Genomic DNA, 72,089 nt, shown 5'->3' on the forward strand with positions numbered 1-72,089 from the left:
GTTCGAAAGACTTCACGTGAAGAATGATCTGAAATAAAGTATCTCTGTGTTATTATTATTGAAGCTATAATTCACTCAGAACAGTAATCGCATAATAAAAGACATGGAATACTTAATTTAGTAGCATCGAAACTTTGTTTTTTCCAGTTTATTTCATTAATACAAGAAAATTAATACAGAAAGAGTTGTACAGAAGGAGGTCCCGTAGTACAAGACTGTCGGGGGGACCTCCCAGAACAAAGCAAGTGAGGTAGAAACTTCATTACTCTCGCAACAAAAATAGAACTGCAGCTTATCAGACACAGGTGACGCCCACTTAAACACGCTAGAATGCTATGATACCTAAGCCAACTTTAACGAGCAGATGATTTTGAATGTAAACAACTCAGCTAGCCAAGCTCATGTCCAAAACAAATGCTAGCATCAGTGGCATCCAAATCGCTACCGATTCACAATCATAAGTAGAAAGGCGAAAAACAAGAAGATTTAGCTTGATGACTTGCATATAACAACTTTGAAGCAACTGAAAATGTATACATTCATTTACCCCCCCCCCCCCCCCCCCCCGCCGTTTTTTCTACCTGCATTGTCTGCCCCTAGAAGGGACCAAGACAAATAGGATTTGTGAATTGATAACCGAATTATACATAAGTGAAGCTTGAAAAATTATCGACCATCACTTCCTTGCGCGACTGCGACACTAGCTACATTGGCGAAACATGTAAAGACCTAAAAGGAGGAATTTGCCAACATAAGAATGACGTACGAAACTTCTCAAGAGAACCCAACCCCATAGCTGAACATTCATAAGATTCAGACCATAGAATAAATTTCGAAGAAACATTCATCGTGGAGACCGAGACCAATTATCGAACACCTTTTCGAATCATGGATCACACTGACGACCGCAAACAATGTCACCGGGCAATCGGCAACCTTCCTGCTGTGTACTTATTAGGTCTTCGCCCCTTCCTGGCCACTTCCCAGAAGGAAAGAAAAAAGACGCGAGAGGGCACCAATGCACCTGCAGCACCGTGACTCATTTGAGTGACTTCCTTTCTCATTTTTTTCACACTCATCTCACCCGCTCCTCTCCCCTCTTCTCTCCCTCCCTCCTCACCTCTTCTTTCCTTTAGCTTTAGCGTTCCTGAAGAAGGAGCCGAGTCGCTGCGAAACGTGGAGTTTCGATAGAATAAAAAATGATGATTTTAATTCGAAAGCATTACTTCGCTATGTTTACAGATTTATGTCCGCGTAGCGTGTCCGCAGACCGCGTCCGCAACGTGTCCGCAAAATCGTATCCGCAGCAGTTGTAATTGAGAAGTGGTAGAGGTTCATGAGTGATGTGAATCGATAGAGGGTGATGTAATGTTGTGTCCTAAATATATATAAACCTATAATTTAATAAATAAATAATTAGAGGCAAAAAATGCAAAAGTAAATACGAAAGTGGTCTCACTAGCCAATGGCTTGGCGCCACATTTGAGTGTATCAAATACTAAAATATTAATAAATCAGTCAATTAGGGTGACATGAAGCTGTGTCAAATACTAACCAGTTAATTAAATGAGTCAATCAAGGTGACGCCAAGGATGTGACGTCACGCAACGTGAAGTCGAGCCAAAAAAGGCATAGGAAGGGATGGCGCGCAATTTGAAAGTACCAAAGACTAAAATGGGTAAACAAGAAGTGAATTAAGCAACTAGAAGCATTCAACAGCAACATCCGTGCTTTCTTATCACTCCAATACAGATTCTGCAGTGCTCTTTAAAACGTTTAGCCTTCGAATCATTCATGAACTTTTTTAAGGCAGTCATTAAATAGAGCGCACTCCAAGCATGTGTGACAGGTCCGAGCAGTCCCATATTTGCTTCTTTACTGAGAAGAACGTATTAGTGCGATTTTTTTATTTTATAAGACCTACTCGGACCTTTGCTGTTTTTTCTCCTGCCTGGGCTTTGTTTAGGATAACCTGTTGTTTTCTATTGCATACTAAATCCCTCTCCTCTCATAGCTTTGTCGCGTATGTGAAAATATACACAATTATTTTACCATGACTGGAGCAACCTAAGAATTACATAGCGCCTAAATGTGATTTTGCGATAACAATGCGTTAGTAGTACGTAATATGAATGCATTTGTTTGTTTCTCACCAATTTATATCTCAATATGCAGGGTCTGCCCTGAAACGCATATAACTAGACGTGGCGTTGCGCGCGTGAAGCGTGATTGGAAAACCGGTTTCAGGGGATGATTGAAGTCTTTTGAGCTTTTAGAATGTGACGTGTTTAGTTGTCTTTGTAGAAGCGAAGTGAACGGGCTTGAGCGTGCGCCCCTGTTTCTCAGCTACTTGTACGAAACCAGACAAAATTCGCGATATCCAGTGAAGTTTGGCAATAAATTGGAGCGGTCGCCTACCTAGGCACTCGTCATGATCAAGGTAATGATGGTATGTGCTGACTGCGACTGTTCAAATGGAATAAATCATACGGCCGTGAAGACGACCAGCTCAGCAGTGGTCTATAGGCGCCCGTCAAAAACGCCTACAGAAGCTGATAATGACTGTGCGTGCGTTTACTGAAAACAAATTGGCGTGTTATTATGCGTATATGATTGCAGTAGCGTTAGAGATTCTACAATTATGAGGACACTAAAGCTCAGATTTCTCAAGAGCAAAAAGAGATTCTACTGCTGTTCTCATAGTTGGTAACGTACTAACCTGCTAATCATTAATAATGTCGACGTGGCAGCTTCATTTAAAAAGAATGGTATCGTGATCCCTATTTCCAAGCATGATGAGCATAGGCAGTGGTGCCACTGGTATTTTGCAAGCAGGTGTAATACCCTCCTACTATGGATGGTTGGAAAATTATATGTTATAAAGCAAAAAAGGTATATTTTTAACATCGCATGGCATGCTCAAAATTTTTAATTATGAAAATTAAAATCCGCACCAATGACTACACAATTAACACGCACCCGGCACAGCGGAGGAAGGGTGGACGTTGTTTACCTGTGGTCGCTCCTTTAAACGTGTTCTGCACAACCAGACATAGAAGACAGGCTCAGAACACCAAGTAATAAATGTACGAAAGCTTTGCAAACAGCGCGTTAAATTGAGAACACTTCACATCGATCATGATGACAACTTCGCGATAAACAAAAACATGAATTAAACTTGTGAGGAAAGAAAACGATAAGAGGAAACTATTTTGCTGGACCACAAAATGATTAAGTATCCACAACACCTTTTACACACGGAAACATCTCGCTATCCTGATTACACTAAGGAACTACGGCTGAGTTTAAGAAGGTTGTATAATAACAGTAAAGTTACGTGCTTTCGTATTAACGTTATTCGAGTAGTGTTAAATAAGTACTAACTTAACTTTCGATATTCATACACCCGCAAGTAACAGACACTGCATGCCCACCAATATTTTGACGCTTAGAACATTTCATCCTCTCCTGGCAGGCGTCTTCTGGTATTACTTTCTCGTTGATTTAGAAAAGGAAGTTTGCGCGAGAAAAAGAGACGAGATGGAGACAGGACGAGTTTTAACCTAAAACTGAAACAAATGGAAACCAGAACGCATCCTCTAGAAACGCAACGCGCATCTTCAGCTGTCCACCGACAAGAGAAGGCGGCAAGCAACCGCAAAAATACAGGCCGAAATCACTGACCGCATGACGACGTCTTCAACGGTGGCGGTATATTTAAGCTCTGAAAGGCCAGCTGGTAGGAAGTCCAGTAAGCTGTTTGAAAGGGTCATGGGACAAAGCAGTTCTAGGAGTGAGTTGCACTGAAATCAGAAATTTTATCATAATATAAATAAACTCCAGTTTGCAAAATATTGTATGAGAACTCTTAACACCGCCCCACCTTCATTTGCTTAATTCCATATCATATTAAGGTCCAGCGTCAAAAACCTCAGCCAGGCTTCATGCACGTGCAACCTTTATAAATGCAAGTTATCGCAGACGCACAGACTTTTTATGTAGGGCTTAACCTTATTTACCGTCATCATCACTGGAACCATTTTCAGACCAGTTGTGCATTATCCTTTCTCTCTAGCAGTCGTTTCGCAATCCAGGTAGTGCCGGTAACTCCGCTATCAGTGAAGTAAATTCGCGTCATTTATTTATGCTTTTATTTACTTTCTCATCATTTTTGTCTCGTTGTACAACTGCAGATAAGACCTTCCCTGTTTGTTTCTTCTTAAAGTTCTGCACCTAGTTTTAACCCGCGTTTTCGAGACGCCTACGCTAGGCCTTACCGCAAGAAATGTCTGCGAATTCAAAAGTTCACTCCCTTTGACCGACTTGTAGCGTACAAAGCAAGAGATCAGTTGGGCCTAGAAGTTCATTGCTAAGGGTTAGAACAATGACATGGAGTTTGTACTGATTCATCTTTCATTAACGTATCCGTTGTACCCTAATGGAACTGCCAGCTGAGAAAGATGGATGCACACGGAGCTCGCTAAATGAGCGGCAAACTCTAATTATAGTCTCAATTTAGTCTCATTATAGTTCAAACGCGACGGCGTTCTGTCCACAGGAATCCGAGTGTATTAAGACAACCCCGGAACATCTCGTCGTCTCTGCGCAATTGCAATAATAATCAATACAATCTGCGGCCACCCAGTGTTCGCCACCGCGGTGGCACATTCATCAGGGGAGCTAAATTGCGCTGTCCATGCTGCAAAGGGCACATAGGTACTTTAGAATAACATGTGCGAATAGCAGTTGCAAAATGTGCGCTTGGAGAGATTTCGCAAGTGCAGTCTTCCTCATTTGCTTGCACCTATATCCTTCGGCTGACGCAACCCGTCTAGGGCTTCTCATAGTGACTGCGTCGGGTCAAAACTGAGTTCAGAGAAATGCAGAGGACATAACAGGAATGCCGCCGAACTAACGACGTTTACAACTTCGCGATAAACAAAAACATGAATGAAACATGTGAGGAAAGAAAAAGATAGATAAGAGGAAACTATTTTTCTGGACCACAAAATGATTGTTAAGTATCCACAACACCTTTTACACGTATATCAACCATATTCTGCTCGGAACCTACACAGTTGGGCCAAAGCCAATTGCTTTCAAGGTAGGAAAATTTTGAAAAACGTTTGGTAACTCTTATATAAGCTTTATTACCCAGTAAAAGTGAGCAGAGGAAGTGAAAACAACGAATAAAAACGAGACAGAGACAAGAGGATGGTAGAGGCAGGATAAAAAAAAAATCATTCATCTTCCTCGACAAGTCCACCAGAAGGCACATCTCAGACTAAAGACCCACTGTGACGGCTAACAGGACGGTAAGGTTAGTTTCAGGCTCTGACCATGATGCTGGTTTTTGGGAGTGGTGCCTCTGATTAGTCGAAGAGAGGTGTGGGAAATGAATGACAATAATCAGGTGACGGTGCTCATTCTTCGCAGGTACTATGTGCGTGAAACCTTTCGGAAGTTTTATTGCTATCTTGCAGCAACACAGCCATTTTTACGATCAAAAGAAAGACATTGGTGGTGTTCCCAATATTAATTTGCATTGCTTATAGTTTCTTATTTTCCTTCCGTTTTTATATATTTGCCACAAAAGAAGTTCCGAGTGATAATTTAAAGAAGACAAGTAAACAACGAATAAAAATGCAAGGGCTTTTTCAGACCTTGATTAGAAGAAAAAATGATGTTTGCATTTTTTGTAAAGAAAGTTTCATTTAGAGCATATTCAATATCACTGCTCCAAACGACTTCGTTGACACTGTCTTCGGCAATTGAATTGCATAAGCGAAAAAAGCACTTCGTGGAAAACGTCCGTAAAACGATTGGTAACGTGGAATGGAAAACTCCCCTCCAGGGTGGACGCTCGAATCACATCATGAGGTTAGGGATGAAGGGGGAAATGAAAGGTCGATGAAAGAATAGCAGTAGTTAAACGCAAATATTAGGCTCGGAAAACGCATGCCCAGAAACTGCACCGACACTGTGAAACACCTCTGTGTCCTTCGTTTTCACACCACAGAAACCTGGACGCCCCTGTCGGCAATCCATCTCACGATTTCTAGTTCAGAAATGCAATACCATGGATGTTAAATGGCAGTGAAGTTGCGAAGCTTCCTAGTGGTTATTCTGATCTGCCAGAACGTGAACAGAGTGTCCTAGATCTTTTGGGATCCTATGCTCCGACCTCCCGCTGGCAGCGTGTGATTGTTGTTTTTTCTGCTTTCTAATCAAGAATCTAATTGATTACATTGTGAGTTCACACTAATTAACACACAAAAAAATATCATCTATGCATTCGTTGATAGCAATGTCTGTTGGCTTCCTTTGTATGCATCTGATAAGGATTTGTTTCGTAGCAGCATGGTAGAACCACAATATTAACGTCTTTTTTAATGACTTAACCTCTAGTGAAATTGTGGCCTGGCTACGTAAGCGTGATCATGTGTGTACTGGATGATTCATTGACCACTTTCGAAAGCTACACACCATGGCTATATAAATAGAAGGAAATATTTTCAGCAACTTGCTTTCCACTGTGGCAAACGTAATTTACTGCCTAAACATTTCAATTGTATATTCAATTAAGTAAACCTCGCGAGAACCACTGAAGCTTAACCATATTCGTGGTTAGTGTTAATGGGAGTTGGAAGGCATGGATAAAACGACGCCATATGGAATTTTGAAACAAGAAACTTATGTTCTCATGTGCAGTCACTCAAAAAAAAAAAAAAAGTCGGGCGCATTGTTTTTCCGAAAGCCGAAACAGACGATTGAAAATGTTTCCGGTAATCCCTGAATTAACAGATATACACTGCAGAGCGAGCATGGCGACCTATATTGACTATGATCACAAATACAGCATAGCGCCAAACCAAACAAAAGCTTATTCGCAATCGTTCACTCCCAGCACATCAACAGATTGGAATTGTCATCCCGGATCCACAGCCAGTATTCCAGCAACCTGCAATTTCTTAACAGTTTAGCTAATATTGTATACTCAGGCTCTCAACAAACGTATCTATTGTTCTCAATTACCAATGTTTTTGCCTTGGGTCCGAAGGTGCCTGCTTGTTACTTTAGATAGACGAGTGTAACTGGGAACACCACGTTTGTGTTTTCCATTGTAGTTCTTTTAACGTCTGTTTTTTTGTAAACCACTCCTGTATAAATGTAGCTTACCTTGATGGTATCAAAAAATAAAAAAGGGCACCGTCGTTATAAACACGAGCTCGTGCAGAGGGAGAGGGGAGGGGGGGTAAAGGAACGAAGTTTCAGTGTGTGTGTGTGCGTGTGTGTGTGCGTGTGTGTGTGTGTGTGTGTGTGTGTGTGTGTGTGTGTGTGTGTGTGTGTGTGTGTGTGTGTGTGTGTGTGTGTGTGTGTGTGTGTGTGTGTGTGTGTGTGTGTGTGTGTCTGTGTGTGTGTGTGTTTATGGTGTAGTGCTGTGTACAGGGGCGTTGTCGGAATATCTGTACAGCCTGAACGAGTGGTTTCGACTAATGCGACTTTTGAAATACTGCGAAGGGCCATACATCTTGGTTATGTGATCAGGCAACTATGAAGGGAAGATGACGTAAACTTCAGTACCTAAGTCTAAGGCTACAGGCATATGCTAAGTGTGAGCAAGAAAGATGAGTTGTGACGAGCAGCCTGGGCTTGGCGGCGTTCGTCGCGAACTCCAGGCTGCAAGTTGCTAGTCATGGACGCGATGTGCAGGTTGTACAGTATCTAGGTAGAACAAGATATGTGAAACCACATATCAATAGATGGTATGCTGGCTTACGGCAGTATCCAACTTCCCTGGCGATTGCAGTACAAGCGGGTGACCTTTCGTTGCCAATGATGAGTGATGAACTCAAGAAAAGGGGAGAGACTGGTGTCATAAACTATAGTTCGTCGTGTAAGTGGGGCGTTCGAGGCAATGGTGACATAGAGTGCTGAGGACACATAAACGTTTTGATGATATTTTGGCGCATAGTAGGAGCGCAATTTACAAACAGACGATCTAATTTACCAAATTGCGATTTATTTCTATAACTAAGTGTTCACAATCTGCAGGGTCAGTCCACCGACGAGTGACGAGGCGAGGCGTTTACTTACTAGAGTGACATGATGCGTTACTGCCGAAAGCTTCGGAAAAATCACCCAGGTTTTTTGGTGCCGCAACTCTCCCCCTTTTCACTTAAAATGATGTCGTCAGTAAAAGGCAAACAAATGCCTTCACCACCCTTTTGACTGTAACGTCTAGACCCGTGTTCTCAACAGTGTCCCTGCGTTTATGCTAACCTGGAACAAGTACTTCATATTCTTTTGCCACGTCTCTATTGTGTCTCCGCTTAACCTGGCCCTCCCTGTGTCTCCTATCGCGTCTGAACCGAGTTCTTATTATTAGGGCATTAACTGGGCCTCACCTGAGATGCCCTAGAACTATTTGGCGTTTAATTTTGGCGCAGATAAAGTTTACAAATACTGCTGAAGCTGAGCAATTAGACGCGATGGGAGATTCTTGGAAACCCATTGTCGGCTAATGACAAGTTTTTGTAAATACCAAATCAAAACTGCCACGTAATTTTTTTCGCTCATTTACTTTAATAAATAATGACTACACAATTACCATTGAGTATTAGTGCAGAACCGCTACTAGTCGCGCAGGACGTACTTGGCCGAAATCATTCTGAAGCCTCTGCCGAGCTCAAATACTGAAACCTTTGCGTACCTCAGGCAAAGCTAACTCTATCCAATGCATATAAAAAGCCATGCTGTCATGAATTACCATCACTTGGTCATTATAGACCCTCATCTTAACCATCACCTGATCTTGCATCTTTAACGCTGAACATGTGATTCTTTTTTTCTTTTCTTTGGCCTTGATATCGACAAAACCCAAATTCGAGACCAAATTTTTGCATAAAAGTTTATTATTAGCAGGGCCAGATCATTGCAAAATTGATTTTTTTTTTGCAGCAAGCGCCAAAGCAAGCAAATTGTGCACGGCGTGGCACAATAGAGCGCACGGTTCGACGTCGTATTAAGCGCGAATTGCTTTTCTGCCGAGTATCCTGCGCGTTCAGCTGCGTGGTAGACAGCGGAAGCTGGTTGACAGGAACTGTGGACCACCATGCGTGTACGCCCAGATAGCTTGCAGTATGCTTCCTTTCGCCGTAACTTACACGTGCATGGCCGAGTGCATGCGCGTACTGTGACTTTCCTGCCATCGTCATTACAGGCCATTACCGGTGCACCCGATAGAAATCAATGAGCACAGTGTCAACGCCCCTCCGACAACCCTGTGTTTACGGACGCGGGAAAGTTCTCCGTTTAAGCCGGGCACAGCTGACGAGAGGTGTATTACGCGAAAGACGGCGAATAAAAAAGCAAAACGAGTGAAGCACAAGCCGAAGCTTCGCAGGTAGGCTCCTAAATCTGCTCACCTTACACAGACTAAGTGACGTGATTAACGACCGTTAGATGGAAATATCTTTGAGGCAGTGTTATTTCGTGGCGTTTGTCGACCTTGTAGAAGACGCCTTAGGGCCCGCCATTGGAGCAGAAAAAACAAATGTGATGCGAGTTGAACGAAGGTCCCTCAGAGATGCCACAGCCTTGTGTGGCAGTCCCAGATTAGGCCGTTTTTAAATTTTAGCTCAGAGGGACGACGCCAGATCTGCGAATTCAACAACGGATTGTCTATGCGTGTCGAGAGAGAGTGCGTGAAGATTGCCTTAAACGCAGCTGAGGGGCCCACCAATCACCAAGGACCACCCGCCGGGCGCCTGGTGATTAATGGACCTGGTTTCCGTACGGGGGAACGGACCTAGGAAGCAAGGAAAGTACGGAGGCGAAGTGCTGTGACAGAAAAGGGGGCCAGCCCTCGTTTGCCCATATAGGCTTTGCACCGCGTTCTTGTTGAATGCAGGGCCTCATGAATGGAAAACTGCCATAGTGGAAGGTTCCTGCTGCTTGCTTAGCTGCCTAGGCCGCAGCGAGCATTATTGTTTTTCGGCATTGACAGTGACGTAATGCTTCCAGCACTCGCAATGACGGCTTGCTTCAAGGAACCAATGTTGGCTACGGCATCTGAGCATGTCCTGAAATGTGAAATAGGATGTAATGGAAAGAAAAAAGAACAGGTTCTATGCCGGGGAGTCAAATCTAAGCTTTCGCTAAAGTTCGTAAGGTGTGGTCGATGCAGCAGGATCGGCAACGAGGTGCATGCCGCACAAATTGCTGCTAAACTAGCAAGGCAGGGCTACTGTGTGCCCTCTTGTCCATGAACTACTCTACCTTTCTCTTTCATGTTGCCGAGCAAAGAAAGCGCATGCCATACACAGTAGCGAGAAAGTGAGCTGTATCGTCCGTGCATGAATCAAACTCCGCTTTTTTCGATGATGTTACGGTAAGTGCAGGCTGCCACTCCCACGTGCTTCTGTGGATCGCGTTCTTCCGCTGAAAGCTGCTGGTGATTGTAACTACAGAGTGGGGTCAATTCCCTCGAAGCCTGTTCTAGGCGTTCAGCAGTGTGTTAGGATCGAGTGCCACTTTGTATTGCCGCTCTTACACGCTGCGTGTACACGACGGTTGATAACCTCCAGCACCAAGCATCAAGGGGGATTACACAAAAAGGCGTGGTTTGAAGAGTTGTATTATGAACGAGTAACGTCGACGGTAACAGACTGCAAGTCCACTGACGTCATCATTGCTCTGCAAGCAAAAAGTCATTGCCGACCTGCAGGCGATCTAGGACTGCTCAACAGAAATGCCGAGCACTGTATCTGCCCACATTTAATTTAAAAGCGACCTCTATCTAACCATCGTATTCATACTGTATTGCAGGAGTAGGGAACAGCGGAAAAATTAGCGATCATGGATAAATATTCTCTATTGCATTTATTTTGCAGCAAACGTAGATATTACTTGTGCGTATACTAAATCATTGTGAGTTCTGGATTTTTTTCCGATTTTGACAATAAAATGCAGAATCACCATAATCAGGAGGAATAAGGGAAGGGATAAATGATATGACTAGACGTCTTTCCCCATACAGCAATCAAAGCCCAAGCAGCAACAGCAACGTTAAAGACGATTTTGCGTAATTGCTAAAACATGTGGCACAAAACTTTTATTTGAGGCGGAGACCAAACATACATTAATCATGAGAAACAATAAGTACACAAACACCGACACAGCAATATTTCAATAAACATATATCGTACACGAGACGATCTAAATGGATTCCACTGGGTTTGAAAGGGAACAGAAGTGCATAAATTGGCTGGACAGAAGATAGAACTTTAATTGGTTTCAAAAAAACGGACAAGGGGTCAGAGAATTTCATTATTGAGAGTTTGAAGTATGGTGATTTTAATTTCAACGGCTTGTCATGATAGAAATTGTGTCCCATACATTGTCTTGATTTTGTCCTCTTAATGATTACGTGTCTCAATAAGTAAGTAGGTTAAGTATCAGTGTATACATACACAGAAAGCGTTCGAGCTCTGGTCGAAGTTCAGAGAACAATATTGACAGCTGTTGGTCGCAGACAGTGCCTTTAATGAATATTTTGTGTGGTCTGAAGTGTAATAAAGTAGATAAACGTGTTGAGATAAGTTCAGTGAATCTAACACCGCTTTTCTTCACTCGAAAAATGGCCATAGTTTTGGTTGTCACACCGCGAACGTAGAAGCAGTACCGCAATGTATTGTGAAGTCCGCTGAAATAAACTCTCCGTTTGAGGTATAGCACAGATTCAATTTAGCTTACCTACAGCTCTTTTTGCTACGTAACGTGTACCACAGTTTACATAGAGTGTCCAACGAAGATCCTGTTGAAAAAACAACGCACTAAGAACAAGCTCCTGGGCAATCCGATCCAATATTTGTAAGTTATTTTTTGATCATACATTACAGACAGTATTGTACTGAATACACAATACATTTAGTTTTCCAGGAACTCCTTCAACACCGCTTTATTTTGGATAGATTTTGGGCACTTGGATAGATTTTAGCGCCAGTTGTCATCAAGATGTTGAGATGAGAGTTCACAAAATTAAAATAGGCTGTTCGTTTTAACCACTCCAAGAACGATATCTCACAAAATTAAAAAGAAAGCAAATTGGCTTAATATAGACCTATCAGGGCACTTAGCCTGATGTGCCCTGCGTCTGATGTTTATTATGAATTGGTGGCGATCGGTCAAATAACAAAAAGTAAGTGAAATGTCTTGAATACCTTAATCCGCCCATTTTGTGGACAGTAAATCCTGATTGAGAGAGTGGAATGCTTTAATAGAGTGCAAGAGGATAACGCATGAATGCAAGTGGGTTTCTATGTTCGTGATTAGCAATTCCACACGTGCGGCAGTGCCGACAGTACTTTCAAATATGTGACAACATAGGGCAAGAGACCAATAACTATTTTTGGATTATCTTTCTATTTAGAAAATTTTGGACGGCGCTTAAGTTTCGCAGTAAGAGTAATTGCGGTAGCGCCTTTTAGATGGCCTTTTGCTTCTGCAATTTGTTGGTATTTACCACTTGGCGCAGAGTTTGGCAAACTAGTAAACGTATTCAGATTATTTGGTTGGTTTTGGTTGAGAGCAAATCGCAGTATATGTACCCTGCTTCTTGGTGCACACCTACACTTACAATAAATGACATCTAATTCGAACTCTATATTCCGTCGTTTTGAATCCTTATAACGGACTAGCGCCAACTGGACTGGCAAATGGATCCTCAATGCAATGCGAAACGGTAGGACATCACCACCGTGAACGCACTACAAAGAACGGTTGCCTGACAGTTATGATATCAAATCAGGTCTGTATTTTTTCCGACACATTTGTCTCAAATGTGGGTTAAGGCGACAACAGCGGCAAAGGTGACGGCCACGTCTTTTTTACCGAACGAATGTTATGTCTCACTTAAACAATGGGGGCGCAAATACCAGTGAGCATCTAATAATGTCATTAATGGTGCTACTCTTATGCAATACGGATACATGGCAACTTTCATACTCGCAGGAAAACTGTTATTACTTATAACGATTTTGATAAGTGACAAAGTTTATCCCGCAGTAAATCAGAAAGGGCCTTAAATACAGAGAGAAAAACGTTTATTGTTGCATCCTGGCAGGATCGGTCTCTCAAGTCAATGAGTCGGAGCCTGTATGCTTGTCACATTGGAATTGGATGGATGGATGGATGGATGGATGGATGGATGGATGGATGGATGGATGGATGGATGGATGGATGGATGGATGGATGGATGGATGGATGGATGGATGGATGGATGGATGGATGGATGGATGGATGGATGGATGGATGGATGGATGGATGGATGGATGGATGGATGGATGGGTGGATGGATGGATGGATGGATGGATGGATGGATGGATGGATGGATGGATGGATGGATGGATGGATGGATGGATGGATGGATGGATGGATGGATGGATGGATGGATGGATGGATGGATGGATGGATGGATGGATGGATGGATGGAATATAGGAGCGTCCCCTTTGAAACGGGGTGGTAGCAGTGGCTATCATGCTCATTTTTCTCCCGATATCTTAATTATTGATTTAGATTGGTTAAGTAAACCATCATTCTATTTCATAAATTCTTGTTTCAACACTACTAACATTGTCACTTCTATGCTTTGAAGCCACCAATCTTCCAGTCGTTTTCTAGTTTCCGCCGCCGGTTTATTCACCAGGCAACTGGTATCTCTAAACCCCAAAGCTTCAGGAACAGTGACTGCGCCTGCATCAATTTCCGGACGGATACTATTACATTCGAGTATAATATGGTCATTTGTTTCACTAGAGTTACCACATACAGCACATGCGTCATCTTCATTGGTAAATTTCTTTTTTAGCTGCGTGTTCTAAGGCACTCTGATCTAGCCTCAAAATGTAGGGCACTGCCTCTTGAGTTATCAAAAAAAGCTTCCTTCCTGATCTGCATTTTCCACTTTCGATATAATTTCACACTGTTTCTTTTCCATCGAATATATCCAATTTTTACCTTCTGTGTTTTTCACCTGTTGCTTAATGCTCTTTATTTCTCCGTCATTGTGACTAGCATACTTACTAGTTAGTTTCCTAGGTATTTTCCTCCATTGTGAGTCAACGCTTTTTAATAAAAAGTACAGGTATTTAAATACTTTAGCTGCCCATCTGTTACTGTCCAATTTCCTCAGGCGTTCCTCATATAATATTTTACTCTGAGTTTCCCGTACTTCGAAAGATGCCCAGCCCATATCTTCCTGTACCTCATTTGTGGTTTTGCCGTGGGCACCTAGTGCTAATCGTCCAACGGCTCTCTGATTTATTTCAAATGTCGACTGTACCTATGATTTTAGGCACAAAACCGCATTTCCGAAAGTAAGTCCGGGCACCATAATTCCTTTCCAAATACCCCTCAAAACCTCATACCTATTGTATCCCCACAATGCCTTATGCTTCATTATCCCGGCATTCTTTCGCCCTTTGGCCTTAAGGGATTGCTCATGCTTTCCAATGTATGCCAATCCTTCGTTTACCCATACCCCCAGATATTTATATTCTTCTACTCTGGGTATTTCATGGCCTTGTGTTTTAAGACCCTGATCAGTTGAGCCGTTCAAAATCATCAGACCCGACTTAACTGCGCTGCAATTCTGCAACGTTCTGCAATTTCGAAGGCACAGTAGCGCCGCCTCTCGGCGGCAAGAAATGTAGGCAGGTTAGTACCAGGCCGGTTCCGCCCTAGGTGTAGCCGATACCAAGCAGACTCTCTGCATCGATTTGAACTTTGTTCTGGCCCTTCGTGGCTGCGAGCATCATTTTTTCACGGACGTTGCTGTGAGCTAGCTGTAGCCTAACATACAAGAAAAGTGCTGCACTCCCGGTGAAGTATTATTATATAACTCAACATCGATTTTGCCGTGCACCACACATCGTAAAGAATACCGTACAGCCTTCATACAAGACCGGTATACACATATGTGCTGCCCAAATGCGTTACAAAAATCGTTATTTCCAATTTCATCCCAATTTTCGTTAAGATATTCAAGGTAAGCAAGTTCAATTTTAAGGTCTCATTACTCATAACAACATCGAAAGACAGATGCATGGACCCGCTTACGCTTCGTTATCATCCGCTGGCTGTCAGGGGCATCTGAGAGAGAGAGGGCCGCTTAAGGGGGAGAGGAGCACTACGCGGAACAATGGGTTACGCACTGTCCCCAAGGATGGCGCTAAAATCCCACATTCACGTACGTACAACGCCGCCCGGCGCAGGCGGTCGAGCCGGCAACAGTTCCAAGTGCATTCAGGCATTTCGAATCAAGTCTCATTTTTCTGTGATGCGGTGCCAGCTCATGCCGTTTCACCCATTCGCAGGGAGTTTCTACACGTTCGAGGAGCACTCGAAAGCTGTGCTTTTATATTCTTGTTAAGCCAGCGCCGCATCGTGGCGGCGTACTTCTGCATTTCAATGCCGTCAAAATCGGAGATGTTTAAGCCGAGGAATGGAGCATCATGAAAGGAAAAGTAAAAAGCGTCTTGCGGAAAGCGATTTGCGAGTTACAATCAAGCGCAGAAAACTCCTCGCCCCTGCCGAAAACGCCATGATTATGCGGTTGCTTACGAAGGCGCTGGTGAGATGTTGTGTACGCGCTGTGCCCGTTTCAAGGTGGCGGCTATACCACATACAACCAATGTTCTGTACCTGCAACCATTTCAGGATTACATCTACTCTCGGTTACAGAAGAGGTAGTAATTTATCTTCAAAGGTTTTACGGTGCAGGAGATGACCGCTCAGCAAAGCTGGCAGATTCACTAAAGGCTCATCGGCGGCCGCTTGGCCGCTGAGACTCACAGTTTACGGTGGATTCGATCGATATGCTCTAGCGGCAAGCCAAAGATAAAGCATTTATATATATATAGAAAGTAAAAATCCCAATGTGACCCAGTCTGCTGCAATAAAAGAGAAAAATCTTTAGAGAGCAGTGCAGAATCTAGACAGGAGAAATGTGAAAGCCTAAGCGTTGCTGCTGCACACGATACATCACGTGGCCCTTGTACAGATTTTGCTAGCAAGGCCAGGGCTCGTTCTACACAGTAGAAATTTCCTTTCCTTGAGAAAATTTCGTTGCAGTTCTGCAGGTGTAGAATCAGCGGTACGATTTCCTTGTCTTTGCGCCACCTACGTTGCCGTTGAAACGGCAGGGACGTTGGACAAGGAGAAAACATCTCGCGGAATCTCGCTTACAGATGTCGCGAACACATCTCGCGCATGCGAGATTTTCACTATGAGCTAAAAACGAATTTCGTCTTCACAATTATATAGAAATCCATTTATCTCACAATCGTATGTTGAGACGATGGCATTTTTTACTTGCTGAGGGCCCTATCAAGGTGATGTGCATAAAACGTTTGTTGATCCCTAAATTTACCTATTAATTAGATGATTTGTGATGCGTGAATAATTCTAGGACATATACAGTATTTATAGGAAGTAAAAATTATCTTAATACAAAGATAATAGAAGAAATAAATCGCTCATAAGCGAAACTTCAGGCTCTCACAAAATATTTAATGTATACAGGGATCGAAAACGGCAGAATTAAAAAACCTTGACATGCTTAGTGCCTTGCTGCGTCAAAAAGAGCATTCAAAGCTACAGAGCTGTTAGTGCGAACTTTTAGATCTGAAAAATAAAAAAAAAAAAACAAATCAGATGGTTCCAGGCACTGCATGCATAATATGTAGACCCCGGTTTGTCTGGCAGAAAGTTGGCACGCAAATGTTCCTGACATATGTTCTACTTTCAAGAGGGCTCTTAAAGAAAGAAATCTTGGGAACAGCAGAAATGAAAATTAGAGAATGGCTGTCGATATATTCGTTTCTATGTGGAACAATCTCTCCGAAGCACGAGAAGACGAATGGGCTTTATGTTTTCACTCAGAGCTGTAGCTTGCACACCGAAAATGAAGTGTAGATGCTCCAAATTACTAGAACACCGTCTTTGATGAGCAGGACCAATGCTGCACTAGGAAACCACGCTGGTTGTCATGCGCTTGCCGCGACCTTTTTAGTGTAATAGTTTTGCTCTATGATAAAAAACAAAACACCCTCACATGGCTAAAAAAAGCTAACAAAAAAAAACACACACACGCAATTTTGAAACTGAAATGCGGTCCTTTTGCTACATGCTGAGCGGCGTTAGTTCCTCTGAAGCGGCACAGATTTCTAAGAATGGTGAATTTCTTGAATCGTTATTACTGAACAATTTGCGCTAGCACTGCAGTATGAAAAGTTGCCCCAAAGTAAGGTAATTAATACGTGTACCGCTAAAAAAAATTGAAAACGCTAACCTGAAATCTCATATCCCAGCTATGTTCATTATAGACTCAGAACTGACCGCCGTCGCATTGCAGCGGCCTGAACTAATTGCACAACAAATTATCCACTTGACGTTGCTATATGCTGGGCAGGCTAATTGCATGATAGCGCTATTTTGCTTCTTGTGTCTTTCAAGCGAAAATGACTTCTACTGGCGTGTCCTGTGGCTTCTGGGACAACTAAGATTGCTGTACGCTGAATCTGAGCCTGCATTAAAGGAGATGTTCGAGGCTAATCAGCCATTCTCGGCGCCTTCGTTAATGGCGTTCATGTTAAGTGCTTGGAAAGGAGAGGCGGCGCCGATAGTCTCATCTTGTCAAGCCTAAATCCAGTCGCCGTTAATGCACTGCACTACAAGTGCGATAATTTCAGAGAACAGTGTCAAAAGTGTCTCCAGCATGAAAGCGTCGGCGCCTTTGCTTCAATTTATGGCTTCGCGCCTTCTTGACAGAGAAAGTGGGCTGATTGCGCTGCAATTTCCTCTACCCGATGTAATTGCAGGGGCGGCGCATAGGGCAAGGAAATCTAGTATTCAGTAGGATTTGGCTGCTAATGGTCTTATCAGAAGTGTGTCATCGCAATTTGTGCTGCAGCGGTTATACTTGATTGACGGCTCATGCCACCGCGACCAACCACGCCGAGACAACGACAAGCCCATCGTTACCACTCATCAATCAAACATTGGTGCTAGGTTCAAATTTATTGACCAGCGTTGAGTTACAAATTGTCCTTACTTTGCTGTGCCGGTGAAAGAATGCTGTGATAGAAACAGACGAGCCGATCACACCATAACATGGGACACTGGTTTCTGTGGAGCATGGAAGCCAGTACATTATATCATCTTTCTTTCTTTCTTTCTTTCTTTCTTTCTTTCTTTCTTTCTTTCTTTCTTTCTTTCTTTCTTTCTTTCTTTCTTTCTTTCTTTCTTTCTTTCTTTCTTTCTTTCTTTCTTTCTTTCTCGCTTGCTTGCTTTATTCCCTTCTTTCTTTGTCTCTTTCTTTCGTCCGCCGAGGCGGCGCAGTGGTTACGGCTCTCGACTACTGTTACCAAGAAGGCGGGGTCGAATCCCGGCCTCGGTGGCCGCTTTTCGATGGAGGCGAAAAGCAAGGCGCCCGTCTGCTGTGCGGTGTCAATGCACGTTAAAGAACCCCAGGGGGTCGAAATTTCCGGAGTTCTCCACTACGGCGTCTCTCATAGCCTGAGCCGCTTTGGGACGTTAAACAAAACAAATAAAATTAAGTTAAATCAAATCAAATATTTTTCTTCCTTATTTTCTTGCTCCTTATGTTAGTTTTCCCTTTGCTAAATACAGGGTGCATGATTACAAGGAAGTGGTACATTGGTGAATGGATGGGAAGAATGCCTTTTTACTAGATGGTGAGAGAAGAAAACATTCCGACGCTGAACGGAACACTACACTGAAAAATTCTAAGCCGGTACGTGCCTAGAAATTTTCAGGTTGCTGCTGATAAACAGTGACGACAGCGCCCATGCAGCTTGAGCTAGCACACCGCATAACAGCGAACACCGCAGGAACCCCTTGTAGCTTGTACCAAAGCTTCACAAGCCTGTGTTCTCGCGGTCGTGGTGATCACTCGCATTTGACTGAATTCCCGTCGGTGCAATGTATTTTCAAGAAACAGCAAAACATATTTTAATTATGCTGCATAACTTTCGACATGATTCCAGCAATGCGGAATAATTAAGGCCAGGTATAGCAGTAAAGCTTCTTGGACAGCTTTTAAACAAGAGTAACAGTTAACAATACTCAATCTGCCGCGTTAGTCATATCTAGGCAAGAAATAAAAGGAGGAAGCCTCCCTGTCCTCCTAACCTTCTGTTTAACTTCCCAAAGAGCAGTATAGACTTTTTAAGTACTACAGTATGAATAGCAAGTTTGTTTTCTACAAGCTTTCTTGCAGCAATGTGATACTGATGGATCAAACTTAGAGCAAACGAGGAAATGAGCACACTGGCAAAACTCGTTCGCCTAACAACTTCTGTAATGCAGACCTATACAGCATGCATCAGAATTTTCCAACGGGCTAGTGTTACTTATATTACGATCGCTGCAAGCCGTTCTATCTCCTTAATGTCCCGCTTTGTTTCGTTGCGTCTAACCCTGACAGATGCGATCTCAACAGAGGCAGTTGTATCATTAGTTCTTGAACCCAAAATTGAAAATGTTCAACGCCGTTGCATAGGCATTTACTATAGTAGACACTTAGACGGGCGTTTTTATGCGTAAGCATTTTTTGCCTACTGTCAAACTGTCACGAAATCGGCGCACGTTTTTATTAAGTTAGCGCGGCACGATGACGTCATCACACGGTGACGTAATGACAATTCGTGCCATCATGATTGGATGTGACGTCATTATGACGCCACGTCCGGTGAGGCCGAATAACTGGAACTGGTGTCATGATGACGTCACATCCGCTCATGAAAGTCACGACTGGTTATTACGTCACGAAATAATTCGCGCATATAGAAAGCTCACCTCGCAGGTAGTCCAGTGAAAGGCGCCGCACGGACGCCCAGATCGTTGTTGCTGCTGTGGCTGTAGGAAGAAGGAAAAGAAAATGCACGGGCCTTCTACTGGCTCTGTAGCTGAGCCACCACCTCCACTGCCTCGTGCGGACAGAAGAAAGAGAGAAGGAAGGAATAGAATAGAGAGAGAAGGCGCGCGCTGCAACAGCCGTCGTCCACCACCTAAGCGGTGGCGTGTGCAATGACGGCCTACAACAGATAAAACTTCGCTGGCAAGCTAGCCTACCAGTCCCAGCCCTGTAGGGCTAGGAACAGCCACCCTTCACCCTTCTTCAGATCGAACTCCTCGTGGGGTCAACTTCGCATATGCGCAAACATGGAGGTAAAAAAAACTAATGAGAGAGAATGACGTCACGCGGCAAACCGCCGCAAGCCAAGTGCCGAGGAAGCCTTTCCGTCACCCGTTTTTTCGGTCTCCGAGTCAGTCCCTAATGTTTTGATGTCGATATGTTTCAGTTGCTAGCATGGGACCGCGCCGATTCCCCGGTGCTGTGCGCCCGCGGCGAACCCCGCACAGCGCCGATTCACGCAGTGATAGTAGATATCACCGCACGCTATCATGTGGTCTAATGACGTGAGGACGTACTCGCTCCTTTCCACTTTTTAGGACTAGGCGTCAAAGGAACTGCCGCGCGTCCCCTTCTTAATGTTTTCCTTCATGTGCGTGAATCGCCTGGTGACGCCATCACCAGTCGTGACGTCATGATCGAATGTGACATCACTATGACATCACTTCTGGTTATAGACATGACAAAATGTGACGCCATGATGACGTGCACAACCGGTCATGACGTTACAGACGATGACGTCACCATATGACGTCATAGCTAGGCATTGTCATTATGCGCGACTTTTAGTCACGGTAAACGACTAATTATTACTAGTTACTGGCTAGTTAGCCATTAGTTAGCACTGGTTAGTGACTAGTTAGCCATTATTAATTAGTACTACACCACTGATGACGTGTGCCGGCGCACGTGCACAGCTGCTTCGCTCGATGTGACACCGCGCATGCGCGCAGCTGGCGGAGCGTAGGTGCCACGGCTCAGCTCATAGCCACACTGACATCCCAAAGCGGCTGGCGGAGTGTAGCTCTCGCTGCAAAAATTAGGAAATGATGCCGATGCATCGAGTGCCGCAACATGACCAGCAACGCTTATGAAAGCTTTCGAATTTATCCAGTGAAGTTTCTGCAGTGCTTTTAAAGTTTTATGAGCACGCAGTATTAAAGAAAACCTTAGTCAGCGTGCGCAGTAAAAAATTACCATCCTTTCAGTTTCTCTATCATTTTAGGTGCCTTTTCGGCACCTTTCAATTTGATATTAGACGAGACCAGGTGGCGTCCTTGCCAGACCTAGTTTTGACTCCCTCGCTGTAGGAGAGAAGACTTTTTTTTTTAACCTCGCTGCGTTCAAACTTATTTTGTGTATCTTCGTGTGCATTTTATGTGACGCAGTCCAGGAAATAATTATGAACGTTTCTTTTACTCGAATTTGTAACTAAAATAAATCAATGGCCTTCACCGACATATATATAAAGGGGTACCTTTAGACTCCAGAGGTATGCTAATGGTTATATTCGCACGAAAGCTAGAGCTAACGGTAGGGAAGCGTAAGATTGATCTTTGTGGTAATGCTCCCTCTACACATAATAATGCAGCACCTAAGAATTTCGCAATTGATTTCATTCACAGACGAGCTTGATAGCGCATGCGTACTCAGACAGGGTTTTGTGGTTTTTAGAAGATCAAAAATTTGCTTAATTAACTCAATTCAGTTATGCTGCATTCGCTGCGTCCTTAATGGTTCTCGTTGCTGTATTGATTCCTGCCTGAAAAGCTGGTAACTTTAAATGGCAGCGCGATAGAGGGCTAAGAACTGCCTCTAGTTAGGAGTCTCCATGGTCCCACTGCTGTCCATAAAATTTAGTCGCAGTGCCTCTGTGCGACGTCTCTCTTGTCGACTTCTCTTCAGCACAGGAGGGACCGTAGCCACATTTCCACAGCACATTAAGTACAACACAAGGGGAGTGTAACGTTTCAATCGACTCCCTCGATCCTTTTGCGCAACAGACGTTTACTCCGTCGGGCCGGAGCACGAACGGGCACCACTGCCGCAGCCACTTCACTCCTCTGCCCATTCCCAAAGAAGTTCAGGAAGTGCCTGATTGCTTCCGGGTTTAAAGCTTCCCTAAAGGCTGGCGATCAGGCAGAGAATCGAAGGGACGGTGATGCAGTCCTATCGATATGTGCAGTCAAGCGCCCTCTGCGCTCGAAGCTCAAAATGCAGAGAGAAGTAGCGGGAAAACTAAACTTTCCTCTACTGGAGGGCGCAATTCTGTGCCCAGCAGTAAACCGTTTCGGTCGTCGCACTATAAAAGACCCGCGTGCGTGTCCGCGAGGGGCATAGTGTATAACCGAGTGGACATGTTCTCACAATGGACGGCTGGGTTCTGGCATCTGAAAGCTCCTCCGCGAGCATCCCCATGAATGAAGATAGCGCGCCGCTTGCTGACACACACAAAGGCACCGAGGGGGCACGCGTCTTTGGAGCGCGGCGGCGTGCACTGGCGGCGTCCGGCTGCACATTGGACTCAACACGGGGCCGCCACTTCCTACGCCCGTAAACATGGTTGCCCTTTTACTCCGTCGCTCTGACAAGCGCCTCACAGGGAGGAAAAAAGAATGTGACCCGCTTCCCTTCGAGCAAACTGGCCGGAAGGGGTCTGGGAACCCCAGTTCCTTCACCCCACAGAAATGTGTTTAAGTCAACACTGAGTCTGGTCACACAAAACCAATAATCCCGCTCACAGGGGACGTTTGCTGTTGTATTGTCGTTGGCATTTTGATGGTCACCCTAAAAAAAATCCATATAAAGTGTGAATAGAGGGAGCTGAAAGAGGTTGAGAGCACAAAAGTCTTGCCTTTTACTCGTTCGTTTCTAGAGTGTATATTTTTATAAATATTTGTTCAAACGTGCAAACGGCTCTGGACGCGCTGTAGTCCTCAGTGAAGACATTTGTTGTAGCAGAGAGGAAACCGGGTTGTGCTGAGGCGGTTACGGATTATGTCGCATAGATGCCTTCAGATTATGCAACAATACATGCCGTATGTGCCGGGCTCCATCTAGTTTTTCGCGGTCCCTCTGTTCAAAAACGTGAACAATAAATAGATCCCGATGTAATCCAAGGTGCACGCTTGAGGGATTATCAGACTTTTTATTCTTTTATCGGGTTTCAACCTCTGAAACCAACTCAATCTATAAGGGACTCAGGATGGCGTCTGCACGTATAGCTGCAATCTTGCATATTACTGCAAACCTTATTCCGGAGCTTTCAGTTATCTGCGACTTCATTAAAACAATGTCTAAGGCGAGAAAAAAGTAAATCGTACCGCAATATTTTCGATTTCCGCATTCGAGTGCACTAGCTTTACAGGGCCAGTTCTGAGGATTCGGTGCGAGCGTTAATTTGAGTGGAAAATCACAAGCATGCCTCGCTGGTTGCGTGGTTGACCACTGATTTGTTGTCGGGTTTTGTGACGTCACAAGATCATATTTAGTGGTAGAGTTGGAACGAGCTTCAACTCGGGCGTAGCGTTTTCAGTAGTGATGCTGAAATGGGAACCGAACCCGCAAGGACATTTGATCTCTAGTGAGACTCAATAAAATTACGAAACGCATGTGCAGGGCCGTCAACTCTTAGTGCGAACAAGCATGCTTTCTTCAAAGCGCCGTTACGTCCGAGGAGGCCGCACATCGAATCAAAGCAGCGCATGCGCATAGAGACCAGCACACAGGGCTTCGCACAGTCAGAGATTTGGCTTCAAGGCGAGGTCTAATCGGAGAGAACGGAGCTGTGAAGAGAGCATGCTTGTTCGCACTAAGAGAGGACGACCTTGTACGTTCTTAACTTCCTGCACCTGATTAAAGAGGAGCTGGACGTATGTTAGTCTTTAACATATTGTGGTGTCATACGACTGTATGCTGATGAGAGTGCGTGGGATAACAGAGACACAAGCATAAGATTCGTGATTAAGCGACCAGGAAAGTACACGTAGGCGAACGAGTATTGTCGTGGGCAGCCGCAGAAGGTATGTATCAATCATTAACCCATCAATATCATTGAAGGTGGTGGACAAGTGTCCCAAACTAATTAGTTAATAGTAGCCTTTATGAAAAAAAATTTTTACTTATTAGTATTGCGCAATCACTATCTATGCATTTGCATCTCTTCTAAGGCTTGTAGTTTTCTGCTGTTCGGTGTGAAAAACATGCATTGGTTGTTTTTAATGGCCGTCTATATTTGATGCGAGCTCAGCAAAAAATTCAAGAGGAGGATTATTTCAATGCTGGAAAGCAAGTCTGCTCTCACTAATATTGTAGTAATCGCTCAATATCTCACCATAATTCTCAGCTGTGTCCCAATTATCCCTAATCCTAAAGAAAGAAAGCTTAGAACTAATGTCGAAAAAATACTTTCGAATTCCTAAACAACAATCGCCAGCGGAAGCTTTTCGTTTCAGGCAGAATTTGTTCAAGTATAATTTTCGGCTATTGATGACATCGAATTTACCAATTCCAACAACTGAAAACTGTCCTTGGTTGAAGATATAGAAACGTCTGTATAAAATTGATATTTATTTACGTCGTGTCACGAATAATTATGGATGGGAAGCGCAATCCCCGCGCCCAACTGCAGTCCCTGAAGTCGACTTTAGGACGAAAAGTAAGATCACTAAAATCATGGAATCTTGTGTTAAGCGCACTTCTGGCCAAGATAATATAGAATTTAACTTTTGCACATCGGAATGGCATAGTCGCATACTTTGGTTATTTTTTTTTTTATTGTTGATTTCTTTCACAATACCTTCAGTGTCAACGTAGCATTACCGCCAGGCCGAACTTGTGTTCAAACAGCCAAGGAGGGCCGCTTTTACGAGTTTATTTATGCACGAAATGGCAATTCTACCGGCCTCGCGACGCACATCGCTTGACGGAAACGATGATTTAATACGTATTTAAAAGCGAAGAGTATAGGAAAGGAGGAAAAAGCCACTGGGCAAAGGAAAGCAAAGGAGAATGTTTTATTTTTAGTGTTGATGAGTGCAAAGTAATGATTAACCTTGGCAAGAAATTAGAAAAAAAACGTGCACATGCCACCTGTGAGGTTCGAGCCTGCGACCTCCGAATTTCGCGTCCTGTGTCCTATCGCTGAGCGACAGTGATGATAGTTTAACAATCTACTTTCTCATGCATTAATGCTGCTTTTAAACTATTGTTGAAAGTGTTCGTTAGCGCCACCCTTCACCATGTATCCGTAGACGTGGAAACTCCTGACACTGCGAGCTCCACTTACAACTACCTATGGCTTCAAGGCCGCCACATTCGAAGGCCTCGTAAAGCAAAAAAAAAAAAAAAAAAAGACGCAAACACATGCAGGGAAGATGCTGGACAACCACTGACGCAAAGGAAACCATAGACGAGTGTTTTGTTTTTGGTGTTGACGAATGTGAACTAATAAATAATTACGGAATTAATTGGCTACAAAATAAGAGAAAAACAACCATATGACTCTGGTGGCATCCAAACGTACGACCTCCATTTTGCTTTGGTTGTATTTTCTAGCCAGTTACTCCATTATTTATTACTTCAAACTCATCAACACCAAAAACTTGCAGATTGTGCAGCAAAAAAAAAAAAAAAATCCATTCTCATCCGCTTCATGTCAAAAGTATTAAGCTAGCTCGCAGTATATGCTCACAGACATAGATAAATATATTCACACTAAATACACGTTTTTCCTGGAAGAAAAATACTTCAGCCGAAAGGACCTTTTACGCAATACCGTAATGAGGCCATGTCGCAGAAAAGCCAGCATCCTCGAATTGTCACGCGAAAATGCTTACATGATTTCGTATGTAAATTTTTACGCAACCGTTCTAGCGTTCGGGGTGTTTTCATGCCATTTCTATACCCATTTATCATCCGTCTGCTAGAGTAAGGGCTGAGGCCATTTTGAGACAGGGATAGGAAGCCACGACATATGTACATCCGAATGTTATCTTTTTTGGACACATTTTACGGTCCTTCTCTCAGCCTTTGCCTTCTCCGGTAGGAGCGGCTCTTCCGTGCGGCACCACACCCTCACTTTCCCGAAGCCCGCGCTTTCATGGACTGCTGATGTGTGCACGATTTATGCACATATAGAGGCCACGTTCTATTCGAAGGCCCCCGCCCCCGCGAACGCGTTCCTTTCGGTGAGAATCGCACAAAACATGTTAGAAATGCCCTCCTCAGATGCACAGAAAGCTTAACCTCGCAGGACATTTTCCGGTCGCATTCGATGCCTGTTTCTTTATGGCTTTGACTTTCGACTGGGATATCGCCATTGCTGCGTGGTCCTCGCTCTTATAAATCATCACCCCGAACCACAAATTATTGCTGCGGTCTCGTACAGTCGCGCCTTTCATCGCGTCATTACTATGTCCATACTCAGGCGTGCAGGCTGGGGTGCTGCAGGGGCATCCGAGACTTTCCTAGCGTTACGAAGGTTAACTCTACAGGCACGCTATATATATTACTTCCGGATATAGAGACCGGAAAGTTGAATACCTTTGGCATGGAAACATGTCCTGAGATATTTTTGCTTAGAAATATTTCAGCGCATGTTTGTCGAACTAAATTTGTCGAACGTATACGCGTGTGGGAATATATCGCGCCCACAGAGTTCGTTGACACGGTTTCACGGGTTGCACTAAAACGCTGTAAACATATACGGGCGGACTTCCCTGTGACATCGAGACAAGTTTGAACGACTCGACATTATTTAGAAGCGGTGCAAAAACAATTTACGCTACGCGGCATGTGAACTTTCTAGGCCAATTAGTAGGCCGAGAAACATTTGTTGCAGTTGTTTCGTTTTCACCACTGCGTTTTAATTAAAGGAGATGTTATTTATATCTGTAACGCTTCCTGATGAGATATTAAGGGCGGCTTGCTGAAGCGGTGCTCAGGTGAACTTCACATCTCGTCTGAGTTTTTTAGAGCTTTATAGTTACTCATGAGCCTTTCTTTTCATGCACTAACATTACCCGGGCTCTCAATACACGACGTTTGTACAGCACGTAATTTTGATAACGTAGCTATTTACTCAAGACGTACAGCAGAAAAAAATGTCTTGACACGAGGCAGCAAGAATCGGACAATTGGCGGCGCGCATTGAAACTGAAAATTGGAAAGCAGCCATAAATAAGCAGCATGCAAACAATATTTAAGTATCGCGGGTATTCATGTGAATACTTTCGAAACATGCGGAAAATATTTTCAGAATCAAGTTATTTATTTATTTATGTATTCAATTAACTCACAGGCTCCTTTTACATATGGATATTATGTGATTGTGGCATATAGATAAAGCATCAGAATGAAAGAGGAACTACAGCGAATAAAGGGAATCTTTAAATGGTTAGCAGGAATTATTGAGCATAAATGGTAAATAGCAAAGCAACAGTTACAGAAAGTTTATAAGAAGGCTACATGGGAACAGAACACAAATATAAATTGAAGCTAACAAGCCTGCGTATATGTGTGCTTTATAGAATGTCAAAAGTAATTTTTCCTAAGACCAAATAGAGCCAATAAATTAAGTGATGGACGCAATTTACGTCAGAAACTCTCATGATTACATGCAATTAGCGTTTGCAAAGTAGCTTTTTATTTACACAGTTGGATGTTTATTGCCAGTGTGATGTTAAAAGCAATTGAACTGATAATTTAATATCAAGTTTTGAAGAGCGAAAAGGAAATTATTTCTCTAAAGTCTGCCATTGAGAAAAAAATCCGTTTTGTTTTTTTCTCCGCACAATACCGAAACTGAGCGCATCAGATATACAGAAATCTCGGTGAAAACAACAACATCGTTGACCACGGGTTGCACTAAGTACGGCATATGATGCTAAGTGTTTTATCAGTTGCCTGAAACACATATTAGATGGTAATTTGAGAGCCTCTTCTCCTAGTTTGCTGTATCGCTTTCGTTGTCTAAAATTTCATAGCGTGTAGAGATAAATTCACCTTCATCGTCATCATCAACGTCATCACCAGCCTTACTATACCCATAGAAAGACCTCTCGCCTATGCCTCCAGCTAACCCAGTTCTGTGTCCTTCCCTTCAGGAACAAAGCGGCCATTAAGATTTCGAATATATTGAAAAAAACAAACTTACTGGAATATTTCCTCAAAGTTACAGCGTAGTTAAAGATGATCTTTATTCTCGGACTATAATAGATAACTCGCACGCTAAAACTCTTTCATGTCAGGTATCGGTGCTGTTTCAGGAAACCAAGAAGTGCTTCAAAGCAAACATCCGCTTTGTACAGAGCACGGTCAGTAATCGGGCATGTGCACTAATTTATTTTATTTTATTTCTTTATACATACTATAAGTATGCATTGGCGCCTGTTCACAGGACAGTATTTCGTGGGCACGTAAAAAATCTGCGGTTTTATGCATCCTATAGGCCTACATTATTCCACTACAGGAATGCATGGTGCTGATCCATGTCCTGTTGCCTATATAAACATAGGCGATAGAGTTCTCGGCATCCAGCAGCAGTACTCGGGGAAGGTTAAGCCGTGACGTCGTCATTATATGAGGTAATAGCGTTTTAGCAACACAATTGGCAGTTGATGGGTCAGATATCCAATACAAAAATAGTCGTTCAAGCACGAGCGCCGCGGGTTAGCAGAGTGCAGAATTTTGACTAGTCAGTGCGCACGCGCTCATCGGTTCCGAGATATCGGATTTTCGATTTTCGGACACGATGATGATAGTCTTGGCTAGTACGTTTGTAGCGGGTGGACACTGGTTGATGTACAAGCCGGTAAAGAACGAGATAGAAAATTGCACAAAATATAGGAAGTACCACAAGAAAGTGATCCACCGGTGGAAGTCCACATGCGCGCCAGACACATCCACACACGCGGCCAAGACTCAGTCACAGCTGGCGAACTGCGCTCCGTCACTGGGCGAGCCTTGCCTTCGTGGCCGCAGCAGCACTGCTCACAGCTTTGTTGTCGGCCACGGCGCCGTCGTCTGTTGCGCACGTGGTTGAGGAGAAACGAAGCGCCGGTTAGTTTATCTCATTCCAATGACTGCGCTTATCGGAGCATGGTCAGAGTGGCGCCCTCTACGGCCGGCGGAAAGTCAAGGGTAGCAAAAGGCTAGATGGACGGATGGATGGTAAGAGCTTCCCCTGTGAAACGGCTTGGTTCCGTCCCCATGCTCAACATTTTTTTGTGATTTTTAACTTAGATAAACTTACAACAATAATCGTTTAGTTTTAACAACGGGTTATATTTAAATATCCTGGTTTCATTTCGATTTATCCTCGATGCATCCACTTCCTGCTATTTATACACAAATCTTCCGAGCATCTCTTGCTAACCTCTACTGACGATTCGTTCACGCTTCCTTTGTCACCTCTAGCCCCAGGTCCTGTAAACACCAGAAATAATATAATTAAGAGCTGGATTTTGTTATCACTGCACTACAAAATAAACAAAATGCAGGACAGTGTAAAGGTTACACAGTCACTTGGGTTTTCGCATGAAAAGGCACAACATTGCTAATTTATTCTATTTTAATCTGTCATGAACTCTGCCTACAAGCACAAAACCAATTTACAAGCCCTGAGAAGGCTTCAGATATCGAATGAGATAAAATGTAACTAAATTTAGCAAATACTGAATCAAATTTCTGTCGCCTACTACGTAAAGGGAAGACGTAAGCAACTGCATAGAATAAATTCATGCACACAGTTTTATAGATAATTTTATATTTGTATTCCACAGTAATAAATAGGCTACCCTGTAATCTTGTATCTCCGAATGACTTACACTTCTGCTCAAATCGAAAACAAATGGCTTGGGCGCGGTCAGGTATCTGTGTTACACTGCAACATCCGGAGTGCTAGGAAAAACCTCGATCATTTGGTTGCTTATCTGTCACATTACTCGTATCGCTTTGATGTTATTGCGCTGACAGAAACATGGCTCAAGCAAGGCGAAACTGTTGAAATTCCTGGGTACAATTTCCTCTCGCGACCGCGAGATAGTGTATCACGTGGTGGTGGCCTCGCACTTTTTGTTCGAAAAGGGATCGACTACTGCTGTAAATGCAATGCTAGTTATGAAGCAGGTGTAGTTGAAACACTGTTCATTGAAATGAAGTGTGGCATCATTATAGGTGTTGTTTACCGCCCACCTAGCGCTTGTCTAAACAAATTCTATTCCGTAATGGAAACTACGCTATTATCACTTGCGACGGGTAAATCGTCTTTGATTGTCTGTGGTGATTTCAACATTGATTTGTTGAAAGATGATTGCCGTGATTACCTCTTGCTGATACAGTCCTTTAACTTGACAAATGTTATAGATGAGCCAACTCGAGTCACTAACCAATCCGCCTCTCTGATTGACCATGTGCTTTGCAACAAGGACATAAATGTGTTTGCTGGTGTGTGCGACATTGCCATCTCAGACCACAATCCCATCTTTATTCTTTATCCCTGTGACCCTTTGCTTTATCCTCCCAAGCAGTTTAAAAAACGTACCACCCGAATCGATTACGCTCAAGTGCAATCGCTGCTTCAGTGCACAGATTTCGAAGGCGTGCATGATGATGACATAGATATTGAGTATCAATACCTGATAAGGAAAATCACAGACGTCATTGACCGATCCACTTACACATACACTAGGCGTAACTACGACCATGGTATATGCCCTTGGATGACAAAAGCTATACTTGAAGTCTTGAAAAAGAAAGATTCATACTATCATAAGTGGAAAAACAATCGAACTAATAGGTATTACCGGGAACAGTTTCGATGCTACAGAAACAAATCGGTCGCCATGATGAGGAACTCAAAGAAACAATACTACACTAATCTAATTATGAGACAGGAAGGAAATTCCAAAAAGATATGGGGAATTGTGAGCGATGTTGTTGGATTAAAGAAAAAAGAACATATCCTTCCAGACTTAATCTCAGAGGAGATGGCTGATACCTTCAATAATAATTTCGTCGATCGAGGAAAAAAACTGGTTAATGGCTTTCCTTCAACAACGCCTCACCTAGGAAGACCTATTGCAACAAATAATACCTTCGCTTTCCGGGAGATAACTGAAGAAGAAATGAGGTCAGTAGTTAAAAATCTGCGAGAAAACAAAGCTTGTGGTTATGACGGAATACCATCGAAGGTGCTAAAAGACAATATCGACATTCTTTGCACCCCCTTATGCAACATAATTAACCATGCGATGGTTAGCTCTCAGTATCCAATAAGCTTGAAGATTGCGAAAGTTGTGCCAGTCTACAAGACAGGAGATCCCAATGACCCCAGTAGTTACAGACCCATATCTGTGCTTAGTATAATCAATACTGTTTTTGAAAAATTAATATCCTTACAATTGAACAAGTTTCTGCTTGATAATAATGTAATCTGTGCTGAGCAGCATGGCTTTATCTCAGCCAAATCAACAACCACTGCTGTCACATCACTTTCTCACCATATTAACACTGCTCTTCACAAAAATCAAATTGCAATAGTAATATTCCTCGACATAAAAAAGGCATTTGAGTGCGTCTGTCACTCAGAGTTATTGGAAAAATTAAAATCGTGTGGTATTACTAATGCCTCTCTCCAGTTTTTTGATAGCTACCTTTCCGCTAGAAAACAAAAAGTAGTGCTGAGTGACAGACACTCCACACTACTACCTGTGACTTGCGGGATCCCGCAAGGATCTGTATTGGGTCCTGTTTTGTTTTCCATTTTCGTGAACGACCTACCGCAGGCCGTTCAATTTTCAAAAGTCTTTATGTATGCAGATGACACTGCTCTTTTGTTCACATCTAAGTCACTCTTGGGCCTAGAAAATACGATAACGTCCGAACTGTTTAATGTTTCAGAATGGTTTCGTGCTAATAAACTAACAATAAATGTAGATAAAACTAAATATGTAGTATTCCACTCCAAGAGAAGAAACATTGACCCTAGTACGATTCACATATCTCTAAACAACGATTGTATTCAGCAAGTTTGTTCTTTCAAATACCTTGGTATCATCTTTGACCAACACTTGCACTGGCAAGAGCAGATAGATAAGCTATCTAAAAAGCTAGCTTTCAGTTGCTACGCGCTTACCAAGGCGAAAAGGTATTTCCCGTACACCATACTACGTTCCCTGTATTTTTCGTTATTTCACTGCCACATCAGCTACTGCTGTGAATCTTGGGGACAAACGTACAAAACTTATCTACTTCCCTTACAGAGACTGCAGAAGAGAGCATTGCGTATAATATACCGCGTATCTTTCAACTGCAGCAACAATAATTTATTTCTAGAAAATCGAGTACTTTCTTTAGAATCAATGCTTAAATACAAAATCTGTGTATTGGTAAATAACATCATTAATACTAGTATTCCTCTGCCACTTGATATTTTCTTGTTGCCATCTCGCAATACAAGACACGCATTAAATGGCAATTTCAACCTCCCTGCCTGCCACAATGTGTACGGAGAACGTTTAGTACAATTTTCTGGAGCAAAACATTGGAACACGTTGCCTATTAATGTGAAACTTGCAGGTAACTTTAAAATGAGTTGTAAAATGTTCTTTATTAACAGCCAAGGAGAGTTATGATCCCCTCCCCGCCCTCCCCCCCCCCCCATTTTTTTTTTGTGTGTGTGCGCTTGCGTTTTGTATTAATTGCCTATGAATTGCTTGCTGAAAAGTATTTTTCTCCGTGCCTGTTGATTCTTTTTGCCTGTCTGTTTTAGTCGTTTTTTTTTTTGTATGTGTGTGTGTGTGAGTGTTTGTATGCGCTCATTACGGCTGCCTGACCAAGTTTATTCTGTACTGGACCGTCTACTAGCCCCTCGGCTATCGGTCCAAATATTCTTTATGTATTTCGTTTCCTACAAATAAAGATCACTTTGATTGATTGATTGATTGATTGATTGATTGATAATGGAACACTTTTTAGTGCCTGATATTTATGAATAACTGATTATTGTTTTCGATGGTTAAAATGAATATCGAAGAGGACGATATTTTTTAAATTCGAATCCGATTTGACCACTTTTTTATATTCTCAAATTTTTGCCAATTTCGAAATATTATGCATAACGAATAATAATTCCAGAGATACAAAGTTTTGCACGAATAAAGAACAAGGCCTGCGTAATTTCCTTTGCAGCAACTTATTGGATGGTGCCAGAATTTAGGGCTACATCAACATTTTAGTCCGTAAAGATTCCGAGGTACTGAGAGTTCTTCAGGGAGATTTTATTACGAAGATGCTTTTTTTTTTAGTTGGAATCAAAGTTGACCCTTTTTTGCTGTTTTCTTAATTTGGCCAAATTTGATGTGTTGTGCCGAAAACACCTGATGGTATAACGGTCTAGAGCCTCACATTTTGCGAGAAATTGAGAACATAGCCTTCATAACCAAGACAAAAAGATTTAGTGACAACAACTTATTTCTTCGAGCCAGAATGTCAGATTCAAAATCGACTATTTTGCTGCGCGTTGCTCCTGAAGCAAAGTTTGCGATCGTTAACAAAAACAAGTGCAGTAAATATATATATATATTCTCTACATGCCTTGACAAAGGCCGGACCCCGGCCGAAACGTCGGATTAAAGTGTTGTTTTTTCACCGTGTGTCACCTACTTCAAGTTTATGACCTTCCGGACCCATTCGAGCTTCAACCCCCTCCCTATATATATATATATATATATATATATATATATATATATATATATATATATATATATATATATATATATATATATATATATATATATATATATATATATATATATATATATATATATATATATATATATATATATATATATATATATTATATATATATATATATTTCAGCCGAGTGAGGAGAAGGACTGAGTCGAGTAGATTAGCCGGATGAGACGAGTGTGCTAGCCGAGTACGGAGCCGTGCAATTAAACGTCTTGCTGTTAATAGTGCTTTCACTTAGTTATATTACGCACGTAATATTCGCTTTTTTGTACGACTATCGAGCACTGGCCGCATAAACCACTGGTTATAAATGCCTTCAATGTTTTCAATAAGATTTCTGTTGCAAGTACTAGCCGGTGTCGTCGCCTCGCTCTGTCCTGTGTTTGCTGCGGTTTTGATTTCCAAATGTATCCCTAACTAACCTGCATATCCACCCTCCTAAGTCAACAAGTGTCTTCCCAGTTTCGCATTAGGGGAAAACACTTCATGCCGCAAATGAGTCGGTGCTCTTAAATGCTGCCCGAGAGGTTCATTCGCCACCTTGGTGGTGTGTGACGAACACGGTGACCGAAACTTTACGGCGCACATCTCGTGGCGCCAGTCATCGGCCTGGCGAGCAACTAGCTTGAACCTGGCACGGGCGGTCGTGAGGGGGAATGAATCCTGGGCTCACAAACCCGTGACACAAAAATGACGTGTCTATGTCCCTTCTGCGTGTCTTCTCAGCGTTTTATTTATTTATTTATTTATTTATTTATTTATTTATTTATTTATTTATTTATTTATTTATTTATTTATTTATTTATTTATTTATTTATTTATTTATTTATTTATTTATTTATTCATTCTACTGGGAGGGAGTGAGAGGAGGGCTCTTAAGCCCAGTACGCGGGAAGGGTGAAAGGCGGAGCTTAAACTGGCCGTCAAAGGGTCGAACCATGTTGAAATGAATGACGGCTTCAAACTTTCATCGGCGCTCGCTTAATTGTGTGTTTATATATGTCTGCGTGTGAGATGGGGGGGGGGGGTCTAGCCATGCTGCGGGAAACGCACAAAGAAGCACGCATGCTTTTTGTTCCTCCTAGAAGTGCGGAAAGGATGAAAGCAGGGGTGCGCAGGCTAGCAAACGCAGACGGTGCTGTTTCAAACGACAGTTTGGAGTTGCCCTCGGCAAAGCACAGCTCGAGCAATATGCACAATTGCTTCTTTTTTTTTTCTCGTAGCAGAGACGTATGGGCTGCGATGGCCTTAACAGCAACGAAGGGAGCGCTAAGGATTTGACTGCTTTTGTGCGCGCTCTGCTCATTCGGTCGCTCTTGCAAGTCTAGCCCCTTATGTGAAATATATTGTGTCATTTCACGGTTTAATTCCAAAGGTCAACGTTTACGCGCCTTTTGGAAGATTATCTGAGTCTTGACTGTTTTCTTTTCTGCCACTACAAAACTGCATGTATGTGGGCAAATAACTCGTGCGCAGATGCTCAATATATTTGCAGCCCCGCATATGGTAAGTACTCATATTGCACGTATTCGTTACAATGAGGAAAGCAAACGCACAATCCCTGCAGCCCACTGCGAAGAAGCAGACTCACGACTCTCGAATCCCTGCCTAGCTTCGCATACCAGCCACCCAAACCACCGAAAGAAAAAGAACGAATGTAAAAACTCGGAGCTCACTTTAAATTCCCGCGTATCGAATTTTTTCACTGAGCGATTCCCCTCTCTCAAGAAAAAAGAAAAAAAAACTCCACGACAACAAGTTTTGTTGTCGAGCTAGTTGGTTCGAATCATGTAATGCTATCAAGACTATTTTTCAGTTTTTACGTTGTTCTTTTTTGCGCATAGCCTTGATGGCATTACATGAAAACTCCACGAGATACGTGTACGGGACGTTTAGGCGACGTCACACATCTGTAACGTGTTTGCGCACCGAGGATCTGCAAAAATATACTGCTGGAGCGCACATGCACCTCGCGCCATGAGCCTGGTCCACGCTGTACGGCGTCTCTCAGAAGAAATGCGGCGAGAAACGCTGACCGGCGCTTCCCCAGCGTGTTACACCGATAATAAATCTATTTCAATCTTACCTCTACTGTCGACTGCGAAAGTGGTTACAAGTTTGTTTTTTTTTTTTTTGTTGCGGCACTGTGGCTTATATAAAATACAAACAATAACACCACATCTCGGTGTAAGGCGAAACAGGAAGCTCAACTTTGTCGTTGGAGAACTTGCTATCCACTAGCGTAGAGCCTAAACATTATGTTCCATTAACAGGGCACCACTCTAGCCATGTAATAAAATAGCGTCTAACTAAAATAATAGACAGGCTGGATCCAAACTGCAAACAAACGTTGGCAATAGCGTGCCTTAGGCCAGCCAGATCAGACGTTTGTGCCTGCTGTGCAGTGTCGAAATTGAAGAAAAAGCTTCATTTCTGTCAAAGCATCGCTAGTGCACTTGGCAAAGCCTCATGATCTTTGTGGGCCCCAGCGGGCTCCACGGTTTGGCGCTCTGTTGCTGAGCCCGATGATCTGGCTTCTACCCTGGCTCATTGGTCGTATTTCGTTGAAGCACAACATAAAGACCCCCGTGTGCCGCGCTGTCTGAGCATGGGAAATAATCATAGAGGGTTGAAATATTATTTCGAGACTCTTCATTATGGCTGCACATGTTTCACTCACTACTCTCTAACGAAAGGTGAGACAATGCGTATTTGTGGTCCTCAAAACCGATGTTTGTATTCGTTCCCCTCGGATTTGTCTTCATTACTGTGTATGACAACGACATTGCATTGTCATACTCTGACGAAGGCACTGTACCGCTCTTCAGCTGCCATGAATGTGATAATTTTGAGGGGCAAGCTTTCTATCATTTGGGTTGACCGCATGAACTGCCATCAGTTTTAGCCGGTTGAAGAAAATGTGGATTGTTGGCAGGAAGAGTTCCTGCGCGAATCAAGCGACAGAGCTGTGAGCTTCAAACGTACGCGTAGCGGCTTCAGAGTTGCAAAATAGATATTTTATGAACGTAAAAACTAACACAAAATATAAAAAAATATGTCATGACGACGGTTGCACCGTCCTACTCTTTTCTATTTGTAAAAGAAAGCTATCGCATCTTGATCTGACAGCCACTATATTTCTGACAGCAACTATGTTGGGTGTCAGGCTATTTCGCTCGAGAAATTTAAATGCCAAATCGTGAATGCCGAGGCTACTACCCGAGCAAAATATTGTCATGCTTGTGGAGCAGCCACAAAGAAACAGCTGTATAGAAACGCTATAACAAGTATCCAAACAAAGGGATGGCATAGTGCGTGTACAAAATATTTATGACCAGGGTCACTCATGGCCATAGCATGACTTGACGCTTGATCTTTGACGTTTGAACTTTGAACCTGACAGGGCGAAGTCACCTGCGATGCTAGCGTCGAGGCAGCGGAAACGCCAAATTCCACAGTATGAGGCTGCAATCGCCCAAACATATTGTGAGCCTTCCGTGGATGTTATTTAATTTGTATATGCCATGATATTCCTCTTTCATTTGTACATACCATCATCATTGTCCCGCGGCGCCGGCTCCGGCACGCGCCTGGGTTTTGTCACCGGATTAAAAACGCTAGACAAGGCATCGCTGGCCTTGCCGTCACGACCTTGCCGTCTCAACCTAGCCTTCTTTTACAAGTGGTGGAGGTCGAATTCGATCCCCTTGCTGCCTCTCGCTGGAGCTACGTTCCGGTCGCCGTTTGGCAACTACAACCATAACCATGTCCACCGAGAGCAATCCCTACCCGGCCGGACCCTCTACCTCAGCTGCACCGATGCCTCCGACTCTGCCCACACGTCAACGCGACCCACCGCTGTTCGCTGGTCGTCGTGACGAAGACGTGGATGACTGGCTGGACACATATGAACGCTGCAGTGCCTATAACCGGTGGGACGATGCTTTAAAATTCCTCAACGTTTCGTTCTATCTAATTGAGGTCGCCAGAAACTGGTTCATTAATCGCGAACCCCACACAACTAACTGGACCACTTTCAAACAGCAATTCCGCCAATACTTCGCCGACCCGGCAGTTCGGTCTGAGATCGCGAGAAACAAGCTCGCTTCCCGCCTTCAAGGTCCCGATGAATCATATGCGTCTTACATAGAGGCTGTTCTTGCACTTTGTCAGCGCATTAGCCCCACCATGACGGAACCTGAACGTGTGCACCACGTCTTAAAAGGGATCAATGCTATGGCATATCACACCTTAGTTGCCCAGAATCCTTCAAGTGTTGATTCAATTATTACGACCTGTCAACGCCTCGACCAGCTGCAGTCCTCTCGATTACAGCCCGGCTTCGCAACTGGTCCGACCTCTGCTGACCTTGATCTGCGGGCAATGATACGAGCAATCATCCGCGAGGAGCTTCAAGCCCTCAATCCTTTCTGTCGACATGGCTGCGATCATTCTTCCGCACCTCCTAATGACGCCGTTCTCCGTAACATGATTAAAGAAGAGTTAGCTACCATCAGCCGCCCTATGACAACCGAACCTTCTGCAAACCGCCCAGCGCCGACCTACGCGCACGTCGCTGCATCCTCCCCTTCTTTGGTTCCCCCGCCCCAACCAGCACCAACATACAATCACGTCAATGCAATGGCGATGGCTCAACCTACACAACCCAATTACGCACCTTGGCGTCCCCCCCGACCAGTCTGCTATTACTGTGGTATTAGAGGACATATATCCCGCTTCTGTCGTCGCCGCCTCCAGAACGAGCGCCGTGGTTACGACACCTTCGAATGCGACATGCCTTCAACCTCATATTATCAACGGCGGTCTATTCCAAGCCCACCTCGACGATCCTCCCCACCTCCAGTATCTTCCTCTGAGTCTCGTGGGAACCATGTATCCCGACGCCGATCCACATCCCCATACCGCCGCTCAGTTTCCCCTGTCCGCCCCGCAACCGTTCTCCCTGTCCGCCATCCGGAAAACTAAGTGTTGCAGTTTCCGGAGGTCAAACTGCACTCTGCGAACTAACTAAAAGTCCTCCTGATCGCCCGTATAACGTGATTGCTGTTATCGCTGAAGGTTTACCGGTTGAAGCTTTGATTGATACAGGGGCTGCAATTTCTGTCATTCACGCTGATTTGTGCTACCGTTTGCGAAAAGTGACAACCCCATATGATGGGCCTGAACTCCGTGGAGCCAATGACTTCCCTTTGCGCCCTTCAGCGAAGTGCACCGTACGAGTTGTTATCGACGGAATCCGCCATCATGTGCAGTTTGCTGTGCTCTCACCTTGTGCGCATCTCATGATTTTCGGATGGGATTTTTTGTCAACCGCTTCAGCGTTAATTTCTTGTGGTGACCGTGTTATCCATATGACAGACAACGATTTTTCATCTGACTTTTCTGAACGACATCATCCCCTCGTTGCCGCCGCTGATACTGTTTTGCCTCCTCAGTGCGAAAAACTGCTTACTGTTGTTTCTGACCACATCACTGACGGGGACGTACTCATTGCACCATAATATAGTCATCTTCCACGCGGCATCGCCTTCCCGTCAAGTCTTGTCCGGTTCCACAACGGCTCAGCGACAGTAGTGGCCATTAACACTTCACATGAATCCCTCGTGCTCCCAAAAGGAACTTCTCTGAATTGTATGGTGGATGCTCAACCTTTTTCCCTGATGGTGCTCACCGCCCCTCCGCCTCAGCAACGTGTTTCGACAGACGTCTCTCTTTCTGTTCTCGCAAAGACTATTAATCCTAAACTCCCGCCGAACCAACGCCAAGAACTGCTGACATTGCTTCGACACCACCAAGCCATTTTTGATGCCACTTCCACACCTCTGGGACGGACTAGTGTTGCACACCATCGCATCATTACTGAAGGTAACTCTATCATTCGCCGACGGCCTTATCGGGTTTCCCTCTCTGAACGAAAAGTAATTGAAGAAAATGTAAATGACATGCTCCATCGCAATATAATTCGTCCTTCAACAAGCCCGTGGTCCTCCCCAGTAGTGCTAGTTAAAAAAAAGGACGGCTCGGTACGCTTTTGTGTTGACTACCGCGCACTCAACAAAATTACCCGCAAAGATGTATATCCGATGCCGCGAATCGATGACGCCCTTGACTCCCTCCAAGGCTCCGAATATTTTTCGACCTTGGACCTTCGCTCAGGTTATTGGCAAATACCTATGCACGAGGACGACAAAGAAAAAACCGCTTTCGCAACACCCGATGGCCTTTACGAATTTAACGTTATGCCTTTCGGACTTTGTAACGCACCAGCGACATTTGAAAGAATGATCGACACTGTACTTCGTGGCCTAAAATGGAGAACCTGTTTGTGTTACTTGGACGACATTGTTATCTTTTCGGCAACCTTTAATGACCATCTCACGCGCCTGAATGAAGTCCTCACCTGTCTCGCTTCGGCAGGCCTTCAGCTCAACACCAAGAAGTGCCACTTTGCACAGAAGGAAATTAGAATATTGGGACATCTGGTCAGCCATGACGGCATTCGCCCTGATCCTGAAAAAATAATCGCGGTCTTGAACTTTGCTCGTCCACAACGGACTACAGATTTGCGCAGTTTCCTCGGCCTCGCGTCCTATTTCCGGCGTTTTATAAGGCATTTTGCAACTATTGCTGCACCACTTCGTGAGCTACTAAAAGCACGCAGCCCTTTCGTGTGGACTGAGCAGTGCGAAACTGTTTTTAATGACCTCAAGCACGCCCTCACATCAGATCCTGTTCTTGGCCACTTCAGTGACAGCGCTCCAACTATCCTGCACACCGATGCCAGTGGTCACGGTCTTGGCGCTGTACTTCTGCAGCGTGATGCAACATCGCGTGAGAAAGTGATTGCCTTTGCCAGTCGGACTCTCACTCCAGCTGAGAAAAACTACACCATTACCGAGCAGGAGTGTCTTGCTGTCGTCTGGGCTGTCCAAAAATTTCGCCCTTACCTATACGGTCGGCACTTCACAGTTGTGACCGACCACCATGCTCTTTGCTGGTTGTCTTCACTCAAAAATTTGACAGGCCGACTTGGCCGCTGGATTCTACGCCTGCAAGAATATCATTTCGACGTCACTTATAAATCTGGTCGCCAACACCAAGACGCCGACGCTCTCTCTCGCTGTCCCCTTTCGGAATCCACTTGCTGCTTTTCTTCCCAATTCATTTCCACCTCTGACCAGAGCCGAGCATCTCTTTGCCCGACTTATATCACAACCGTTTGTTTTGACGACTCTGGGAACAAGCACGCTCTCCGCTCACAGCAATTAGCCGATGCCTACTGCCGTCCTATCATCGACCGCCTTATCGGCGCTTCGGACCCTCCCAATGCTAGGCTTCGCCGACAGCTTCGCAATTTCAAGCTCGAAGATGGCATCTTACTCCGCTACGTGTATTGCCCTGATGGAACTCGCTGGATCCCAGTCGCGCCGCGTGTGCTTCGCCCACGTATACTGGCGGCTCTCCACGATGACGCTACTGCAGGTCACCTTGGTTTTGACAAAACCTACGACCGCGTGAGAAAACGATTCTTTTGGCCTGGCTTATCTTCTACCGTTGCCAAATACGTCGCATCCTGCCCTCTGTGCCAACGTCGCAAACGGCTGACTTCTTCGCCCGCTGGCCTTCTACAACCTCTTCCTTGTCCCTCCACGCCATTCGACGTAGTCGGCATCGACTTATATGGTCCCCTACCTCTCTCCTATGGGGGTAACCATTGGATTATAACAGCTGTCGACCACCTCACACGCTACGCTGAGACAGCACCTGTACCGACTGGTTCCGCTGAAGAAGTAGCAAATTTCTTTTTGCGATCAATTGTATTGCGTCATGGCGCTCCTCGGGTGCTCCTAAGTGACCGCGGTACAGCCTTCTTATCGAAAGTCATTGCCGAAGTTCTTCACGCCTCATCCACCCTTCATAAGACAACCTCAAGCTACCATCCCCAGACTAACGGTCTGACTGATTTCATCGCACCTTGTCGGACATGATATCAATGTACATCACACCAGATCATCGAAATTGGGACACTATTCTACCATTCGTCACATTCGCCTATAATACAGCAGTACAGCGAACTACCGGTTACTCACCATTTTTCCTTGTTTACGGCCGTCCTCCCACTACAATTCTCGACGCTTCCTTCTTCTCTACGCCCGACTACTCCACATCAGTACCTACCCATTTTTTATCTCGTGTGGCCAGATGCCGTCATCTTGCCCGCGTCAACACGGCAGCGTGCCAGGAAGTCCGCAAAACTCGCTATGATTCTACACATCGAGTGGTCTCTTTTCGTCCTGGGGACGAAGTACTGCTTTACACACCATTGCGCAGCGCTGGCCTTAGTGACAAATTCCACCACCGCTACGTAGGTCCCTATGAGGTCATAAGCCAAACTTCTCCAGTGAACTACAAAGTGACGCCTGTTGATCCCCCAGCTGATCGACGCCACCGTGGAACTGAAATTGTTCATGTGTCTCGCCTGAAACCGTTTGTGCGCCGCGATGCATCGGTTAGGTAGGAGCGGCCAGGCTGGCCGCTCCTACCTAGCAAGGTCGTGACGGCAAGGCCGTCACGACCTTGCCGTCTCAACCTAGCCTTCTTTTACAATATCAATAACAGCAGACGTTTTCTTGATGGCAAATGTGTTTCTCATTTCAGGCAACTGCTCAAAGCTAGGCAACAGAAGAGCAATAACCTGTGCAACACCACGTTTGCACGATACTAGAGGTTTAGCTAAAAATTTGGCCATTTTTTCGCAAAGGCTACGCAATTCGCAAAAATGCAAAACTTCTGTCCGTGGCAATTAAGTCAATTTTGACAGGAACTAGCAGCCCACTTTTTTAGAAGAAAAAAAAACACAATCTTCCTGAGTATAAAGAACTTTCACAGGAAGTGTGAGATGTTAAAGCTGTTTTTACAGTATTATAGATCATCATCAGCAGCAGCCTGACGATACCCACTGCAGGGCGAAGACCCCTCCCATATTTCTCCAATTAAGCCAGCCCTGTGCTAAGTGCATCCACTTGACCCCTGCGAACTTCTTAACCTCCTCTGTCCACCTAATAGTGTAATACATTCTGCTCTCTTTTCCCACCACGATAAATTACTTTTGATGAATCTTCCAAATAGGCCACTTTCTTCAAATCATCCAAGATGTGAAGAGAGCCCGGTGAACTGATTCTCTGCGCACTGCAGTAGAATTCGGGTTATAACGAAGACGCATTCTTTTGTTTAGACAATACCGGTTTACGGAAGATTATGCTTTATAAAATATTCTGCCAACTACATAACCGCAATGAATACTGTTTTTATTGTAAAGAAGTGAAATCTAAAACTAAAAAGAACGCCAAATCTCAATGAAATGGCAAGCAAGTTTATGTACCATTCTTTAAAAAAAAACGTATATAAAACACAGATGCAATTCTATTTACAATTCAAAATGAGCGCACTCCTGCTGATACCTGGAACACAATGACGTATAACGACAAGTGAGATCGTCAGCGCGAGCCCCATAGCTTCGACTGTTGCTGGGCCTCTGCTAAGTCTTTCGAACACCACATATATTATAATCCACTGCGTAGGCTATGTCGAGCTTCGTAATATAAGATGAGATATTTAGCCGTGTTGTATAATGAGGGGGGATGCGCTTAATGCACTGTCATTTAAAATGGTTTGTTTGGGACAACTGATAATGGCATCCTAAATTTTTATCTAGCGCGTCAACTGTCAGACAGCGAAAGGAATCGACAATTAGAGATGATGTGCTGTAGAAATGTGTCTTGTTGTTTCCAATATTTTCTTACTAGTATACTGAATTTAGGCTGTTGCAGTGAAGTTGGATATCCAGACAGAAAGCCTATTCTACCCACAAAATTGCTTCTTTCGGCAAAACATTGTAAAGACCGCCAAAAGACAAAGTCAATGATCCAGTTGTTTTCTGATGTCATCACATCATATTAAATTTGCAGCGAATAATTGTTAATGATCTGCTTTTGGGCTTTTGCGCTGTAGTTGTCGCAGCAATACTTGTTTTACAGTATTACTATAGGAGTGGTAGTGGAGAAGGCCTCAGTAATCAGCGATTCGCTGATGACATTGTTTTGCTGGGTAATTCAGGGAATGAACTGCTAAGAATGATTGATGACCTAGGCGGGAAAAGCAGAAAAGTAGGCCTGAAAATTAATATCCATAAAGCTAAGCTATGTTCTACAGTCTCGGGAAGGAACAGCAGTGTACAATAGGTAGCGAAGCGCTGGAAGTGGTAGGCGAATATGTCTACTTAGAACGCATAGTAACCGCAGATCTCGGTCACGAAAGGGTTTAACTAAGAGAATAAGATTGGGATAGAGCGCATTTAGGAGGTGCCCGCAGATTATGACTACAGCTTACCGGTATCGGTCAAGACGATGTATAGAACAGTTGCACCTTACCTGTACTCACCTATGGGGCTGAAACGCAGAGGCTGACGAAAAGGTTCTACTTAAGCTGAGGATAACGCAGAGTACAATGGAACGAAAAATGGTAGGTGTAACATTAAAAGATAGGGAGCATGCAGAGTGGGTCAGCGAAATAACTCGAGTTAATGACATTCTAGTGGAAATCATGAAAATAAAATGTGCTTAGGCTGGGGATGTAGTGCGAAGAGAGAATAACCGATGGTCGCTTATTGTTACAAATTCGATTCCGAAGGAAGAAAAGCGTAGCAGATGGCGGCAAAACGTTAGGTAGGTTGATGGGGTTAATAGGTTCGCAAGAGTCATGTATATGCAGCTAGCACAGGGCCGTGTTCATTAGATGAATATGGCAGATGCCTTCGCCCTGCAGTGAACATAGTCCTGCTGATGGTGATGATGGTGAGTAGTGCTATAGCCGTAGCATGCCGTAGTAGTTGGTTGGTTTGTGGGGTTTAACGTCCCAAAGCGACTCAGGCTATGAGAGACGCCGTAGTGGAGGACTCCGGAAATTTCGACCACCTGGGGTTCTTTAACGTGCACTGACATCGCACAGCACACGGGCGCCTTGCTTTTCGCCTCCATCGAAAAGCTGCCGCCGAGGCCGGGATTCGATCCCGCGTCCTTGGGAACAGTAGTCGAGCGCCGTAACCACTGCGCCACCCCGGCGGGGGATGCCGTAGTAGTAGTAGTGCGTACCCAGTGGAAGGTTGCAACTGTAACCTGCGGAGGTTTCCCTTTAGAAAGAAGGCGGAGGGTTACCTGTTAAAGCAGGAGCTTGGTCTGAGCTAATAGGTTCATTGTTATCAAAGTATTAACACAGCGCTAGGAAACGAAGGCGCAAAAAAGAACTCGCAGCACAGGTAGTAAGCAAAAGAAACATACACACTTTTCAAATGCCTGGTGATATACCACATAAAAATTGGTACTAGTTATGCAGGGAGCTCTTTGTAGTTCTTTGTCTGAAGCTGCACTACCTGACGAGAACCTGAAAAGCTCTCAGGTTTCGGAGGTGTGCCTCATCTGCAATATAGTCGTCAAATCTCTGAATATAATTGTGACGACTGAATATTTCTTTTGTGGCGTACCCACATCTCTTTGCTGTAAAATCACAATCTGATCGCCACATTGTCTTGGCATCTTTTATTTTACAACATATTAGAAAAGTAAAAAAAAAGATTATTGCATGGAGACGAAGGTTCGTCATATTTGTTTATATAGTTTCGTTGTGCAAGAAGATGTCGCACAAGCCGGAAGAATCCATTTAAGAAGAAACATGACTGGTTCAAGTCGTACACGTCCGCTCACTTGCGGTCAAAACGCGTAAGCCAAGCCATTACCCGTTTACACGTTTATTTACACGTTTAGGTATTCGGTAGCTATGGTAATGGCAAGTTAAAATATTTCTTTTTATACTCAACTTCGGGTGGCGCAAACGACAATCAGTCCCTCCAACCTGCAAAAATTATGTAACAGACATTTCAAATAACTCTATTCATATTTTATGCGACTGGTTTGGTTTCAGTTAATGGCTTTGACGTCCTAGAGCGACTCTGGCTATGAAAGACGCCCCAGTAAAGGGCTCTGTAAATTTTCACCACCAGGGGTTCTTTAACGCGCACTGGCATGGCAGCACACAGGCGCCTTGCTAATCGCCTCCATCGAAAAGAGGCAGCCGAAGGAGAGATTCGATGCTACTTACTAGGGCACAATAGTCGAGGGCCTTAACCAACTGCACCACCGCGACGGTTATTATTATATGAGACTTTGTGAACAACAACAAAGCTGCCATAGTTTCAGAACACCACTACGTATCTTCCCAGCTCATGCAGATGCAACACCCTTCCGTCATGTTCGCCCTTGAAAGTTCCATTAAAAGTGTGAGCCTGTTCCCAAGTAAACAGGAAAATCTTACTGATAAAAAAAAAGTTTCTTTTCTCAATTTTAGGCGTTCGAATAATATCGCGTAATTAGTGAAAAGAGATCGCTATGCGTCCTGAACCAGACGGACTGCGGCAACTATAGTTGCAACCGCGCCGCATAGCGACGCCTATGCACCGAGGGTAACAGAAAAACTTTTGTACCGACAGTTGTTCAGTTTTGTCCGCAAAACTCCGTATTTCGGACGTGAATGCTCGCCTTTCGAATGCATTTGAATATAACGCCTTAGTCATTATTTGCGCGAGACCCCAAATGGAAAAGAGGGACAATACCTACAGCTGATCCAGAGTTCAGATGATCACTTAAAGAGAACTGACAGAAATATATATATATATATATATATATATATATATATATTTGAATTCCAGCGGACGGCATTTTCCTAACAGCATTAAAAGAAAAGGACTTATATATGAAATCCTTTTAATGCGGCAAAGTAAAAAGCACACTACAATTCTAATTTCAACGTAGGGAATAGTGCTTGAAAAAAAAATTTTAGCGAACCATTTGCATACTTTTTATACGCCTTGTTCAAGGAGTCTGGAAGTGCTCCAGATGTTCACTTAGTTAACTTCATTGTCCACGGTATCTTGGTACTTTCATCAATTGCGATGAGTTCCCAGCGCTTTTAGAGAAACTGTTCAGCTGATCTGCTTTCTACGGAGTGAACGGTAGCAGTTCCTGCTTTAAAGCTGCGCATGGTGCCTTAGCTGGGTGCTGCCCTCCGACGCGCAACGACATGGAGGAAAGCGGGGGGAAGGGGGGGGGGGGGGGGGGTTGTGGGCTTCCCGCACTATAGTGGCACAGGCTTAGGAAAAGCTTCTTCTTATAGCTTGGTTCATTGGTTGCTGTACATGACACAGCCACAGCCGACGCTGGCAGACCTAGGACGTCTGCTCGGCGTGCAAACAGAGCAGAGGCTACCTTCTCTAGCAATACCTGACCTAGCTCTGGAAAAAAAGTTCAACAAGTGCCCTTGAAGTAAATATATCCATCTGCAGCAGATACTAAGTCAGGCCATTTTGTTCACGAGAAGTAAGCTAGCGAGAGGTCGCGTGCCACGATCGGAACAGGCGCTCCCACACGGAAAAACTGAAGGGAGGGAGAACGGGAAAGAGAGAAAAAGGGGAGAACCGACACACTTTGTTTTTTTACAGTCTCTCTCGGAAGAGTCCCGTGCTCGTAAAGACTATTTGCGTTCTCGTTTTTCTCTAAGAGAACGCCGACGCCACCCTGGTTCGTCTCACCTGCTCCAGGTGATATGCATTCGCAGGCAAACACTGCTCCCTCGCCCCCTTCCTGTAAGCTAGCCACAGGATAGCAGAAAAAAGGACGTCGTAAAACTGCCTTCGTTTGCTTACAACCAACCTACAAAGCTGTTTTTTTTTTCTTCCTTTGGCTCATCCTTGCTCCCGAGGCCATTCATTTCTTTGTATTTCGTTCCTTATTGTGGATAGAAAGAAAAAGATGTAACGGCAGAGCTATTCCGCCTCACATAACAGCGGTGCTCGTGCAGGGCACGTGCCCGGTGTGGAAGCCGGCATTTGCTTTTAGTTTCCAAACCAGGCGTGTTATATCCAACGGAATCCAGTCCAATCCTTTGCCCCGTCTTTCTTTGCAGGAATGATGTGATCACTTTAACTCTGTCAATATTTATCGTCGTCTCCTTAAGCGTCTTGAGTCGTTTCTTTATATTTTGTACACGACATTATGGCTGACCAGGTAAAGTCGTTGTCAAAGGTTTAGGGCCTAGGAGTCTTCTTTGCCATTTGGAAGCTCTAAAAATCTTACCTTGAGGAGATTTCAGACACTGTGAATGCATTACGAGCTACACCGTCTGGCTCATTAGCAATACACCTAGGCCCTAAACTTTTGACAAAGGCTGTTCATCGCGGTTGTTCCTCAGTTTTCACTTCGCATTACATTTGGTTAGTTCATATATATAATCTATATGAGCTACGTTAAGGATACCGTCTTCCCCTAGGGTAAGCCTCCTGGTTTGCCTTTCTTTCACGTTTGCCACAAATTTTTTCTTACTTTATCTCCTTTTTTGGTACCTTAGGAATTTTCTTAAAACGCAATGTATCACTCGGTTTTCTAAAGCACGAATGAATGTTCATTTCTGGCTCGCATTTATCACCATAAACACACATTGAGAATGAATTAAACAGGCGTGTAATGATCGTGTTCTGAGTGAACGAAAACTCATTTTTGAGAAAATGCAGCTATAATAAAAGCAAGAAGGCTAACAATTGAGTTACGGATGTTGCTCTCACATGCCAGTGTCGTTAGTACTTCTTTGCGTCGAACCAAGCTTTCGCATAGCCTGCGACAAGCGTGTGTGGCCAGCTGAAGAAAAGAAACCCGTCTTAAGTGTTTCACAAAATTATGGACTCCTAAACCACTATGAAGGAGGAACAGAAAGTAGCCAGACGGGAAGTCGCTTTAAGGGACGAGCCCCGGTTAATTTCAACAACCAAGACTACATTCGCCTGTAAAGGCAACGGCCAGCATCAAGGAGGTTTTAGCGCCTCACTCCCCATAAAGGTCACCTCAGAGTGTGGGATTCGATGCCGCGACCTCGTGCTGAGCTGCTGAGTGCCGTCAGCATGCGATGTGATGGAGGAGGACGTAGAATTCGAAGCTTAAGAAATGGGGCTCGAAGCTCTGCAGCCAGAACCCCAACCAGCTGAGAGTGAAGACTACTCCAAGCGACTACTACTATTGACTCCGAGGTTGTGAGCGTCAAGGTTCGCGCTCAACTGCGGTATGAAGTTTTTCGAAGCGAAAGCTTCACTACGCTATGTAAAGCCATGGTCGCCGTGCCGGGCGCAGACCATAACTGCGCATGTTACTGTTGTTGTTGGCCTTTGAAAAATGGCACGTACCCACCATGGAGGCTTCTCGCAAAGCGAGAATGTAAAGAATTATAACAATGCAGCTATAAGAATTGTGGTTACAATATAATAACAATCATAATAATTTTGGTGCAAGAAATAACCTGGAGAACATCGAGAAGGGTTAACATATTAATCTACCAGTTGCTACAATGTAGTCATGGATAATTTCACAAATAGTGTCCAACGCAAATCTCTTAGCACTCGCATTGAACGACAGTAGAACGGGTAGTGACAAGGGAGCTCCTAACCTGGAGAGGGGGATATTCAGGTATGTCCTTCTCCAAAATGTGAACTGTCGGCATGAGAGGAATAAATGTTATACGGATTCCACTTTTCCGCATGATTCACAAAGGTTTGTTGGTGTCCACCTACATCTGCATAGGTATTTATTCAAGCCCGGAACTATGCACCGCAATAGTGTCATTGTTACCTCACACTGCCTATAGTTTTACAGACATTCCAATTATGTGATAAATGCTGATAATCCGTGGTATTCAGTAAGAGATCCAGTAGCCTGGCTGATATATGCTGGAACCGCTTGAACCTGGAAATTGCCAATATACCAAAATAAGGTACCGATGCATTAAGGGCAGATCTCGCAAAGTAATCAGCCGCCTCGTTTGAATGAATACAGTCATTGTCTGGGGCCGAGAAAAACGGAATTCTTTCGAAGTACACGGAACAGAAAAAAAACAAAAACAGGAATCGACTCAAAAATACTTTTGTGAGATTTCAGACGAGATTAACAAAGGTAAACAGTCAGCAAGAATGATTACTTGTGATAAATGGCATAAAATGTTGTACAAAGTCAATCTAAAAGCTAAAAATTCCGTAAATAATATAGGAATATAATCTGGAGTACGGACAGAATACCTCCATGTCAAATCCTGCAAAAATATGCAAACTGCTGCTTTTTCGTGGCTTGCTGAGGCATCTGTACAAGTAACAGTGTGATGGGGGTGTTTTTCTAGGTGATCAGAAAGAAGACCGTTTAAAATGAATGCAGTCACATATTTCTCGCGAGAAGGGAAAATGTCGTCATAGCGAAAGTTCACTGCAGCCTGCGGGTCATCGACCCATTGCAAATAAGTAAGGTCGGCACTGGTTGGTGCTAAACGTTTCTGTGTTACCTTAACTTGTGGCTGTTTATAGCGTAGTGAATGGTAAGATAAGAATAGGGTTGGTTGGGATGCAAAAATGGGAGGAAAAATGGGAGAGGCCGGATCCAGCGATCTGTTGAAAGTTTGTAGTGTGAGTAGTTGGAAGACGGGATTTACGTCCAGGATATAAAGCTTGTGCATGTGTGCTTAATATGTACACAATTACGATGTACTTGCATTGCAGTTAGGGCGAGAAAACAAGAAAATAATTTCATCGCCTTGTTTTCGAGGTGATGTTATCTGATGTACTACATGGTCTCAACAAGAGCCACGAACGTGAAAATACCGAATCTCAATGATTTCGAAATAAAAGTCGTGCCAAAACAAAACAAATCCTAACACAGTTTCTGTCGAAAATGTCAGATAAGTACATGGTTCATACTAGAACGGAATGGCACCTTCCGCTGCCAACGAGGAGCCTATATGGACGTTCATTGTCTTCACGTTTATTTCATCATCATCAGCAGCCTGATTATACCCACTGCAGGGTGAAGGCCTCTCCCATATTTCTCCACTTAACCCGGTTCTGTGCTAGCTGCATCCACTTGACCCCTGCGAACTTCTTAATCTCATCCGCCCACCTAACTTTCTGCCGCCCCCTGCTACGCTTTCCTTCCCTTGGAATCCAGTTTGTTACCCTCAGCGACCATCGGTTATCCTCTCTTCGCACTACATGTCCTGCCCATGTCCATTTCTTCTTCTTAATTTCTACTAGAATCTCGGTAACTTGAGTTATTCTCTGACCTACTCTGCACGCTTTCTATCTCTTAATGTTACCCCTACCATTTTTCGTTCCATAGCCCTCTGGGTTGTCCTACACTTAAGTAGAACTCTCTTGGTTAGCCTCCACGTTTCAGCCCCATAGGTGAGTACAGGCAAGATGCAACTGTTGTATACTTTCCTCTTGAGCGATACCGGTAAGGTGCTAGTCATAATCTGCGAGTGCTTCCCAAATGCGCTCTATCCCAATCGTATTCTTCTTGTTATTTCCTTTTCGTGGTCCGGGTCTGCGGTTACTACCTGTCCTAAGTAGACATATTCGCCTACTACTTCCAGTATTTCGCTACCTAATGTAAACTGCTGTTCCTTCCCGAGGCCGTTGAGCATTACCTTAGTTTTCTGCATATTGATTTTCAAGCCTACCTTTCTACTTTTCCTGTCTAGGTCATCAATCATTATTTGCAGTTCATCCCCCGAGTTGCTTAGCAAGGCAATGTCATCAGCAAATCGCAGATTACTGAGGTATTCTCCATCTACCCTTATCCCTAACTGCTCCCATTCCAAGTCTCTGAATACTTCCTCTAAACAAGCTGTGAATAGTACTGGGGAGATTGTGTCTCCTTGCCTAACACCTCTCTTTATGGGAATTTTGTTACTTTCTTTATGCAGAACTATGGTTGCTGTGCAGCCGCTATATATATCTTCCAGCACTTTCACGTATGGCTCGTCTACCCCCTGATTTCGCAATGCCTGCATCACCGCCGAGGTTTCAACTGAGTCAAATGCTTTTTCGTAATCAATGAATGCTATGTATAAGGGCTGGTTATATTCCGAGCATTTTTCTATCACCTGATTGATGGTATGGATATGATCGATAGTAGAGTACCGTTTCCGAAACCCTGCTTGATCCTTTGCTTGATTGCAGTCTAAGGTTGTCCTGATTCTATTAGCGATTACCTTAGTAAATACCTTATACGTAACAGACAGTAAGCTGATTGGTCTGTAATTTTTAAGGTCCTTAGAGTCCCCTTTCTTGTGAATGAGGATAATGTTTGCATTCTTCCATGGTTCCGGTACCGTCAATGACACCAGGCACTGCGTATACAGGGTGGCCAGGTTTTCTAGCACGATATCCCCCCCGTCCTTCAGCAAATCTGTAGTTATCTGATCCTCTCCAGCTGATTTCCCCCTTTTCATAGTTTCTAGTGCTTTCTTGACCTCGTCCTTCGTCACTGGTGGAACGTCTGACTGTTTTTCCCTACCGCCAATCTCATTACGGTCCTGACTACTTTGGCTACTGTAGAGATCTGTATAGAACTCCTCGGCTACTTTGACTATCTTTTCCATATTAATGATGACGTTGCCCGCCTTGTCCCTTATCGCATACATCTGGTTTTTGCCTATGCCCAATTTCTTCTTTACCACTTTAAGGCTTCCCCCGTTCTTTACATCATGCTCAATTTTCTCCATCTTATACTTCCTAATATCGGCCACCTTGCGCTTATTGATTAGCTTTGATATCTCGGCCAATTCGATCTGGTCTGTTGGATTGGAAGCTTTCATACTCTGGCGTTTCTTAATCAAATCTTTCGTCTCCTTAGACAGCTTACCGGTATCTTCTCTAACTATCCTACCGCCTACTTCTACAGCGCACTCAGTAATGATATCTCTGAAATTATTGTTCCTTGCCTCTAGGGTAATGTCGCCATCCTCAGTTAGAGCTGAAAACCTATTCTGTAGCGAGATCCTGAACTCTTCTGCCCTCCCCCTCACCGCTAATTCGTTGATGGGTTTCTTTCTTACTAATCTGTTGCGTTCCTTCTTCAGATTTAGGCTAATTCGGGACCTCACCATCCTGTGGCCACTGCATCGCACTTTCCCGATTACCTCTACATCTTGCATAATGGCGGGGGTTGAACGTTTATTTAATGAGATGTTTTGCGGAAAAATGAGCATTCTCCAGCTGAGCAGTGAGAGCGATGACATAAATCACTATGCAGTGGATAATTTCTAACTAGCAGACTAGTTATGAAATAATAAATTGTAAACTGTGAACTATCACTGATATACTATTCATTTAAACAGAGCTTGGTCTCCCGCAAAGGATTTAAACTGTTCTAAAATATTGTTTCCTTCTTCACTGCACCACGAGAAATTTCGGGGACACGCTTAGGCGCAACTGAGCAGCCATAGACATCGCTAGATACGCATCATACTAGACGAGCGTGGGCCGTATAGCGGCGCGCCTGTAAAGCCTTCCTGAAGACCTCGGGCTCAGCGTCGGCCACATGTCGCTGCCTCCCGGGACTCCTCAGGGGACCACAGAATACTCGCGCTGCCCAGAAACGCTCGCGCGTAGACGTGGCTCGCGATATACGCTGCCGCTCAGTGTCAATTTCGCCTCACTGCAGCCCGTAGTGCTTTTTTCGTGCTACAACAGACAGGAAATACATTTTAGTATTTGGGAGTGCAAGCTTTTTAGGAAACCAACAGCTTAACTCCCTTTATTAGAAAGTTAACCATTTAGTATATCTCTACCTAAAACCTATGCGAAAGCTGTGAGATATCAATAGTGTCATCTGCGGTTTCTCATGCTCAACTGGTATAGCCTTTATAAAAAGTTTACAGCCCAGCGTGTCTACTTCTGATCGATACTATGTGGCGCGTAATGCATTTCCAGGTTTGCATACTTGCTGAAGGCAAGAAGATATTTCGTCCTACACTCTTCGAAGACTAGGACTTCCACGATTATTACAGAAGTCATATTATACGGCTTAAAAGCAAACCCTCTGGGCTGTAAACTTTTGAAAAAGGCTGTACATATATCACATCTCAGTAGAAATACCTTTCAACGTCTCAAGGCATGAGAAATATATGAGACTGTATGTCATTTTTATGAGTTTGGTATGAGAAAAACTGTAAGAGGTTATTGTGACTCGTATATTTTTTCTCCAGGGTATCCTAATGCTACCTGCTTATTAATGCAGCTCAGCCATTCCAAAGCACACCACGGCTGCCATAGCTATGATGATGATGAATGTGGGTTCCTGACTCAAAAGTGGTATCCTTAAGAAATGGAGAAAGTGAAGAGCGAAGAGCGTGAAGAGCGTGCCGGCAGAGTGTGCCGGCAGAAAAGAAAAAGAGTACGAAGGGCATCGCGCTGCCAGTCACGCGGTGGCAGGCACCGAAATAAGCGTGGGGAGTGGCCTTGCGCGGCAAACTGTCATAACAACCAGCTTTTGCCTTCCTGCATGTAGGCGGTCCCTGTCTCCCTGTTGTAATTGTTTGTTCCTCTGGGCTCGTGTATTCATTGCATTCATGGCTATTACAGAAATTGGAAGTGAAACTAGCTGTCATGAATCTTTAGCTCATTCCTGTCATTTCATGACGGGGCGATGAAAGCAATGGCGAAGTTGGGATTTCGCCTCAAAGACGTGTCCCGATTTCGCCGAAGTCTTTACTGCCTGTAAAGATATCGACTTCCTGGAGGAAACCCATTGAGTGGTCGACATGTGTCTTAATGGATCTCGTAACGCGGTTATCCGTAAAACACAAGTAAGCTGACAGGAAAGCGTGTGAGCGTCGATCTTCGGCTTAGTTTTATTTTTGCCCTTTGCTTGCTTATCTCTTGTGAAGGCTGGTTTTGATAACTCCGCAGTTGTTTCTCCTTGTCGAGTTGCACCGACCTCTCAACGAAGTCGTAATTTCCGCTGGTGATACGGCACGTAGACTGCAAAAGGACATGCGTGAAAGACATTGACCTAGTGAGGCAAGGTATCCAGAAGACAGCGACACGCGTCTCATTTAGAGATGGCTTAGGGCCGTAAACCGCCACCGAAACGAACCAAAACAAGGTGGTATTCCACACTCTGCTGCCATTCAAACTGATGGGCCTTCATGACGTCGTCGCCTAGTGGAAAATACTAAAGCCCACGTATATAGCTGCCTGACAGACCGCTGACCTCCATAAACACGCTGAGCGAATAACTTAAAGCTGCGTTTAGCGATTCTCGCCGCATTCGTCCCATTTTTCGGGGCCTTCGCTGATTGATACCCTCTGAATTGCTTTCCCACGGCTCCCGGAACATTTGGCGGAGAGCCGTAACAACTCGCGCCGACCGGCTCACAATTGCCGCACGCTTCGCTCGCCGCCCACTTCCCACACCCGTGCCGCTGCGTTGGGATCCCTTATCTCGCCAAAACGTTTAGTTTTTGTGGCGCTCCATTTAGAGCCGTGGTGGCTCCTGCCACAAAGCTGTTTTCGAGGGACAAGTAGCCGAATACTTACTTTCCAGTTTTAAAAGAGCGCCTCATACGTCAGAAGGATGTGCTTCACGTGACTGTCATAGAGAACAAGGAGATGAAGAGATATTATAGTTGCCTGAGAAAATTTTTGCCTATTTGGAAACCTACGCACAGAGAAAATCCGGTAAGCAAAACTGCTGCACTGAAGTGAAGCGCTCCTTCTTTTTTATAGTACTCCATGAGGGCAATTTCAATTAATTTCACCTAATTGCTGAATTTTCCCCTATTGCCAGCATTTGTATTTTTTTTCCTGGTGACTCGATGCGACCATTATAAGCAGAAAAAACTGTATTACGAGCTACATTATTCTACACACCGCACAAAATGAAAACGCCTAGCAACTTTTAAGGTCTATAACCCATTTGAACCTAGTTAAGCTCTAAACATCAGGCAATAAAATTTATTCTCCTGAGCTGTCTACCTTGAATGCCGGACTTCTATTTACTTGAAGTGGTTGCTCCAAACTTGAAGTAAGACTAAAGTACACGAGAGTTTAGGAGAAATATGCTTAACAACAGGCTCGGCTTTGTTTGCGGTTAAACAACAAAAATATAACAAACGAATACAAATGTAAAAATTTAGAGATGCATACACAAATGATCGAGTTTTTAGAGTTTTGTCATTCTTTAATAGTTTGCCTTGTGGATCCCAGCAGGTCTGTCCGCAAATTCCAAATCTCTTCTGGTCATCTAGGCAGTGACTTCGCGCCTTTTCTAAGGTGTCAAGAGATGGCGACATGCCGTAGTGAAGGACAGACAGTTATTCCATAAAATTTGGTAATTTTCCTCCACGTCAGCCCATGAGAATTATAAGGTCTGGTGATGTCTCTTCACTCCGCTCAGTCAGTTATTTATGTCGCCAAAGATATTCAGTCTCCTAAAGTACATCTGTGCTATCGCATTTACACAGAAACTAATGAGAAACGCCATTCTTATCTAGACTTTGTCAACAACCAACAGGCCAGATTTTCCAAACAGGGAAACCTGACTTTTCAGCTACTCGTACTGAGCTATCACACTCTGTAAATAGAGAAATCGGCTGCCATCGCCAAAAATACCAGTTCCTTGAACTTAACTAGAAAGCAGATTGCACTACATGGCAGAGACACGCGCATAGTAGTTCCAGAAAACTGCAAAAGTAAACAACAGCATCATCGACATGAAGTACAACCATGGGCGCAATTCTGTGAAAACTAATTTTAGTTGATACACGCTAAACTATTTAGTGCAAGACTTAGGCGTCAATTCAGCGCCTAGAAAATCTCACTGCAAAACAGTCGGCGCCTCTCGGCCAGCAGGGTTTATTTATTTATTTATTTATTCAGGTTACCCCTAAAGGCCCTCCAAAGGAGGGTATTACATAGGGGGAGGGGGGGATACAATTGTAAAAAAAAAAACAAACACGATGCAATTAGCAACAAATACAATAAGAGCCGTTAAATAACATCAAAAGAGGAAAGAAAAACAACACCAAATATTCTACACATTTCCGTCACAGCGAAGTAGCTCTTGAAATTTATTTATGTTAGTTTCTGTAGCGATGTGCGATGGCAAGTTATTCCATTCAGTGATAGTGTGAGGTATGAATGAATTGGCATAAGATGATAAATGACACTTGGCGCGTTTAACTTTGAAAGCATGATCAAGTCGTGGAAAAATGACATCAGGTGACTGAAACAAATCACTGCGCAGTAGTGGATGGTGATAAAGCTTATGGAAAAGTGTAAACCGAGCGTGTTTACGACGACATGATAAGTCTTCCAGTTCAGCACGTTGTTTTAATGCTGTGACGCTAGTGAAAGGGGAGTAGTCTGAAAAAATAAAACGCACAGCACGGTTCTGCAAGGATTCGATGTTGGTGATAACATAGGCTTGATCAGGGTCCCAGATAGCCGCAGCATATTCAATTTTAGGGCGTATTAGAGTGATATAAGCAAGTTTTTTAACATGGATAGGAGCGTGTTTGAGAGTACGTTTAAGAAGACCAAGTGAACGGTTAGCAGCAGCTAGGGTGAGGTCGATATGGTGATGCCATGTTAGATCAAACTGAAAGTGCACGCCAAGGTATTTGTAAGTGTTTGTTAGTTCAACAGCATTGTCATTGAGCATGTAAGTGGTTGAAATGCGAGCGGTACGACGGGTGAAAGTTTAGTTTTAGAAACGTTTAAAGTCATTAACAAGGATGAGCACCATGAGCCTAATGCGTTCATGTCCGATTGTAGGAATTGGCGGTCACTGTCATTAATAATGTTACGGTAAATTACGCAGTCATCTGCGAAAAGACGTACTCTAGATGTTACACAGGCAGGTAAATCATTAATATAGATTAGAAAAAGCAAAGCACCAAGCACGCTTCCTTGGGGTACACCAGATGTCACATAAGTCGAAGAAGAGTTAGAATTATTAACTGAGGTATACTGAGATCTAGAAGAAAGAAAGTCCTTAATCCAGGCGAGCACATTAGGGTGGATGTTAAGCTGTGCTAGTTTTAGTAAAAGTCTGTGATGAGGGACCCGATCGAATGCTTTTGAAAAATCCAGAAAAACTGCGTCGACCTGAAAGCCTGCGTTAAGTGATGATTGTAAGTCATTAACAAAGCCAGCTAGTTGAGTGTCACATGAAAAACCCTTGCGAAAACCGTGCTGATATTTGAAAACAATGTTATGATCTTCGAGGTAGCTAATGACTTGGCTATGAATGATATGCTCTAGAAGTTTGCAAAAATTGCTGGTTAACGAGATGGGTCGATAGTTAAGTGGGGAGGAACGATCACCTGATTTGAATATAGGTATTACCTTTGCTACACGCCAGTCATTAGGAATTAGTCCGTTCGATAACGACTGCGAGAATAAACAGGACAAGATAGCGGAGATGCTTCTGAATGTATTTTTTAGTATCTTATTGTTAAAGCAAAGGTGATCCGAGCTACTTGTAATTTTGAGATTGTTTAATAAAACTGAAATACCTGCTTCGTTAATAACTATGTCAGGCATGCAGATGTCATGAAATGTAATTAAGATAGGAGATGAGCTAATGTCTTCGTTGGTAAAAACTGATGAGAAGGTAACGTTAAGAACCTGAGCACAATCAGATTCATTGATTATGACGCCGTTACTGTCGGAAAGCAAAATGTCAGGGCGAAAGCTAGGATTTATGATGCGCCAAAGTTTACGAGGGTTGTTGGTTAACAGAGAGGATAAGTCATGATTGAAAAACTGACGTCGAGTGGATTTTAATAATAACTGGTATTCTCTGTCGCATTTCTTATACCTTTCCCACGTGCCTAAACTACCATCTTTTTTGGCCTGCCGATAAAGTCGCTTTTTTTTGTTATTCATACGCCGCAGCTTGTGATTAAACCATGGTGTATTGCTGCTAGATCTAATGGACGTAAGAGGCACAAAGTTGTCGATAAGGTTAGTAAGGGTAGTTTTGAATAAATCCCAATTTTGCTCAACAGTGCGTAATAAATATTGATTTTTGAACTGGACAGAGAAATAATCTAATTCAGTGTTAATTCTTTCATAATTAGCTCTGTTGTAACATCTGTTTTGTTTAACAGTAGTTTCCTTTTCGTTAAGGGAATCAGTAATGCGTCCTGTTATTACGTCGAGATCAGAAATGCCGTCTAAATGAATTATGTCTGAACAAATATCAGGATTATTTGTTAGTAATAAATCAAGAATGTTCGCGGTGCTCGATGTGCGACGTGTGGGATTGGTGATAAGTTGCGACAGCGAAAAATCAAGACATGATTGAAGAAACATATGAGCTTCTGTTTCACTCGCTGTGACGGATTGTGTAAACCAGTTTATGCTAGGGAAGTTGAAGTCTCCAAATATGAGCAGTGTAGAGTTAGGGAAACGCGTACAAATTTCACGCAGGATTCGATTAAATTCAGCAGAAAAGCAAACAGTCATATTAGGAGGACGGTAGATAACACCAATGATTACATCAATTGAAAAGCACTTTAAAGAAACCCATCCACATTCAAGAAAAGAACTAACCATAACAGGTACAGCCAACAAATCGTCTTTTACCGCCAAGAGTACACCACCTCCTCTACGATTTTGTCTGTCATTTCAAAAAATACTAAAACGTGATTCGGTGACAAAAATGGTGTTATCAGGAAATAAGTCAGTGAGCCATGTTTCAGTTAGTGCTATTACTGATGCGGAGCATTAGTCGATCAGCGAAGATATTTCGAAAACCCTTGATACAACACTTCTGATGTTAGTGTAAAGAAAAGCAATGGTTTTATTGGTATTACATGATGATCTTTGAGAAGAATGGGAAGCTGGTGCTTTATCTGGGACAAAAGAAAAACGTCACTCTTCTGTGGATTGGCGAAAAACGCAGACTACGCAGGCAGCCTGAGTGTCCCACACATAGACGTCATTATTTATATGCAGCTTAATAAAAGCGAGACGAATGCGGTCACCTTCCTTTTTTACAGATTTCGCGTACTGCCAGAGATTACGGCGCTTTTGTCGGACGGCCTCAGAGTAATCACGAGAGATGCTGTAGTCTGTGTCCTTCAGCTTGGAACCGTTGCTCAGCACCAAATCTACGTCTTTATCATTATAGAAGTTAGCAATGATAGGTCGCGTCTTTTGTGTCGCAAAACGACCCAAACGATGTGCTCTCACTATCGAAGTTGGCACCACACCAACCGAACAAAATTCACTTATAATTTGCTCCGAAGTAGCCCACGTTTCATCGTCTGTATCTTTGATTCCGTAAAACAGAACATTTGACCGCCTAGATCGATTTTCCAAGTCATCAATTTTGTCTTGCATTCTAGATAATTCTAGGATAGGGGCTAATGAGGACTATTCAGATGGTGCCAATTCGATTTTGGATTCCAATTCAACCAAACGCTTTGTTAGTGCATCCAAGTCATTCTTCAGGATGATGTGAATGTTAAGGACCTTATTCAAAGATTCCAAGATGGTAGTATGGCTAGTTTCCATACGTTGGACTGCAAGAGCAACGCTGTCCAACTTTTCCTCTTGTGCTTTATTCATGGGCCCAGGGTTGGGTTCAACGTCACCACCAATAAGTAGGAGGCGCCAAAGGTACATCAATGCAGCACGAGCACTTTTGAAACAATTGGGTGGCCACGACACCGCGAAAAGACAAACATCATCGCTACGGTAACAGTATGTTTTGTACTGACTAACCTGGAAGAACATCATCAATGCCGTGGCCCGGTGCATCCGAGAAAAAGTTCGCGTTTTTCAGCTGTCTGGTCAGCTGACGCCGTTCCACGTTGCCGGACTCCAAACGCCGTAGCATCCAGAACTGGTAGCGGCAGTAAAGGAGGCGATGATGCGGCGCACTTGACAGACGATTCGGTCGCACAATTCCTCGAGGCATCAGGACACCAAAAGGGTTGTGGCGGGACCAGTCGCCGGCGTGACAGGTGACAGCTGGCCCAAGAACGAAAGCAGCAGCACCTGGAAGAACATCAGCGGTGAGCGTGACATCGTAACTGCGGTGCCGTGGCCCCCATGTTTGGCTACTTTGCTCCAAACTGGCTACTTTTGGGACCTCTTGGCAACGGAAATTTGACTTTCTTAGCATCTTGGGTCCTTCTCGGGCACTTATGAAATCTACCTCAGAGCAAAAAACACAAATGACCACATGCATCCCCAGATGGATGAGTACACTTTTCTTTTCTGTGCCAGCCCTGCTTTCGAAAATTGAAGTGAAATCATGTACAGAACTTACAAAAACCTTTCTTTCTCATGTGTTCACCTAACATTTGCCGCACTTCTTCTCCCAGGCAAGACTGAAATACTCCCATCTGGGACGCGATGCTGTGTGTAGGCTGTTTAAAACAAGGACTGAGACACGTTTCACCGCCATTCAAACAAGTGTAGCGCATTATCGAAGTAAGGAAGGAAATTGTTACTTTGCAGATATACTTTGTTTCCCAGATAGACTAGTGCTTCAAAGCCCGTTGACAAGAGTGACCAGAGGCGCATGGAAGCTAGGCCGACAGGCCAAGTGTATTATACTGAGACTTTCAGGCTATGAAGCTTTTTTTTTAACCTTTCACTGGTGCACTGGCAGTATACTGGTTATAAGAAAAAGTTGGAGATGTGAAAACAAAGACCCTCCGTGTCATATATAGATCAAAAGATTCTAGCTGCTGTACGTGGTCATGGATAGGTTGAAGAGTAAACGATGCGGCCTGAAAATTGTGACCGCAGCTGTTCTCCGTTTTATTTTTTAATACCTGTTAATTGCACTTCTTGAGAACCTATTTTTAAACAGAAAGAAGATTTAAGGAAACCACAGCAGAAAAACGAGCAAAATACTCCGCGTCAAATCAAGCACTTGTTCAGAGAGCAATGAAAAAGTGTCATGCAAAAAAAAAAAAAGAAACTAAGCCACAAATACCACATTGTGTATGGGAATAAAATGGTTGTGACGACTTAGAAGCACAATGCTTCTGACAAAACAAACTTTTCTCGTTAGACATATCCTTTCCGCCTCCTTTTCAAAAATACGTCATGATTTTCCGCGATTTTGTCTCGTGGTTCTGATATATGTATATCTTGTCGTTCGATTATACATTCTCTTTTACGCTCGTGTTACTCAAAGCCGCTTTTTCTCTGCATTCTACAGAAATGTAAAATTTCTAGCGACAATGCTGCTTTTAGTGACACCTATTGTGGTGCCTTGATGCTTTTTAGCTTCTTTTGACACCTCGGCTGCTGGTTCGCTACTTGTCCAATTTTTGCGCCTCTTTTTTTCAGCCTTGGACTTGGTAACCCTTGCCGTACCCTTGCCGTTGGTGGATTGAGAGCATCAAAGCCAATAGTCACAGCTGCCGAAGCAACCACCTCGGCCACATGGTGCAGCTATGGGCAGAATGCGCGTAGTGAAGAGCCCTATTGCTCCGTTACAAAGAACACGGCAGTCTGCCTCCTCTGCTCAAGCGCTGTGATAGAGACAAAAATGTATGACGGCCTGCCGAATGCAGTAAACCCGGCCATCCGGGGATCTTTGACGTGCGCTGACATTGTACAGCACACGGACGCCTTGCTTTTCGCTTCCATCGAAAAGCGGCCGTCGTAGCCAGGATTCGATCCCGCATCCTTGGAAGAAGTCGAGCGCCCTAACAGCTGCATCAACACTGCGGGCCTCCATTTATATGGAGTTTCCCATAACTAGGTATTACTGCTATAACGCCACAAGATATATAAGTATTACTCGTAAAATTCTTTCAGTGCAAAGGTACCGACGAAACATCATTACAAACCAATAAAATCCTTAATAAATAATTACAATATACAATATATGCTACTGGATCTATTTTGCAAGCAATGAACATTTGGTGCTCGTACCCGTTGGTTTCTTTCCTCGGTATAAAGTTGGAGGATGCACAAACGTATTTTTTCTCATTCACAGAGCTCTATCCTCGGCGCTGACCTGCAAATGAAAAGAGTAGAAAATACACATATTGTTTGCGTGCTCTTTGAAAAAACAATTGACCAAGTCATTAGTGAATATGTACAGCCGAGGGGTACAAACGTAGGCAATCTTGTTGAGCAATTTTCTTGGTAATGACGTTATCATTTCAGCTACCCATGGTTCTTGACGTTTAACGAGCCTAGGTCACTATGCGCTTGTTGCATAGTCACTGATTTCTTCCTTACGATACACTCTATCTTTCATACCTGGATGTAGAAATGAACGAGTAGCGATTTTGTAGAAATCTTGAATGACTCATTTGACCGCAGCTGGCGTTGCGCATCATAGCTATTATTCAGTGTGAAAAGTTAGCGTAGGCTCCTGTAAGAAGGAGCCCACCTAGTAATTATAACGGTAGGCTCCTTATGGGCCGGTGCCATACCCTCCCTGTATATAAAATAAATGTTTTTCATTCATTCCTCTTTTCACGTGCATATTCCACGTGCAGCTTCAAGTTTGCCGCATGAAATGTTTTCTCAGTTCATCAGCGCTGCCGAGCTCTCGGTGTTGTTCTATTTCCGCCTTGAACTTTGCACACATCTCCCGCCATCTTCATGCAATTACGGCCACACCAATTTAGGTCTACACTCTTCGAAAAAAAAAGGTAGTATAAAGGTAATAACTGCTGCCATTACTTACTTTTTACATGCAACTACATTTGTGTTGAATTCTTACAAATTTGTTTCTACCTCAAAGAAAAATGCGGTAGTAAAAAGGTGGTAACTAATGCTGTTACTACGTTTTTTGACTGCAACTACTTTTGTACTACCCCATTACTACCTCACCTTAACCCTTACTACCATATTCAAAAAATATCTGACAGCATACATGATCGGAATATTAAACACACATCAGCTGTAACACTCCTGATTACGTTGTTACTAAATTTCTTACATTTTACACGATAAAAACTAGTCCTAAACGGAAACAAAAAAAAAAAACACTTCTGTCTTTGGGATAACATAGTGTATACTCGGCACCTAAGGATTGAATTGCTTGTCTTCATGCGTTGACTGTATTTTTTTTTTCGCGCAGAGCGATTCATGCAAGCAGTGAGCTTAATCCACTTAATCACTCTCTTCAACGACAGTACAAAACCAGACCGTGCTTTCATGACGGAGGAAGATACGTGCCAAACTACTTTTCCCTTGGCTGCCAGTTTGTATTTAATTATAGTCCTGAAAGCAGGCTGTAAGCTTCCCTTAAAGAACAAAAAAAGAAGATATTATTTCCTAAACTAGCTTCCGAAATCGAAAAACCATCCATGAAGCGGCAGTAAAAACAAAGCCAGAAAAGCTACCGGCAGGTCAATCCAATCAGATACGATGTCGTCAGTAGCGGAGAGTTGCGGTGGCACTAGGCTGCATTTGTTGTCGTGCGATGAAATTCTAAAAGTCGTGTCCTTACGTAGTGCTGCTGTTTTGTGCTGTGATTCTTTGAATCAGCCGCCGAATTGATGTGCCTTGTGCACATCGAAAGACACTCTTAAGTACGTGAGTAGTAGTGTCAGTGTCGTACAGCGCTTGCACCGCGCGGTTGCAATGCCGGCATCCGTACCGAAGAAGAAAATGGACTGGCGTAATTGCATGTATACATGTGAGTACGCTGCTTGAAATTATTTTTTAATGTTGCTATTCAATGAGGTACGAGCTGTGTTAATATTGTTGCGTGTGATTTCAAAATTTCTTCGTAATGCAAGCTGCGAACTCTACATGACGGCTTCAGTAAACTTCTTGTTTTATCGTGAGGGCGAGTCAATCCCTCTTCGGAAGCCGTCGCTTTACATATGAAATTTCGTCCCTACTGCGAAGAAGTTGTACAAAATAAGCATAATTTTATGGTGCATATTTATTGATATAGTTGTAGCGGGTATGTGCTGGATGTGATAAGTACCCCGAAGTAAGCAAGTTGTGATTGCATGTGTGATACGTTTCGAACGAAGTGCGGGAAAGAATAAGTGTTTACATTGTCATTTATTATCTCTTAGTGTTACCATTGTGCTTTTCAATCTTTTATTTGCGATGTTTTCTTAGTGTCTTTTATAAAAACGCGGATTTTTTCATCAGTTGGGTGCATTAATGGGAGGAGTAGAACCAGCGCTCCAAAAGCAGGTTCTTGCGATGATGCATGTTTCGCAATGGTCGCTGCATTTTGTTTTGGGGCTTTTGCGCATATACAAAAAACATTCCCATCTCTGTAAAACATGCTCGGCTGATGCCAAGGCACAAACTAATGTACAATCGGCGGCGAATTAGGTGGGGGCACACGACACGCGGCAAAGATCAGATAAAATTGCATTGCCGCGCCGCCTGAAGTTTCACTTCTGTTGTCGATACATAGCAGTGCGCATGCGCGTCCTTTCATTCTCGCTGGAGTGTCTCTTCGCTTCCAGAGCATGAGCTGATTACATGCGGCGCTTGGCACCAGATGTCGATTTGTTAATTAACTACGCCACGCTGGCAGCGCGGCGGGGTCCGGCGAGGGCGAAGCAGACGAGACCAGATTCGCACTCTTTGTGAAAGCTACAGCGAGTGCTTTTGGTCAGCGTCGAAGGTGCAATTCCGTTAGCAAAGCACCGCATTGCCACGAACGAACACGTCCGACCTCTGCGCTAAAGCTCCTACCGCATATCGTCGCGAGAATCCCAAGTCATGCGAGAGCAAGTTGATGAAATGGTTCGTAACGATGTCATCCAGCCATCAAAGAGACCCTGGGTGGTACAAGTCTTATACTGGTGAAGAAAAAAGACTGGGTACTTCGGCGTCGATTATCGCCGCTTAAGAAGCATCACGAAGAAGGATTTTATTGTCATAACAATACTGCGCCAGGTTTCCGGTCGTCGAGTGGTCTTGCCGGAGGCCATGCTTTACCTTCAACAACCGAGGAGAAGGAGAAGGAGCGTTTGCGCCGATGATACTTAAAAAATAATAAACCTTGTCCCCCACCGGGGAATCGATCCTCCATCCCTTGGATCCCCAGCCCAGCGCTTTAACACTGCGCCCCGCCCCGGATTTCTTTTTTTTTTCAGCATGGTATTTATTACATGCTTTTAAATTCAGCGTAGAGATATATACATTATTTCAAGAGTAATCAGCCTGTAGGCGAAAAGTCCAATTGAAAAAATACAACACAACACCACACAACTGGAATACGACTTAGCACAACTTCACTAAAACGGTGGCAAGAAATGACAACACATCAACAATGGCAGCCAGTCCGGTTGATAGTCACTATCTTAGTAAGCGTCTCTAAGCTGGAGTACCATCTGGCCGAAATGAGTAGCGGGGGAGACTAGAGGTTCAGCATTCCGATCCAACATACGCGTTTTCCACAGGCTGTGCAGTCCAAGGAGGAAAATCATCTCAAAGGGATCGTGGTCATGTTCGGTGGTTATCAAGTAACGCACCCTGTGGGAATTCAAAATAAAGTCTTTCTTCAATGTTCTTTGCAGAACGTCCCAAAATAATATTGCATCTTTGCAGGCAATAAAACAGTGTTCGATGGTTTCAGGTGTGTCACATAACCGGCAATTAACAGAAGAAACGAAAATATTTTTTTTCTGAAGCCACACTTTAACAGGCAAAACCTCGGCATAAAGTTTAAAGAAAAACGTTTTAGTAGAAGGCAAGATCGGCATTTCGCGCACCCTTTTTAGCACATCATGCTCCATACAATTAGAATAGAGTGAACGATATAAGGGAGGCGGGAACCACATAGATATCAATTCTTGGTATATATGTTTCCATGAAAGAGAGAAAAAGTACGCGTACAAGAGAAGCGAACTGCCAGAATACGCACTAAATCGTAAACTTCTTTCATAAAACCAAATAATAGGGGCCGATCAGTAAAATTAGAAGAGACCACTAAGTTTGGAAGAAGGTTCACAAGGTTAGTTTGCAGGGATGCTCTGGTAATTGGATGGGAGCTATTACGGAAAAAGAAGAAACCAGCAACTAACTGTCTGACATAGAGATGTGTCAAACCTAGCCCGCCAGCAGAAACAGGCCTGAATAAGTTATCATGCCGCATAGGCTCAAAACTGGACGATCATATGAACGTCGCAAACGTTCGGTGAAAACTGTGCATGTAATTCCTCGTGCAATGGAGTATCTGTAAAACATAATAAAGTTTTGTAGCCAGAAACATGTTACATGCCTGTGCTCGGCCAAAAATGGATAGACGGTGCGGAATAAAAGTCTGAGCATAGCTTTAGAGTGCCGTGACCCGCTCTTTCCAGTAACGCCCACTAAACTTGAACGCATGAAGGGGAACTCTAAGGTATTTAGGGGGAACACGAGACCATTCAATTCCAGCATAATGAGTCAGCATTGCTCCCCATGAACCGAACCACAGACCCGAACTTTTAGACTTATTCATTTGAGCACCACATACAATGCCAAACTACTCAATGGTGGTTATAATTTTGTCAATGCTGGGTTTGTCTGTGCAGAAAAACGCCAAATCGTCGGCGTACGCAAGCACTTTGACTTCATTACTGAAGGCTACATAGCCACGGATACTCTGATTTTGCAGTACACGCAAACAAAGTGGCTCTAGGTAGAGAGCAAAGAGTAGCGGGGACATAGGACAGCTTTGCTTCAGGATGATTGAATTAGCACAGGCTCTGAGAGGTGCCCATTAACAATGAAGCGAGTGGAACAGTTGTCGTAACAAAGTTGCACCCCTTTCAGTACAGTTGATCCAACATTTGCACGGTCGAGAAGAGGAAACAGAAACGAGTGCCGGACACGAAAAAATGCCTTTGCAAGGTCAATCACGAGTAGAGCAAGCTGCTCATAAGAGCCAGAGCAAGATTTGAGAATTGTACGTCCAATATGCACGTTATTTTGTATGGAGCGTCCCCTCAAGCCACACGTCTGATGAGGGCCAATGAGAACCGTCATGGCATACTGTAAACGATTTGATAGTACTTTCGCAAAAATTTGTAGTCCACATTTGCCAACGTAATTGGCCTCTAGCCATCTACTGAGAGCAGTTTTTCTTTATCCGTACTCTTTGGAATTAAGTTCGGAGGCGCCCCGCCCCGGATCGTGAAACGCTCTTCATAATTCCCCTTGTCTACAGTTAGAATGATAGTAAGATTTCGCGAGTGACGGATACTGCGCCCTTCCTTTCTTGTAGACAAATTATAGAACGCCGGTGAACTTTGATGCGTTCAGTGAAATGCTGATTGTGTTCGACAAGGGCGCGCAATGTACCGTCACGTCAGGTCATGACGTCACAAGGCGATTAAGAAAAAGAAGAAGGCTGGTAACTTACGCTTTCACGTCATACTCTTAAAGGATGAGCTTATGTGTCCCCAATAATGTAGCACCTTACACTGACAGGGCGTGATAGGGGAATGTAGCAGGCAAAAGAAGCTTCCGCCGTTGCTATCGCAATTCAACTAGGGTTAACCAGAATTAAACCACAACTAATTTTTTTAGCCTCTCCCTCGCATCAACGACACACTTGACCAGCTCTGAAATCCAAGGTACTACCCATCGATGGACTTGATGAGCAGCACTGGCAAACTGATGTTGACGAAAGAGACCGCGAGAAGGCCGCGTTCATCACGCCAGACAGTCCAGGCGAGGCCGTTCGGCCACTGATTCGCACTCGCGACATTCCAGCGAGTAATGGGTACCGAGTTGGCTGGCTTATACCCTCTTTACACGGGCAGAGTTAACCACGGTTAGCGTAACTGCGGTTACGCGAAACCGTGGTTAGCCCGTTTACACGGCAGATCAAACCACAGTTACACCCCTAACCGTGGTTATCCGTCGTTAACCGAGGTTATGGCGGCGTCTGTTGACGGAGGCTGCTCGTCGGCACTCGAGTGCGCGAAGCGTACGAGCGTGTCCGCTTCAGCAGTGTACTCGTTTGCCCGTATTGAATATCCGGTGTCTACTGTGCCGCCCGGCGTCTTCGGTTACGGCCTACAGCCAAGCGTCTGCGTACTGAAACCCCGTCCTGTGTTTGCAGTATCGTTTGTGCTGCTTGGTGCTGAGCGCGGAACGTCACAAAATGCGCGGTCTTAGTTTTATAATGAAAGTGCACAAGTTCGCAACGCTTGCAGTGCGGGATGCTGCGAGCAGGCTGAGGTACCGTCTTTGCCAAAAGTAACCAGGCTGCTCCGAAGGCTGGCGGAGCTAGCACGCGGCCGTGTGGCAGCGTTGTGCTCGCTGTGGCTTATCGGTGCTCGTCAGCTCCGAGGGTACAACAGCTGATGTAACTTCGCACCCTCACTCTCGCCCGTTGGATGATAAAAACTAGGCGCGTATGATGTGCGGGCTGCGGTTTCACGCGTGCGAAGCCTGGTTGTGCCCAGCGAGGGCGCTCAGTATAACGACGGGGCTATTCGCTCTTCTCGGCCACTGCGGAAAACAGAAAAGCAGGTGATAGTAGACACGGTGAGCTCCTGTTTCCAGAGCGAATATGTGCTATGTTTGCCAGGCAGTGTCGCCCTAAAATAAAGGTTCCGCAAACGAGAAAGCAATCATGTGCATATAATGACTAAGCGCGAGGAAGGTTTCATTTTAGTTCCTTACTTAAACCAAAACTTACCCAGCAAATGCAAAAAATTTGTTAGAATCAATTACTGCACTTATTTTTAAACAGCCTCCCCAAGGCGCTAACACAATTTCGCAAACATAAAAGAGAGATAAGGTGGCTTGAAAGGGTTCACAAGCTTTCCCATATCTTTGTACCGAGTTACGACCCGTAATGTGGCACTACGCAAGCCACCTTGGAGAAAGCATATTGAAATTTCGAGGTGCGTTATTCTTTAATGCACAGGCGCATCAAACGCGCAAAAAAGCGCAATACTGCTGGTGCGTTTCAGCAGCGAATTACAGAGCACAAGCACGTACAATTATATAGCGAGAAACGCGACATATCTGCTTCAGGGAAGTGGCCGAGAAGAGCGAATACCCCCGTCGCTATACTGAGCGCCCTCGCTGGGCACAACCAAGCTTGGCACACATGAAACCGCAGCCGGCACCGCCTAATTTTTATCATCCAACGGGTGAGAGTGAGGGTGCGAAGTTACGCCAGCTGTTGTACCCTCGGAGCTGACGAGCACCGATAAGCCACAGTGAGCGCAACGCCGCCACACGGCCGCGCAATTGCTCCGCCAGCCTTCGGAGCAGCCTGGTTACTTTTGGCAAAGACGGTACATACGTTACACTTACCGCGGCGGTGAGGCGAGCGAGCGCGGCGAACTACGGCGGGGTGCGTAACCCCCTAGTCGTCGATAGGCCTAAATTATTTCTCTTCGAAGCCGCGGCGATCGGCGCTTTGGAACTGATCAACGCTGTCGAAATGGTGTACTCATGAAACATCTTTATTGTGAAACCTATTCTGCCGCAGTAAAATAACGATATGATAAGCTTTGGCGCTACATTAATCGCAGAGCTAGTATAAGCAGAACGGTGAGCCGCAATGTACCGGCGGCAGCTGTCTTGAATAGAAACTTGATAGTGTTATCGGTCTTGCCAGCAATTTGCCGCTGGTCAGTGATCAGGAGTGATTCAATTCTGATATTCGGCTCAGTATTCCAGATGCCAATTCAGCACGCTTTGTTTCTGACGTCGGCGCTAGCGAGCCGCCGTGTCGTTCGCGTACGGTCTGCGGAAGGAGGGGCCAACGCAGCGGTGTTTACGACGGTCGATGAGGTGCTGCCATCGTGCGGGGCTTCAACGCGTTGTTGACGCCTTGCCGGGCGGCACTCCGGAAACTACATTATAAATAAAATATTTGTAAATGCTGAATCGTTCCGCAGATCACCGCGTCGCTTCGGTTCTACTTTATGGGCAATGGCGGACGTAACCGAGAACGGCGGCGAGCTGTGTAAGCACAGCTAACCGCGATTGGCGGTTAACCGTGGTTAAGCTCGGTAACCTCGGTTAAGCGTAACCGTGGTTAAGCCGGCCGTGTAAAGGGGGTATTAAGTTGCATATTTGTCTGGACCACATAGGCGATGTCGCTGTCTTCTTTTAGGGCCTGTAAAGACCACCTGTAAAGACTTCGCAGAGCGCTGGGCGCAGTCTTGTCATCGGGTCTAACTCTGAAAGCAGAGAAGTGCCGCACTGTTACGAGGAGCTGTTGTTTCTGGGCCACATCGTAACAATAACGGTGTTCGTCGTACTCAAAGAAAACAGCTCTGATCGCGCAGTTTCCGCAGCCAGGGGACACAAAATCTGTGCACCGATTCCTCGGTCTGTTCGCGTATTACCCATGATTTGCCAAGAACTCTTCACGTCTCGCCAAACTTTTGACGCTGCTTACGAAGCCAGGCGTGCCATTTGAGTGGAAAGCACCGCAAGCAGAAGCCTTCGAAGAACTCAAGCGCCGCTCACAGTCCCCACCTGTTCTCGGTCATTTTGATGAAAACGCTGACACTGAAATTCATATCTTGATTCTTATAGCGCTGACGAAACACCACAGGAAGAACGACACAAAAGGACAGAAGCTTTGTTGTCATGACAAATGGTGTATTTAAGGAAAAGGCTACCGAAGCGATCAAGAGAAACTTCAGACCTGTCAACTTTCAACCTGCTAAGCAGAAACGTGCTGCACAAAAGCTACTTGCCCGGATGAACCTCAATTCATTGGCCAGTGCTGTCAAGGAGGCCAAGACAGGAAGCCTGGATATTTTCTTTTCAGGCAAGACGCATAAGCCTGCATGCCCCCTACGAGCCATCGTGTCCGAAAGGGATACCTGGCAGAGAGCAGTCAGTGATTTTCTGCGACGCCATTTGGACAGAATAGCAGGCCAGGATCCCTACCATGTCCGTAGCTCAAGAGAGGTGGTGCACGTCTTGGAAAAAGGCGACTTCGCAGCCAGAACAGGGTTTTCAATTGACATAGAGGACCTTTTTTACTCTGTGCCCCATGAGCGCCTGTTTGCATCTGTTCGAGAGCACTTGGAAGACTATGGGGAAGTTGGGTTTCAAAATGAAGTGGGGATCACAATAGGGAATTTCTTAGTCCTGTTACTGTTCTATCTGAATTCCACAGCTGTTTATTTCCAAGACAAATTTTTCGTGCAGAGGCAAGGCATCTGCATTGGATCGTCAGTCGCTCCGGTCTTGTGCGAAATTGTTCTGGCTTCTTTTGATCGGCGACTAGAAGCTTGTTTGTGCAACTCGGCAGTATCTCGAATATTTAGATATGTAGATGACTATCTTGTTCTTCTTAATGTACCTGCCCATAGTGACGCTGATACTTTTATCGCCCAGACCCTGAGTTCTTTTAATTCTATCTCGACTGGATTGAAATTTACGCATGAATTAGTAGATAATGGTTGCCTGCAATTTCTGGACCTGAAACTTTCCTTCTCCAACACACA

The sequence above is a fragment of the Amblyomma maculatum genome, chromosome 11, assembly GCF_055883805.1.
Source record: "Amblyomma maculatum isolate TAMU_Amacu chromosome 11, ASM5588380v1, whole genome shotgun sequence".
Classification (NCBI taxonomy): Eukaryota; Metazoa; Arthropoda; class Arachnida; order Ixodida; family Ixodidae; genus Amblyomma; species Amblyomma maculatum.